Source organism: Rana temporaria, chromosome 12 (assembly GCF_905171775.1).
Source record: "Rana temporaria chromosome 12, aRanTem1.1, whole genome shotgun sequence".
NCBI lineage: Eukaryota > Metazoa > Chordata > Amphibia > Anura > Ranidae > Rana > Rana temporaria.
In genome coordinates this window covers 105,570,636-105,631,583 of record NC_053500.1, presented here as the reverse complement: position 1 = coordinate 105,631,583, position 60,948 = coordinate 105,570,636, and the positions used below count along the sequence as shown (strand labels likewise).

Here is a 60,948-nt window from a genome sequence, read left to right as displayed (position 1 = left end):
AAAATCAAAGCTATGCAGTGTTACTATTGGTTGATCTACAATAAACTGCTTAATTGTAATACTGTTTGTTACCTCCTCTGAGATTTTTGTGATCCAATAAATAAACAATTAAATCAATTCGTAATATTAAAGTGCTCCGTGACCATGTGTCAACTTATTAATATAAAAATTTCATATATGTAATAAAGCGCTTTGTGCCTAAAACGAATCTGCAAACAAGTCCATAAACATATATAAAGTCTCCACACTTACCAGACCAAGATGTTATGATTGCTGTTTATACAAACCAACAGCCTTCCCTTCGGCAACCCCCGCTGCTCTTGTTTTGGATGGACAAGTACTCTTCTATGTTGCTCTGTCATGCATATAGCGTAATATCGTTTTATTAAAGTATTACATTTTTTTTTTAAACTACTCACATTACAGTACAGTATTGCTCGCATCACATGAGCTGTAAGTACATGCAGTATTGAAGAACAGTTCCAGCCAGTCAAATATTTACAGTCCAGCCTTCTACAGCTGAGTGCAAGTATACTAGACAGATACAGTAGAATTCCTTTTTTAAGAGCTCATTTATCAAAATAAACAGACATGACAGCTTAGTAAATTTTTATCTTGGTTTAATATATTATGTACAGTATATTTCTAATTTGAATCCTTCAAAATAAATTAAATTTTAAATTATTTGCATACGCACAGCAATCAAATAACAGAGATGAAGATTAGTGCATGCCTAATATAGCAGGATGCAGTACAGTCTATCCAGTCTGCTATGATTTAGATGTGCAAGACATAGAATGGTCTTTCTGATGAGATCTACAGAAGACTAGAAACTATCCTGCCAAAAAGAGCCTGCCAAATGCTGATCAGAAATGTTAAGGCCAACTCTGGGCCAATTTTGTAATTTACAAAATTCCCCCAGCAGCTTAAAACAAAAAAACATCCCAGGCTGCATATTACCTTTGACCTGGAGCTATCCCCTGCAGTACTTCATTTTTCACTACAAGATGTCCTCAGCCCCCTAGGTTAAATGCCACCCAGCATCATTCAACCCCTATGACCAAGGACACGGACCTACCCCTGAGGGGGTATAACCACAGAACCCTTCATTCACAGTGTAATGATGTACAGAGTGGTGCTAATGTTATCACATAAGCATTGCTCTCTGCATCATCGAGGATCACTCCCCACTGGAGAACATTGGTAGAGGACCCATTGTGTCACGTCATATGGAATTGGTAAGTATTTTAAAAGAAAAAGTAAAAACATACAGTGTAAGGGCCACTGAGTCCAAGTGGCTAGGCCAGGAGTTAGACTTTAATGAGCTATGGGGTCTTACTAACAGGAAGACTATCTTCAGGAATGATACAAGATTAGCGTCTTTGGAAGATCCGGCTTCAAGTTAGGAAGCTATAAAGGAATGACAGGTTCTTAGTTGAAGGTGTTTTATTGGTTTTTCTTTTCATCTGGTGGAAAGTAAGGAGGTGGTGGAGGAAAATCCTGAAGAAAAAGAAAATATGGATTACACTTTGTGTTACTCTAATGCTTAAGGTGGCCATAGAAACAGTGAATTGTGATCAATCTAGGTATAATAAGCGATTCCATATCGATCAAAACCCTAGTGCCCAACCTGCGGCCCTTTGATATTTACTGTACGGACATTGGGGCTCATGAAGACCGTATTCTGTGTTTTACTTTTTTGGTTGCTTACTAAAGCCAGTGAAGGAAAAATATTCTTTAGACTGGCTTCTAGTGGTTAAGAGCCGGTTCACACTGGGGCGACCTGGGATCCGACTTCAAGTCGCCCCAAGTTGCCCCAAGCCACGCGGTCGAGAAAATGAATGGAAGTGAATGGGAGCCGTCCTAATGTACACTACTGAAGTTGCTCCGACTTCAGAAAAGGTTCCTGTACTACTTCAATCCAACTTGTAGGCAACTTGTACCCATTGATTTCAATGAAAGTCGCCTCAGAAGTCGGATCACTGTCTTAAAGCGGTTCTCCACCCTAAAGTGGAGTCCCGCTGATCGGAACCCTCCCCCCCTCCGGTGTCACATTTGACACCTTTCAGGGGGGAGGGGGGTGCAGATACCTGTCTAAAGACAGGTATTTGCACCCACTTCCGGCCCGGCATTCAAAAAGACGGGCAAAAGACGGGCATTGCGTCACATCCCGTCGCCCCCCCCCCCCCGTTGTGTGCTGGGAACACTCGGCTCCCAGCACACAGCGGGAGCCAATCGGCGGGCGCGACTCGTGTATGCGCCGTAGGGAACCGGGCAGTGAAGGCTCAGCGCTTCACTTCCTGGTTCCCTCAGCGTGGATAGAGGGGGGAGCAGCAGGGTGACGAGCGATCGCTCGTCATCTGCTGCGGACGGCGCTGGACTCCAGGACAGGTAAGTGTCCTTATATTAAAAGTCAGCAGCTGCAGTATTTGTAGCTGCTGGCTTTTAATATTTTTTTTTGGCGGAACATCCGGTTTAACTGAAGCAACACTACAGGAAGATAACATACATTTCTCAGGCAAACCCCTCCCTCCCACAGAGCTGATTGTTGTTTGATTGGCCACTGGAAAGCCTCCTGTCCTGGAGGCGACTTGAAGTTGCCATGTAAGTTGCCCGATTCATACTCAAGTCGTGTCCATGTTGCCTCCCAAAGTCGTGCTAGAAGTCATGTTGCCCCTGTGTGAATGGGCTCTTAATGGTTTGTTTCATTTTTTTCACTTAATCTTACTTTGTCTGTGCTGTCCATTTTTTTAATGTTTTTTTCTCGGATCTTACTGTATATTTTGGGGCAGATCCACGTACAGCGGCGCATTTATCCGCCGGGCGTAGCGTATCTAAGATACACTACGCTGCCGTAACTTACTTTTTTTTTCAAATCCACACAGAATCCGCGCCGTAAGTTACGGCGGCGTAGTGTATCTTTGGCGGCGTAATGGCGCGGCATTCAAATCTCTGTGATGGGGGCGTGTTTTATGTAAATACGTCGTGACCTGACGTAAACGATGTTTTTTTTTAACTGCGCATGCGCCGTCCGTGGGGGTATCCCAGTGCGCATGCTCGAAATTAACCCGGAACAAGCCAATGCTTCCGACGGTGACGTCATTCTACGCAAATCCCTATTCGCAAACGACTTACGCAAACAACGTAAAAATTTCAAATTTATACGCGGGAACGACGGCCATACTTAACATTGAGTACGCCTCATAACAGTAGCTTTAACTATACGCCGGAAAAAGCCGAACGGAAACGACGTAAAAAAATGCGCCGGCCGGACGTACGTTCGTAGATCGCCGTAACTAGCCAATTTGCATACTCGACGCGGAATTCGACGGAAACGCCACCTAGCGGCCGCCGAAAAATTGCATCTTAGATCCGACGGCGTACTAAGACGTACGGCTGTCGGATCGACCCGAGATGCCGTCATATCTTGTTTTGAAGATACAAAACAAAGATACGAGGCAGGAAATTTAAAATTACGCCGGCTTAATTCTTTTGTGGATCTGCCCATATATATATATATATATATATATATATATATATATATATATATATATATATATATATATATATATGATCTTGCTAAGTCAAATGTAGCACATCATTTCTTTTTATTTGAAAATGTGGGTAACAAAAATAGTGGCCACATTTGGCCAGTTAGGCAATATGAAAGTGACAATATACAATTTGTTAATGCACTTAGAAAATGACATACACAAGTAATTTTTAAGGAGGTCTGGGGGCGGGGGGCACATGTAAAAGCACTCATTTTTAAGTATGCAGTGATGCCTCATGTCTTTTATTTTCTTATCCATGATGGTATTTTGGAGATGTCTTCCAAAACATGTCCCCAGTCTTCATTAACTCCTACAGCAAGTTTGGAGTCTCTAACAATCCCTTGGAGCATGATTGTAGTCTCTGGCTATTGTATCTCCAGTTGTATGTTTGCAGTCTCTAACATCTTTTTGTAGCAATACATTCTTAGAATATTACATGTGACCCTTTGGTAACATCAGGGGCTGCACATGAGTCCCCTATACTGTTGACCACTGCTGGATTAAAACATTGAATGACTCACCTGGCTTAACCTCAACCCGAAGCACTACCCACTTGGCGCCATCACTGCCTCCCTAAGGGTGTGGGCAGCAATCTCTCAACTTGACGCAGGGATATCACTGGACACTCTATCTGAATTGGAGCTATAAATCTTCTAACCTCCGACTTACCCCTGTCGGAATGGACTAAGGCCGGTATTACCAACATAGGAATGCTTTTCTCAACATCAGGACTCCATCCCTTTTCTCAACTATTACAACAATTTAGGCCTATCCAATAAAACATTCTTTCTCTACCTACGGATAAGATCTATTTTATCTAAACTACGTTGATCAAATATGGACTCTTTCATTCGCCTTACTAAAATATTACAACCTTAATGACTCTAAAGCCAAAGGAATCTCCCTAGTTTACAAGCTGATCACTAAACCTTCTTCAGATATACTCTCCTCATCCACCCAGTATTGGTCCTCACTAGTAAGCCAGCCACCCACTCTTAAACAATGGCAGAAAGCCCTCACAATCCCTCTACGTCTATCTCGCTGCATCAAACATTGGGAATCCGTACAAAAGTTGTTCCACAAATGGTATTTCACCCCAGAAAGGTTGGCCAAGATATACCCTGCCACCTCATCTAAATGCTGGAGAGGCTGCGATAATACTGTCTGTCTCTCACACAACTGGTGCCCATCCATCAAAAAATACTGGGAAAAAGTGAGGAAACGAATCTTCTCTTTGTGTGAAATTACCATCCCGATGTCCCCACTGGATCTGCTCCTGGGGCTCTCAATTCCTACCTGGCCTAGACATCTATAAACACTGGTGACACACATTCTGATAGCAGCACGACTAGCAATTGCAAAAAAGATGGAAATCTTCTCACCCTTCTCTACTGAAAGACACCATCCGACTACTTAATCTGCATTTCCTAATAGAATTCTCATTTGCCAAAGCCAATATATCCACAAAGCGATTTACCAAAACCTGGGAATTGTGGATCAATGACTGTAGAAGCGCACCTTTGTGCTAGCTGATACATACTGGTCCTATCCTCGCCGTCCAACATCGTCGGACCATCTATGACTACTATACCTACTTCTCAATCTGCCCCAATTCCCCTCCTACCCTCAACCAAGTTCTGTACCCTCCCTTCCCCCTTACACCACTTATCTGCTTAGTTCCCTAAGCGGTACTCAAGACATTTCATATCATTTACTACTTCACTGTTACCCTCTTTAGTTCTCTTTACCTATTGTTCAACACGCTCGTCATAGTGATATATATTTTTTTGGTCATATGCATGTTTGATTCAAAATTGCCTGTCCTTTTCTAATACCTAGAGTTTTGACATAATTTTGTAACAGCTATTTGTTATTATTCCCCCTCTTTTGTTTCTTTTCGTTTTTATGCAAGTTAATTAAGCCAGGGTATGCCCAATTGGCGCCGTTTTTGTATTACTCATTTTATTTTGAAACATAATAAACACTTTAAAATTAAAAAAACAGACCAGTCATAAATGTAAAAGATAGATTAAAACCAAATCAGCCAGTTATTGCAATAAAAACTGACTAATCAGAGTGTCTAGTTTGTAATTTGTATTCCATTTAATCGGTTTACATCACCACACTTGATTAACTGATCATATTGAGACCACCATAATACTCATGTGTTACCTTAGTAGGCTTACCATTGGCATGAAAACATTGGGAGGGTTGGTACTGCTGTACCCACTGGCAGCTGCCTCTGCAGCCTTGGCCTCAGCTATAGGAATAAAAAAGCATAAAATGTGTAAGAAAAAATATTTAAGAATATTCAAGAATACCTGTCAGAATAAATTCAACTAGTGAACAGAAGAAAAAATCCAAGCAAAATGTAAAATGAGGACATCCGACTTTTTTCAGATAATGCATATTTGTTTGAAGTCAGTAACCAGAAAGTACAGAAACCAGATGGCAGCAGAACAGTCATCCCACTAGTATTTTCAGAAGGAGCTCAGCAATGGCAGTACCCATATTTCTCCCATGACAGCTGTACTTTAATAATGTTAAACAGGCAACTTATTTTTATAAAGTAGAGAACACATATTTACCCCATTTAGATTTTAAAGGATTTTATGGACAGAATACATGACTTGCTTTCTGCTTCTAGAAGGTGTAGAAAGACAGTGGGATGGAACCTGCGTCCCACAATGGATTAAATTTTTTTTTTTTTACGGCAAGCACCAAAAAAAAAAAATTATCCCATGAAGGAACACAGGGATTAAGGAATTCTTAAACATTCGGGATATCCTAAAGCTCTCCAGCTGAGGGGTGGCCAACAGCCACTGAGAAATCTAATGCCGCGTACAAATGATCAGAAATTGTGAGCTTTTGGTCAGAAATTCTATCCGTGTGTATGCTCCATCTGACTTTTTCTGTTGGAATTTCCGCCAACAAAAGATTGAGAGCGGGTTCTCAAATTCCATTCGTCTGTAGCAATTGACGTGCAAAATTACGATGCATGCTCGAAAACAATTCGAACCATGCTCGGAAGCTTTGAACTTCATTTTCTCAACTCGTCGTAGTGTTGTACGTCACCGTGTTCTTGACGGTCGAAAGTTCAGAGAACTTTTGTGTGACCGTGTGTATGCAAGCCAAGCTTGAGCGGAATTTCGTCGGAAAAACCATACAAGGTTTTACCAACGGAAAATCCGAGCGTGTGTACGGGGCATTACAGATGTGGAGATCTCAAAACTAGATTAAGAAAAGCAAAACCAAATACGGAAATTGTCATGACCATGTAGAAGGCACCCCGAGGATCAACCTTGGACCATGACAGATAATCCAGCTCAAAACAAGCCCTCCAGCTGTTGCAGAACTACAAGTCCCATGAAGCATAGTAAGACTCTGACAGCCAAAAGCATGACACCCAGAGGCAGAGGCATGATGGGACTTGTAGTTTCGCAACAGCTGAAGGTCCACTAATTGCATATCCCTGATCTAGGGGATAGGGAACTATTGTACACAAATATCATAGGCTTAAATTACTTTTATTAACAGGCAGTATATGAACTTTACAACAAGCCTGACCGCTGTAGCTGGGGGTACTGTGGACACATAAAATATATAGCACATTACACAATTTGTTCTGTAACCTAGAAGGGGGGATACAGAGCAGTAGTTTGATTAATAAAAGCAATTTTACATGTGGATTGGTCAATCAGTGGCATTTATCGGGATCCATATTCTGAGCATTACTTCTGACTGGAGTTATTTCTGTAGTGCTGCAAGATGGCAAAAAGAGCCAGGTAGTTGGAGGACCTAATACACCCCTGGCAATGTCCAAGAAGGATCGCGGGTCTTGTTGCTTGAAGTCATACAAGGATGGGAAGATTTCTACCTAAAAGTCACTGGCTAACTTAAAGTGAACCTGTAGCCAGACTATGAACATTAAAAAAATAGGATTTACTTCACCGATCCTTCACTCCTCCCTGCAGTTAGAGCGGTCTCCCGCAACTTCTGCACTCTCCTGCTGGCATCAAAACCAGAGCAGGGTCCATGAACCACCACCAGATTGTGGAGGGGAACCGCCTGGCAGGGAAGCAGAGGATCAGATAAGTGAAAAAAAAAACGGGCAGTTAAACCAGCCCCATTGCAAGGGACCATTTCCAATTTGCTCCAAGTTGGGCTTTAATTACTTTTCTCAACAGGTAGTACATGAACTTTACAACAAACCCTGACTGACCTCTGTAGCTGGGGGTACTGTGGACCAATTCATTCTCAAATTTCACAGAAAAAACACTGAGGTCATTCAGGTTGTTTTCTCAGCAGTTCAGTTTCCCCTGCTGCCTTCCCATAGCTCCTTTTTTTTTCTTACATGAATGACTACAGTCTGAGTCACTGGAAAGGAAAGGAAACAGGAAGAAGTACAGGACATGAAGGACTTTAGTGCTTCTTCTGCAAACTTTGAGGATGAATTGCTTTACAATTTTTGGAGCTACACAGCTCAATGAAAGCTCATAATATGTAAATGATTATACAGGGTGGGCCATGTATATGGATACACCTTAATAAAATGGGAATGGTTGGTGATATTAACTTCCTGTTTGTGGCACATTAGTATATGTAAGGGGGGAAGCTTTTCAAGATGGGTGGTGACCATGGCGGCCATTTTGAAGTCGGCCATTTTGAATCCAACTTTTGTTTTTGGTGTATCCATATAAATGGCACACACTGTATGTTCATTGCCTGGCCACAGGTTCACTTCAAACCTGTCTGTTCTTTGCACAGGCCTCCCTACCACACCCTTTCACTGATTTCTCTATATATAGAAGAAGAACCTAGTAAAAAAGGAGGACTGTTGCCTGCAGGAAGCAAAGGTATTTAGAACTTTAACTAGAACTAATGTCACTGATGGATGAAAGACTTGGTCAGAACCACAATGAGAAGCTTGTGTTTTCAATTGTCTACCACCATCAATGCTTGGGAACACACATGTGACCTAGGAGAAAAGGAACCTAAATGCCTTGTACACGCAATTGGAACGTCCGATGGAAAAAGTCAGACGGAATTCTTTCATTGGATATTCCAACCGTGTGTGTGCCCCATCGGACTTTTTTCCATCGAAATTTAGAAAGAGAACGGAAATTCTGTTCGTCTGTAGGGAACTCCGACAGAGAAAAAAAACATGCATGCTCAGAATCAAGTCGACGCATGTTCGGAAGCATTGAACTTGATTTTTCTCGGCTCGTCGTAGTTTTGTACGTCACTGCGTTCTTGAAGGTTGGAATTTGGTGTGACAGTGTGTATGCAAGACAGCTTGAACAGAATTCCGTCTGAAAAATCCGTTGGAGTTTATCCCAACGGAAAATCTGATCGCATGTACAAGGCATTATATAACACTGTCCTTTTCTGTATGTCTTCATTGGCTGTGACAACTTACCTGCTGTAGTAGAAGGCAAGTCAGGAGCAGAAGCAGAGGATGAGGGGGGTTGCATGGGGCCTGGGTAAGGAGGAGGAGGTGGGTGCATGTATGCCATTGAACCGTCTTGCATTGGAGGTCCTGGGTAGAATTCTAAAAGATAATATAGGCAAGTAGAGAAATCAAAACACAAAGCATTTAAGATGAATATTTTATTTGTGGACAATCATAGTATAAATGAATCACAGATATTGCTTCTTATTGGTTAGCGCAGTCCCAACCGTAAAAGATGATTGGATGATAAAAGCCCAACTTCAGCCAACACATATTTTGTTTTGGATAAGAGCAAAGAATGCCCTGCGTATACAGGGTTTGCACACCTTGGCCATTGGTGGAGCTTACAGCTAGATAGTTGACGGATGCCAGGATCAGCATAGAAGAGGATACTCGGAGGGTCAATGTTGCGCCAAAGGGGTAGTAAACTAGGGAAGGGATTTAAATGTCACCTGTGCCTGTTTGGTTGTCAAGTATAGCCCATTTTATTTCATTTTTGTCCCTTTGGAGAGGCTTTCTTCCAATACCCATCCGGAGACACAAGAGCAAGTGAGAGCAAATCTCTAAAAAGTGAAGGAAAATCTCTTTATAGGAAGCTCCATCTAAAACGTGTGTCCATATTGGAAGACTTCCCTTCTACTCCTGTTGTAGTGACATCTGTGATATTTTGGATTGGGCATCACATTCTGTACTGTTGACAACGGTCAACACGCAAAAGAAAGGGTGAATCTCCAAAGCAGGTACACAGACAGCAGAGAACCTAACCCTTCCCTAAAATATTGAGACACTGGGGCATAAAGATTTCCCTTTTCCTCTCACTTGTTCTTCTGTTTCTGGAATGTGGGTGAAGGCTCCCCAAAGGGGGCACAGAGATATACAGTTGAACCTCGGATTACGAGCATAATCCGTTCCAGGAATATGCTCATAATCCAAAGTACTCGCATATTAAAGCAAGTTTTCCCATTGAAGTCAATGGAAACGAAAATAATTCATTCCGCATTGACTTCAATGAGATGCAATACCGAATGCGGCCAGAGGTGGTGGGGTGCCAGAGAGCACCCGAAAACGGCCGAAAAGGCCCGAGGACACTTTGGCTCATTTGCTGTGCCCCCGTACCTCAGGCCAAATGAGGTACTGCAGGCCAAAGTTCGGCTTTTCTCAACTCCTGCACCCCCGTACCTCAGGCCAAATGAGGTACTGCAGGCATATTTAGCTTAAATTCTGCTGGTCTTGCGAGTCAACACTTGAAAACAGAGTCAGAATAAAAAAAAAATTAAAAAAAAATTGCTTGCAAACTAAAACACTCTCAAACCAAGTTAATCTTAAACCGAGGTTCCACTGTAGGTGTTTACCTTTCATGGCTCTGCTGAAAATTTGAATGAGTTCAAATATTTTTTTAAAGTTTAACCACTTGCTGACAACCCTATAGCAGTTTTACTGCTACAGATTGGCAGCTGTGTGCCGGATCACGTATATATATACACGTGATGCCGCACTTTTACCTGCAGGGGGCGCACATGCGTGCGCCACTTCTGCTGTGATTATTCACAACAGAAGGCGATCTGCTGGTGCCGGACACTCGATGTCCGCTGGCACCCGCAGATTGTCGGCCAGAGACTTAGAACAGAGCTCTGCCTATATAAAAACAAGGCAGAGTTAGGGAATGATTTCTAGAGTATACACTAGAATGCTGTGCTCCATGCATGATGCCTCCACACTTCCTTGTAGGAGGGGGTGGGTGAAAGAGTTGGGCACAATAGACGGAGAACAATGGGAACTATGGGCCAGATTCACTAATGAGATACAATGGCGTATCTCCTGATACGCCGTCGTATCTCGGTTTCTATCTATGCGACTGATTCATAGAATCAGTTACGCATAGATAGCCATAAGATCCGACAGGTGTAATTGTTTTACACTGTCGGATCTTAAGATGCAATACCGCGGCCGCCGCTGGGGGGAGTTTGCGTCGTAAACTAGCGTCAGGTATGCAAATTAGGAGTTACGGCGATCCCCGACGGTTTTTCGCGTTCGCTACGTCGCCGCTAGTCTAGTTTCCCGTCGCAAAGTTAGTCGTTTTTTTTGGTGCCTTAACTTTACACAGCAATCGTATTGCTGTGAAAGGAATGGCTGTCGTTCCCGCGTCGAAATTTGAAAAATAACGTCGTTTGCGTAAGCTGTCCGGGAATACGGAATTACGCTACGCGCGTCGCCGTTCAAAAAAATGATGTCACTTCGAGCAAAGCACGGCGAGAGTTCGGAAACGGAGCATGCGCGGTAGGTCCGGCGCGGGAGCGCGCCTAATTTAAATGGCACACGCCCATTTGAATTGGCCCGCCTTGCGCCGGAGGCCGCCGGCGTAGGTTTTCATCGCAAGTGCTTGGTGAATCAGGCACTTGCGATGAAAAATTGCGGCGGTGTAACGTATCAAGGATACATTATGCCGCCGCGATTCTACGTGAATCTGGCCCCTATGTCTCCCCAATGCTCCTCTGGTGTCTGTATCTGCTTCGCACAAATGATCACCTATTTTTACTACATAGAGTGTACAGGACACCTGCCAGACTACACAAATGGGGATTCAGAGATACTGCATTATCCCCGAAATGTTGTAGGCAGGAGGGAGACTTACTGCATATGATGTGGAAATGCCCGAAACTTTTCCGGTACTGGCACTATGTACTGTACTATCCACTATATCTTTGGTTTTTCACTTTCCCATTTCTCATGACCCTATCGTTTGTCTGCTTGGAGCCTTGGAGGTCCCGTCACTATCGCCACACGGCCATATTGCAGTCCTGCGTTTGCTATATATAGCTTGCAAAGCGATTGCAGGTCTTTGGATTGCTCCAAAAGTACCGACGGGCGAGCGAAGGGTGGAACTGGTCAATAACATGTTGATACATTAAAAACTTACTTACCAGCATAGAAATGTTGTTAAAAAAAATTCTACTCCATGTGGCAGCATTGGTTGGACACCCCAGGTTTGGGCCCTGCCCAACAAGTGAAGGACAGACTCCTACAAATGTGATCGGGTAGATTCTCGAGTGTTGATAACTGACCTGTTGCAGGTGAATCGAAACTTGCTATGATAGTCATTCAGAAACCTGGGGGTATATTCTGATATATGTGCTATGAGGAGGATCGGGATTTCCTTTGTTTTGTCACTTTTGTTTTCCCTTTATTTTCCCTTCTCTCCCCCTTTTTTTTCCCTTTTTTCTTTGCTCTTTTATTGTTTTATGTTCTGGTATTGACCTTCAAATTTCTGGTAATTTTAACTGGAATACTATACATTGATGTTGAGATATAGTGCAGCACTATTTGTGACAGTGGGCCAGATTCAGGTAGCGCTGCGCACTTCTTACGGAGGCGCAGCGTCCCGTTTTTGCCCTGCGCCCCCACAAATTATTTGCGCTACGCTTCATTCACGAAGCAGTAGCCACGTAATTTGCGTGGGCGCTCCTCAAAAATGCCCGGCGTAAGGACGCGTAATTTAAATGATCCCGTAGGGGGCGTGGATCATTTAAATTAGGCGCGTTCCCGCGCCGAACGTAGTGCGCATGCTCCGTCGGGAAACTTTCCCGACGTGCATTGCGGCAAATGACGTCGCAAGGACATCATTTGCTTCAAAGTGAACGTAAATGGCATCCAGCGCCATTCACGATTCACTTACGCAAACGACGTACAATTTAAACTTCGCGACGCGGGAACGACGGGTATACGCAGCATTGGCTGCCCCTGCTATTAGCAGGAGCAGCCTTACGCGAAACCCGACGAACGGAAACAATGTAAACTGCGTACGCAGGGCTCGCGTAGGGTAGTGAATCGGCGTTAGTATGCAATTTGCATACTATACGCTGACCACTACGGGAACGCCCCCTAGCGGCCTGCGTAAGAATGCAGCCTACGATATGACTGGCGTAAGAGCCTTATGCCAGTCATATCTTAGGCTGCAGTTGGCGTATCGAGGTTCCTGAATCAGGAGCATTCGAAACGCCGGCGCAAGTAAGCAATTGCGCTGCGTAACTATGGTTACGCAGACGCAATTGCTACCTGAATCTGGGCCACTGTCTATATTCTTGTATGGGTGTAAGATATCTTGTTCTGTGACTTTTTGTAGGAGAAACGCAATGTTTTATGATAAAGCCTGTACTATGTATTTTTTCTGCTGTACAAGAAAAGTGAATTTTTGTAACTCTGCATGTTTTTTTTCAATAAACGTCTTTTCTGATTTAACTACTTGCCAACCAGCCGCCGCCGTTATACGGCGGCAGGTCGGCTCCCCTGCGCGAGAGCACGTAGCTCTACGTCACCTCGCGAAGCGGCCACTAGGGGCGCGCGCCCCCCCGTTCGTCCCTGATCCCGACGCGCGCACCCGCACTCCTAACTTTTTTAGCTGCCTCCTAGATTCCAAGCAAATTTGTCAACCCCTGATTTAGCATATAAAGGGCCTGGGATGTGTGAAGATTTCATACAGGTACACCAAGTACTCACCTGTAGGTGGTGGTGGAAAAGGGTACCCAGAAGCAGCAGGAGGGGCAGGATACATGCCATTGGCTGCTGGAGGTGGGTAGGCATAGCCTCCATTAGGCATATAAGGATATCCACCTCCTGGAGGTCCTCCTCTTGAAGCTGCACAACATAGAATATTGTTTAGAAGTTGCAACATCAGTTATTTATGTTTTATTTGTAACGTAGATCATGACCCTGTTGGATTTGTGAGCAAATGATGTGCCTCGTCGTTTTTTTTTTGTTTGCTTCTGAACCACCACAACATGCGTCATGGATTATTTTGCACCATAAAGCTAAAGTATGTTTTCATTTTTTTTTTTTTTGCATAGTTGCCTAGTTTCAGCCATCCAGTGATAGCAGCAATCATTGGGGTCCAGTGCCGAGTATCTGCAGTTCTGGATAGTGACCACAGGGGGTCACTTGCTATGCATTGCTACCATTCTGAGAAAGCCTTGTATTTTTTTCAATCAATACATAGTTCTATACCAAAAATACAAAGGGGCTGATTTACCAAGCCTTTACTCCATGACTCATGGAGTAAAAGCAGGAGTAGCAGCCGTTTTGCCATTTACTAAAGAAATACGCTGCTAGTGCAGTGTATTTCCCTAGTTACTAATGTGCTCCGTGCGCCCAGGAGAGGGTGCATTGTGCACCAGTACAGACCTGGCGCACGGCACATTAAACTGTAAATTGCGGGGGTTTGGGCGGGAGTTTATTAGGGGGGGAGGTGGGGGGATGCAGGGGAAGTGAAGTGACATGTGTTTTGAAGTGTTTGGCGGGCCGAATTGAAAGGGAAAGTGTTTTTTGAAAACAGATCCCCGTACGCTTGCACAGTGCGCCTGAACCTCGGGAGGTTCATTTGCATACTGGGCATGCGCAGAGAGAAAAGTCAGGGATTCCCGTGCGCCTTGTCAGTACGCCGTGAAAATCTTGGTAAATACCAAGCGGCGTAGCCGTGAATGCGCTGCGTGACGCGGCGCACGGGAATCTCCGAGCTGTTTTCAGCCCTGAAGGGGAACTCCGCGCCAAATTTCAAACTTGAAATCGGCGCGGGTCCCCCTCCAGGGCTACATTAGGCTCTTAGGCTTGGTCCGGAACGTGAGGGGTTAAACCCGCGCCGATTCGGCGCGGGGGTCCCCCCCAGATCCAAACCAAGCCCTCATCCCAAGCATGCAGTCTGGCCCGGACAGGAATGGGGGCGGGGACGAGCGAGCGCCCCCCCCCCTCCTGAGCCGTACCAGACCGCATGCCCTCAACATGGGGGAGTGTGTGCTGTGGGGGAGGGGGGCACTGCCCCCCCACCCCACAGCACTCTTGCCCCCATGTCGATAGGGACAAGAGCCTCTTCCCGACAACCCTTGCCATTGGTTGTCGGGGTATGCGGGCGGGGCTAATCGGAATCTGCGAGCTCCCTTTAATAAGGGGGCCCCCAGATGCCGGACCCCCACCCTATGTGAATGAGTATGGGGTACATCGTACCTCTACCCATTCACATGGGGGAAATGTAAAGTAAAATAAAACACCACACACAATAAAATATTTTATTAATCTGCTCCGGAGCCCCCCCTTTCTTCTTTAGCTCTCTTAGAAGGGGGGGTTTCTTCTCTCCCGATCTTCTGCCGGGACCCTGGGCTTCGGTGATTTCTGCCGGGGGAGGGCGCCATCCCTCGGTCCTCTCCGGAGCCTTCCGCCGGATGCCCCCACCCCATTTAAGCTCTTTTTCATTAGGGAGGGGCATCCGGACTTCGGGGTCTTCTGCCGGGGGATGGCGCCTATCCCCCGGTCTTTCCGGTGCCTTCCGCCAGGGTTCCGGTCTTCCTGGTCTTCTGCCGGGGGTGCGCCAACTCCCAGGTCTTTTCTCTGCTCCCTCTTCTGCCTGGCTCCCCCGCGGAGCCAGGGCTTTCTTCCGTCTTCTTTCTTCTCTCTTCCTTCTTCTGCCTGTCTCCTCCGGGAGCACAGGGCTTGTCTGCGCTGTCCTCTCCCTTCTCTTCCATTGGATGTTGACACGACGAGGTTCCGCGCTGACATGCCGTGTCAGCGGCGGGCATGGACTTATATAGGGCAATGCCACCATGTGACCTCAACCCATGTGACATCACATTCCCTGGGCATGATGGGAATGTGATGTCACATGGGTTGAGGTCACATGGTGGCATTGCCCTATATAAGTCCATGCCCACTGCTCAGACGGCATTCCAGCGCCGGACCTCGTCGTGTCAACATCGAATGGAAGAGAAGGGAGAAGACAGCGGAGACAAGCCCTGTGCTCCGCGGAGGAGACAGGCAGAAGCGGAAGGCATCGCAGAAGCCCGGAGAGTGGCGCCCTCCGGCGGAAGACACCGTACAAGCCCGGGACCCTCCCCCAAAGGCAGGAGCCTCCCTGGTGAAGGGGGTCCCGGTGAATTACGTCGCTGAAGACGGGGGTGGGGTGCCAGTGCACCCCCCCCCGCAGAAGCCGTCGTGGAAGCCCGGGACCCTCCCCCAAAGGCAGGAGCCTCCCTGGTGAAGGGGGTCCCGGTGAATTACGTCGCTGAAGACGGGGGTGGGGTGCCAGTGCACCCCCCCCCGCAGAAACCGTCGTGGAAGCCCGGGACCCTCCCCCAAAGGCAGGAGCCTCCCTGGTGAAGGGGGTCCCGGTGAATTACGTCGCTGAAGACGGGGGTGGGGTGCCAGTGCACCCCCCCCCGCAGAAACCGTCGTGGAAGCCCGGGACCCTCCCCCAAAGGCAGGAGCCTCCCTGGTGAAGGGGGTCCCGGTGAATTACGTCGCTGAAGACGGGGGTGGGGTGCCAGTGCACCCCCCCCCGCAGAAACCGTAGTGGAAGCCCGGGACCCTCCCCCAAAGGCAGGAGCCTCCCTGGTGAAGGGGGTCCCGGTGAATTACGTCGCTGAAGACGGGGGTGGGGTGCCAGTGCACCCCCCCCCCCCCGCAGAAACCGTCGTAGTAGCCCGGGACCCTCCCCCAAAGGCAGGAGCCTCACTGGTGAAGGGGGTTCCGGCAGAAGATGGCGAAGCCCGGGGCCTAATGGGGTGGTGGTGGGGGGCCCCGGCAGAAGACCCCCGGCTGACTAATAAATTAATTTATTCATGTGTGGTGTATTATTTTTTTCCATTTTTTTCCCCAGGTGAATGGGTAGGGGTACAATGTACCCCCATACTCATTCACATAGGGTGGGGGGCCGGAATCTGGGGACCCCTTTATTAAAGGGGTCTCTCAGATTCTGATAAGCCCTCCGCCCGCATACCCCGACAACCAACGGCCAGGGTTGTCGGGAAGAGGCTCTTGTCCCTATCGACATGGGGACAAGAGTGCTTTGGGTTGGGGGGGCAGTGCCCCCCTCCCCCACAGCACACACTCCCCCATGTTGAGGGCATGTGGTCTGGTATGGCTCAGGAGGGAGGGGGGCGCTCGCTCGTCCCCACCCCCATTCCTGTCTGACCAGACTGCGTGCCTGGGATAATGGCTTGGTTTGGATCTTGGGGGGGACCCCACGCTATTTTTTTTGCGCGGGTTTAACCCCTTATGTTCCAGACCAAGCCTAAGAGCCTGGTATGCACCTGGAGGGAACCCACCTTATTTTTTTTCCGGGGGTCTGGAGTTCCCCTTCATGAACAGCGATCTGTCATTTACACATGTCAGTCCCCCCCCCCCTACAGTTAGAACACACCCAGGGAACATATTTAACCCCTCCCTCGCACCTAGTGTTAACCCCTTCCCTGCCAGTGGCATTTTTTGAGTAAGCAATGCATTTTTTACAGCACTGATCGCTAGAAAAATGCCAATGGTTCCAAAAAACTGTTCGATGTGTCCGCCATAATGTCGCAGTACCGATAAAAATCGCTGATCGCCCCAATAACTAGTTAAAACAACAACAAAAAAAAATTTGTAGACGCTATAACTTTTGCAAAAACCAAACACTAAACGCTATTTGCGATTTTTTGGAACCAAAAAGATGTAGAATACGTATCGGCCTAAACTGAGGGTTTTTTTAGTTTTTTGAATATATATTTTTGGGGATATTTATTATAGCAAAAAGTAAAAATAATTTTTACATATGTGGGCGGGACTTACGCAAGTCCCGCCCACATATATAAACATCGTTCAAACCACACATGTGAGGTATTGACGCGTGCGTTAGAGCGAGAGCAATACTTTTACCACTAGACCTTCTTTGTAACTATAAACTGGTAACCTGGAAAAAAAAGAAAAAGGTCACCTATGGGGATATTCACGGAATTCATTTTGGCCCCATTGCAGGAGTGTTTCCAATAGTAAAGCGTGACATGTAAGGTATCTATTTACTCAGTGTAACATCATCTTTCACATTATCCCCAAAAATTGGGCTCACTTTTGTGTTTTGTTAATTTTTAACCACTTGAGCCCGGACCATATTTCTGGTCAATGACCGGGCAAGTTTTTGTGATTCGGCGCGGCGTCGCTTTAACTGACAATTGCGCAGTCGTGCGACGTGGCTCCCAAACAAAATTGGCAACCTTTTTTTTCACACAAATAGATTATTAAATGTGCGTGTTTACTTCTGTCTTTAACACCTCCCCTTCAGGCTGGAAAGCATCAGATCAGGGGAAACCAAAAAAAAAAAGCTCTCATTCCATTGCAGCTTGGTTCCTACATGTGTGATGAATTGAGCATGCTCAAACACTTAGAAAAAAAATATCCTTTCTTTTTAAAAGGTGAAAAACACTCATTGGATGCTCATAGAGCGTGGTTTGGGTTAATTGCAGGTGTGCCCAATTACAAGCTCACCCAAACTAGAGACTGCAATTTGGTCATGTGATTTCAATTGCTTCATTACTAGCACTGTTATAAAAAGCTTGGATCGATCAGTCCTCAGCTGCCCTCAGAAGGGGCAGGCTGGCAGAAATGCTGTTGCTAAACACAAATGTGGTTTGTTGCATGGGTTTTGTTTTATTTTGCCAATGGTTTTGGTTTATTTTTAAATGATGTTCACTTTGATGTATTTGTCTATGTGGCCTTATTTTATGAAAAATGTGTAAAGCTATGGTTAATTAGAATTTTGAAATGTATTTTTGTTTGTGTTTGTTTGTTTGTCTTTTTTTGCTTTCCTTGTTTTGTTGACCAATAAAAATTACTTTAAAATTGTTAAGTTTGTCTTTTGTTACTTTTTCATGCTACATATGTTGACAGCTGCAGCTGAACTAGGTTTGGGCCTAACAAATTATGTGTGATTTTTGTCTAAGCTTCTTTCCTGGTGTGTAATCATGAAATGTTTGCCATGTTTATTCTCCCTGACTTTAAAGACAAAAACTGGTAAGTATTTTATTTATTCTGCAGTGGTCCTCAGCCCTCAAGTACCCCCGACAGGACATGTTTTGGGGATTTCTCTTATCAAGAATTGCTGTCCAGACTGTATTTTAAAGCACATGTGCAAGATGAAGGAAAACCTGCAAACATGGCCTGTGGGGGGGGGGGGGGGTTTGCTATTGGTGGACAGGCTTGACGTGCTGATTTACAGCACTGTGCTTAAATCTAGCGCAAGGCAATCCTATTCAAATTGTGGGTGTTTGAGGGAAGCCAAGTGAGTGTTAGAACCCCTGCTTTGTGTTTTTTTATTTTTGTGTTGAGCTTTGTGTCCCTTTTCTTAAAATTGGCTTCACTTCCTGTCACACAGCTGAACAGGAAGTGAGGTTAAAACCCTACCAGTGTCATTTCTTGGGGACACCGGTCAATCTAACTAGTGTCCCCATTAAGCAAATTGCACTCCAGCACTGCTGTGTACACCCCAAATCATGGGTCTTCAAACTACGGCCCTCCAGTTGTTCAGGAACTACAATTCCCATCATGCCTAGTCATGTCTGTGAATGTCAGTGCATTACAAGGCCTCATGGGATGTGTAGTTCTACAACAGCTGGAGGGCCGTAGTTTGAGGATCCCTGCCCCAAATGATTATTTAGTTTGGGGTTTAGTAAAGGCAAAGCCACTCTGCAGTACAAGCATAGTTGCTGAAAATCAGAGAGGAAGCACTGATGGTTTTAACATCCAATCCTGTAGAAGCAAAGTTGTTTTGTTTTCTTCCTTGCTTTGCACTTGTAGGAGTGGATTTGCCTTTAGTAAATGGACCCCAAAGTCCAAGATCCCTAATAATTTGGGGTGTACACAGCAAAATGCTAGAGTGCAATTTACATAATGGGAAACTATTTAGATTGATCTCTGTGTCCCCAAGAAAATATATTAGTAAGGTTTTACCCTCACTTCCTGTTTGGCTATGTGACAGGAAGTGAATGAATTAGAAAGGGTGAAGACACCTCACAAATGTTGTCACTATCAGGGGTGCAGACATCCCCAAAAAAATGAGCAGATAATACTTATTTGCAAATTAATAATTTTTTAGTTAACATTGGGTGGGGTGCTCTAACACACACATTCCTACATATTAGCAACGCTCTATCCTGGCCTATTGGCATGGTTATATTTTCTTAAGGCTCTCAATAAAACTCTATGAAATTTGTGCTTAAACTAGAACCAGGGGCGGACTGACAACTCATGGGGCCCCTGGGCAATAGAAGATTATGGGGCCCCTGGGCTTACAGATGACCACCACGCCAGGAGGTAGTGCAGAGGCGGGCAGCTAAAATCTTGGGATATTCACATTAAAAGCATGTCATTTTCGGACATATCAGGGACAGATCTAAAAAAAACACAGATTTTTACATACTGTCCCTGGTTTTACTGAGCCTGGCAACCCGGATGGGGCCCCCTAGTGGCATGGGGCCCTTGGGCAGTGCCCGAGTGACTCAATGGTCAGTCCGCCCCTGACAAGAACTATAATCAACAAGTTTTATTTTCTTTCATTTTGGATAGAGTGAGGGAGGGTTATAGGCCCTGTCAGTTTATTTTGTATTATCTGTGTCCAATTGGGGAGATTTGCCTTCACTTCCTGCCCCATAGCCAAACAGGAAGTGAGAGAAAAACTATGCAAATTAACCACTTCCCGCCCAGCCTATGGCCGATTTACGTCCGGGAAGTGGTTACACAATCCTGACAGGACGTCCTGCAGGATTTCATGCCGCACGCGCCTGTGGGGGCACGCAGCGCGGTGATGCGGGGTGTCAGTCTGACACCCTGCATCTCCGATCTCGGTAAAGAGTCTCTCACGGAGACGGAGACTCTTTACCACGTGATCAGCCGTGTCCAATCACGGCTGATCACGATGTAAACAGGAAGAGCCATCGATGGCTCTTCCTCACTCGCGTCTTACAGACGCGAGTATAGGAGAGCCGATCGGCGGCTCTCCTGACAGGGGGCGTTCGCGCTGATTGTTTATCAGCGCAGCCCCCCCTCGGATCACCACACTGGACTACCAGGGATGCCCACCCTGGACCACCAGGGTGTGCAAAAACAAAAAAAATATAGAACAAAAAAACAAAAAGCATTAAAAAATAAGAAAAAAGATGCCAATCAGTGCCCACAAATGGGCACTGACTGGGAAAATCAGTGCCACCCCACAGTGCCCATCCATGCACAGTGCCCACCTGTGCCACCCATAAGTATCCATCAGTGCCACCCATAAGTGCCGCCCATAAGTATCCATCAGTGCCACCCATAAGTGCCGCCCATCTGTGCCGCCCATGAGTGCCCATCAGTGCTGCCTATGAGTGCCCATCAGTGCCGCATAGCAGCGCCGCCAATCAATGCCACCTCATCTGTGCCGTCAGTACTACCTCATCGATGTCCATCAGTGCCATCTCATCGGGGCCCATCAGTGCCGCCATATCAGTGCCCGTAATTGAAAGAGAAAAACTTATTTACAAAAAAATTAACCTAAAAAAAGAAAAAGGTTTTTTTGTTTCAAAATTTGCAGTCTTTTTTTAGTTGTTGCGCAAAAAAAAAAAACGCAGAGGTGATCAAATAACAACAAAAGAAAGCTCTATTTGTGGGGAAAAAAGGACGCCAATTTTGTTTGGGTACAGTGTTGTATGACCGCGCAATTGCCATTCAAAGTGCGACAGTGTTGAAAGCTGAAAATTGGCTTGGGCGGGAAGGTGCGTAAGTGCCTGGTATGGAAGTGGTTAAGGGAATCCAGTGCCCCCCCAGAACTAGTGTGTGGGTCCCCTGAAAATTACTGGGCGGGGTTATACAAAAACAGGGTGTGACCTTGACAGGAAGGGGTGGGTCATTTTTCTATTAGGAGGTGCAGATATGTAGTCAGGCCTAGGGCAGAACCAAACCTTAATATACTACTGCATATTAGGGCTTATTTAGACCGGAACCGATTTACAGCGTGTTTTTATATTGTGGGAGGAAACCCACGCAGGCACAGGGAGAACATGCAAACTCCATGCAGATGCTGTCACGGGCGGGATTCGAACCAACGACTCTTTTGCTGCTAGGTCAAAGTGCTATACACTACACCACTGTGGTGAACGAACATGATTGCAGCTGAAAGCATGAGATCTTTTTTTTTTTTTTGCCATACCATGCTTTCCAGCCTTATTGACCCCGCCTCTCTCCATAAAGAGGACCTGTCACACACTAGTCCTATTACAAGGGATGTTTACATTCCTTGTAATAGGAAGAAAACTGATCATTTTTTTTTTATTTTTTTATTTCAGTGTAAAACATTATAAAACTAAATAAAAATAAATAAGAAAACCCCAAAAAAATTTTTTAAAGCGCCCCGTCGCGACGAGCTCGCGCACAGAAGCAAACGCATACGCGAGTAGCGCCCGCATATGAAAACAGTATTCAAACCACACAAGTGAGGTATCGCCGCGATCGTTAGAGTGAGAGCAATAATTCTAGCCCTAGACCTACTCTGCAACTCAAAAAATGCAACCTGTAGAATTTTTTAAACGTCGCCTATCGAGTTTTTTAAAGGGTAAAAGTTTGACGCCATGCCACGAGCGGGCGCAATTTTTAAGCGTGACATGTTGGGTATCATTTTACTCGGCGTAACATTATCTTTCACAATATAGAAAAAAATTGGGCAAAATGTATTGTTGTCTTATTTTTTAATTCAAAAAAGTGATTTTTATCCAAAAAAAGTGCGCTTGTAAGACCGCTGCGCAAATACGGTGTGACAAAAAGTATTGCAATGACTGCCATTTTATTCCCTAGGATGTCTGCTAAAAAAAAATATATAATGTTTGGGGGTTCTGATTAATTTTCTAGCCAAAAAATTGTGATTTTCACATGAAGGAGAGAAGTGCCAGAATTAACCCGGTGGGCAAGTGGTTAAAGTACTCATGGCTATAAAGAATAGAGTCATTGCTCATTAAAAAAAAAAAAAAAAAAAGGGGGTCCCTCCAAATTTAATTACCAGGCCCTTCAGGTCTGGAATGGATATTAAGGGGAACCCCGCCGTAAAAACCCCAAAAAAAAAAGACGTGCGGTTCCCGGCAAATATCCATTCCAGACCCTTCAGGTCTGGTGTGGATTTTAAGGGGAACTCCACCCCAAATTGAAAAAAAAAATGGCGTGGAGTCCCCCTAAAAATCCACACCAGACCCTTATCCGAGCACGTTGACCTGGCCGGCCGCAGAAAAGAGGGGGGGACAGAGTGCGGCCCCCCCCCCTCTCCTGAACCGCACCAGGCCACATGCCCTCAACATGGGGAGGATGTCCCCATGTTGATGGGGACAAGGGTCTCATCCCCACAACCCTTGCCCGGTGGTTGTGGGGGTATGCGGGCGGGAGGTTTATCAGAATCTGGAAGACCCCTTTAACAAAGGGGACCCCCAGATCCTGACCCCCCCCCTGTGTGAAATGGTAATGGGGTACATTGTACCTCTACCATTTCACCCCAAAAAAAATGTCAAAGTGATAAAAATGACAGTAGCCGGTTTTTGACAAATCTTTTAATAAAATCTTCTTTTCTTCTTTCCTTCGGGGTTCTTCCGCTGCTTCTTTCTTCTCGTCAACATCTTGCCCGACGTCTTCTTCTATCTTCTCCGTCCGTCCTTCCGCCTTCTGGTCCCGCATCTTGCCCGTTGTCTTCTCTGTCCGCCTCCTCGTCCGCATCTTGGGTCTTCTGCGGTCTTCTTCTCGGTCCGCCGCCTTCTCGTCCCCTGCGTTTGAATTGTAATTGGCCGCCGTTTTCCCGCTCCTGGGACCCGCCCCCCTCTGACGCCACAAGTAAACTCCTTAGAAGGTCATGTGCGTCAGAGGGGGGCGGGGTCGCAGAGCGTCACACAGCGGGGGAATTCAATTTCAATCGCGCCGCCCGGAGAAGAAGTTCCCGCCGTGTCACACTCATGTGACCCCGCCCCCCTCTGACGCACATGACCTTCTAAGGAGTTTACTTGTGGCGTCAGAGGGGGGCGGGGTCACATGAGTGTGACACGGCGTGAACTTCTTCTCCGGGCGGCGCGATTGAAATTGAATTCCCCCGCTGTGTGACGCTCTGCGACCCCGCCCCCCTCTGACGCACATGACCTTCTAAGGAGTTTACTTGTGGCGTCAGAGGGGGGCGGGTCCCAGGAGCGGGAAAACGGCGGCCAATTACAATTCAAACGCAGGGGACGAGAAGGCGGCGGACCGAGAAGAAGACCGCAGAAGACCCAAGATGCGGACGAGGAGGCGGACGGAGAAGACAACGGGCAAGATGCGGGACCAGAAGGCGGAAGGACGGACGGAGAAGATAGAAGAAGACGTCGGGCAAGATGTTGACGAGAAGAAAGAAGCAGCGGAAGAACCCCGAAGGAAAGAAGAAAAGAAGATTTTATTAAAAGATTTGTCAAAAACCGGCTACTGTCATTTTTATCACTTTGACATTTTTTTTGGGGTGAAATGGTAGAGGTACAATGTACCCCATTACCATTTCACACAGGGGGGGGGGTCAGGATCTGGGGGTCCCCTTTGTTAAAGGGGTCTTCCAGATTCTGATAAACCTCCCGCCCGCATACCCCCACAACCACCGGGCAAGGGTTGTGGGGATGAGACCCTTGTCCCCATCAACATGGGGACATCCTCCCCATGTTGAGGGCATGTGGCCTGGTGCGGTTCAGGAGAGGGGGGGCCGCACTCTGTCCCCCCCTCTTTTCTGCGGCCGGCCAGGTCAACGTGCTCGGATAAGGGTCTGGTGTGGATTTTTAGGGGGACTCCACGCCATTTTTTTTTTCAATTTGGGGTGGAGTTCCCCTTAAAATCCACACCAGACCTGAAGGGTCTGGAATGGATATTTGCCGGGAACCGCACGTCTTTTTTTTTTGGGGTTTTTACGGCGGGGTTCCCCTTAATATCCATTCCAGACCTGAAGGGCCTGGTAATTTAATTTGGGGGAACCCCTACACATTTTTTTGTTTGTTTTATGAATGAATCCCTTTAGAATTGTCAGAGCCGACAATTCATTATAGCCGCGTGTGAAATTTTAAATGACTTTTTTCCTTCAGAATGTCACTTTGTGCAGGGGGAGTTCTAAGTGCGGGAAAAATGCGCTATTTCACATGCTGACATTACACCCCCCCTAGGTACGAAATTTAAAGGAATATTTCACTTTTATTGTTTCACTTTAAGAATTATTAATTTCACTGCTCCCGAAAAAACGGCCGTTTTAAAAAATAAAAAAAGCATTGATACATGTTCCCTGGGGCAGGACTGAGGTCCCCAAACACTTTTTAGGACTAAACTTGCAGATTAGCCTTTAAAATGAACACTTTTGATTTCTCCCATAGACTTCTATAGGGAGTTCGGCGCGGCTTTACATATTAGTTTCAATGCGCCGGCTGCTACGCTGGTTCATGCGCCTGATTAAGCCTCCACCCGGAGTACTAATTAATGCATGAACCAGCGCAGCGCACATAGCTTAGTAAATCAGGCCCAAAGTGTCTCAGCGCAGATTCTCCCTTCCCAACATCAATATGCATTTCACTCGCATACAACAGGACGGTGACGTAACGCGTAAGATGTGTAGCTACTCCCTCCCGGTTTTGACGTCATCGTCCTTGTCAGGGAAAGCTAGTTCTACATTGTGATACAGTGGGCTAGATTCACATAGATCAGCGGATCTTTAGATCCGCGTGATCTACGTGATTTAAGATCCGCTGCCGCAAGTTTGAGAGGCAAGTGGCTAATTCACTAAACACTTACCTCCAAACTTGCGGCGGCGGATCGTAAATCCCCCGGCGGAATTCAAATTCCGCGGCTAGGGGGAGTGTACTATTTAAATCAGGTGCGTCTCCGTGCCGATTTAAATGAGCATGCGGCGTCCGCGAAATTTCCCGGCGTGCATTGCTCCCACTGACGTCGCTAGGACGTCAGTGGTTTCGGCGTGAGCGTAACTTGCGGCGCGCGGATTTCTGAATCGGCGTACACAAACGACGTAAAAAAAACAAAAATCGACGCGGGAACGACAGCTATACTTAACATTGGATGCGCCTCATAGAAGCAGGGGTAAGTATACGCCGGGAAACCGCTACGGAAACGTCGTAACAACACTGCGTCGGGTCCCCGTACGTTCGTGAATTGCCGTATCTCGCTGATTTACATATTTCTCAGTGTAAATCAGCGAGAACGCCCCCGCGGCCATTTTTAAATTGCAGATAAGATCCGACAGTGTAACACAGTTACACCTGTCGGATCTTAGGCATATCTATGCGTAACTGATTCTATGAATCAGTCGCATAGATACGACGGGCCTAAGTCAGAGATACGACGGCGTATCAAGAGATACGCTGTCGTATCTCTCTGTGAATCTAGCCCAGTGTGTCTGCATGTCAAACCTGTACACATTTATTGTCAGTAGTTTTGTTTTTTTGGTGTTAAAGCAAACTTTTTGTCATTTTTTTAACTTTCCATCTATTAAATCTTCTGCCCTTATTGTTTTAAAACAGTAAATCATTTTATTCTGCCAGTAAATACCTTATACAGCCCACTTCCTGTTTCTTGTCTGGTATTTAGCCTAGGCTTATGACATTATGCACAGCTATTTCTCTCTCTTGTGAGAGTTTTCCAGGAAGGGGGGGGGGGGTGAGTCATAAGAGGGACAATAAAAGCTGCAGAGCTGGAGGTGTCTCTGTAAATCCAGGAAGTGAACTAGCAGCAGCTTCAGCTGCCCACAGTTGAAATGGCTGCAGCCAGACTTAGTGGAGGGAGATTTTTGCAGCATATTTGGGAAATACAGAATCACAGAATATATAAAATAATACAAAGGGAAGTTTTCAGAATGGCAAAGAGGTTTTTATTACAAATTATGTGAGCAGACTGCAGTTCCTCTTTAAGTAAATAATATGGATACCACTATAACTTAGGACATGCATGTCCAAAGTCTGGCCCGTGGGCCAATCGCGGCCCATGTTCCGGTTTTGAACATGTATATCTTTTGTGGCCCCCGACGATTTCCCAGCGCCAGGGCCACAAAAGATGTATATGCTGGCTGCCTTGGAGGGGACAGGGTGGAGGCGGGACGAGCGCGGTACACACACACACACACAGGAGAATTTCCTGTTTACGGGGTGGCCTTTGTAATAGGAAGTCCCGTCTCCAGCGCTGCCATTGGACGACTGTTCTGTCCATCAAATGAGGCAGGACTTTCTATTAAAGAGGCCACCGTGCAAACAGGAGATTGCATTCCTGGCAATGGTGGGTGCATTCCTGGCAATGGTGGGTGGATTCATTCCTGGTGGTGGGTGCATTCCTGGCAATGGTGGGTGCATTCCTGGGAATGGAGGGTGGATTCATTCCTGGTGGTGGGTGCATTCATTCCTGGCAATGGTGGGTGCATTCATTCCTGGCAATGGTGGGTCTGCAGATGAGCACTTGTGAGGCTGCAGATGGGCACTGACCCTTATTTTGCTTCACAGTTCTCGAGATTGCTGTGTTCCAGATTTAAGCTCCAACCACCGTGCTCTCAGAAAGTGCAACGTGCATAATAAAGTGCTTCACCCGAAGTGACAATCAAAATGCGCTCGCCAGATTTAAGAGGCCATCATTGACCTTCAGGCATATAAAGATTCTCTCAATATCCTTCTTAATACAATCTCTCCCAAATAGGACCAATTCCCAATAAATCCAACACAGATGGCTCCTTAGTGAAAAAACTGTGTGTTCCATCATTCAATCTAGAAAAATTCAAAACGGCTCCACCGCAATGAGCCACAAAAACGGGGATAGTGCAATAGCGTTTTTATTTAAAAGCTTTGCAGGGTAAAACAGTGCATACAGGCAAGTACACACACAGCTATGAATGAAGGCAGCGGCCGGGTTTTTTACAGTGAGCAATATACACTCCGGCATGCATCTAAGCTGTTTAACCACTTAAGACCCGGACCTTTAGGCAGCTAAAGGACCCGGACAGTTTTTGCGATTCGGCACTGTGTCGCTTTAACTGACAATTGTGCGGTCGTGCGACGTGGCTCCCAAACAAAGATGGCGTCTTTTCCCCCCCCACAAATAGAGCTTTCTTTTGGTGGTATTTGATCACCTCTGCGGTTTTTATTTTTTGCGCTATAAACAAAAATAGAGCGACAATTTTGAAAAAAAAATGCAATATTTTTTACTTTTTGCTATAATAAATATCCCCCCCAAAAATATATATATATATATATATATATATATATATATATATATATATATATATATAAAAAAATGTTTTCCTCAGTTTAGGCCGATACGTATTCTTCTACCTATTTTTGGTAAAAAAAAAATAGGGGATAGTTTTATTGCATTTTTATAATATTTTTTTTTTTTTTACTACTAATGGTGGCGATCAGCGATTTTTTTCGTGACTGTGACATTATGGCTGACACTTTGGACAATTTTGACACATTTTTGGGACCATTGTCATTTTCACAGCAAAAAATGCATTTAAAATGCATTGTTCACTGTGAAAATGACAATTGCAGTTTGGGAGTTAACCACAAGGGGGCGCTGATGGGGTTATGTATGACCTCATCTGTGTTTCTAACTGTAGGGGGGTGTGGCTGTAGGTGTGACGTAATCGATTGTGATTCCCTTAATAAGGGAACACACGATCGATGACGGCGCCACAGTAAAGAAGGGGGAAGCTGTGTCTCCTCGTTCTTCAGCTCCGGGGACCCATCGCGGGACTCCAGCGGCGATCGGGTCCACGAGTCTCGCGGCCACGGAACTTTGGACCGGGTCGCGCGCGACCCCACAGCTAGGCTTAAAGGGCAACGTACAGGTACGTTGATGTGCCCAGCCGTGCCATTCTGCTGACGTATAATCAGCGTGAAGGGGTCCTTAAGTGGTTAAAACGTACAAACACATCGCTTCAGTGGGAAGGCGTGCCATGTCAAATCTCTATGCATTTTGCGTGTCTTGTGTCATCAGGAAAATCATTTTATTGCTCACTGTGAAAAACCCGGCCGCTGCCTTCATTAATAGGTGTGTGTGTGTACTTGCCTGTATACACTGTTTTACCCTGAAAAGCTTTTAAATAAAAACGGTATTACCCTGTTTTTGTGGCTCATTGCGGTGGAGCCATTTTGAATTTTTCCAGATTGAATGATTGGAACACACAGGGGCAGATCCACGTAGATCGGCGCATTAATCCGCTGGGCGTAGCGTATCTAAGATACACTACGCCGCAGTAACTTTTTTTTTTCGAATCCTCAAAGAATTTGCGGCGTAAGTTACGGCGGCATAGTGTATCTTTGGCGGCGTAAGAGCGCGGAATTCAAATGGATGTGATGGGGGCGTGTTTTATGTAAATACGTTGTGACCCGACGTAAACAACGTTTTTTTTTAACGGCGCATGCGCCGTCCGTGGGGGTATCCCAGTGCGCATGCTCAAAAATAAACCGGAACAAGCCAATGCTTCCGACGGTGACGTCATTCTACGCAAATCCCTATTCGCGAACGTATTACGCAAACAACGTAAAAAATTCAAAATTCGACGGCTATACTTAACATTGAGTATGCCTCATAATAGCAGGGGTAACTATACGCCGGAAAAAGCCGAACGCAAACAACGTAAGAAAATGCGCCGGCCGGACGTACGTTCGTGGATCACCGTAACTAGCTAATTTGCATACTCGACGCGGAATTCGACGGAAACGACACCTAGTGGCCGGCGGAAAAAATGCATCTACAATCCGACGGCGTACTAAGACATACGCCAGTCGGATCGATCCGAGATGCAGTCGTATCTTGTTTTGTAGATACAAAACAAAGATACGACGCGGGAAATTTAAAATTACGCGGCGTATCAATAGATACGCCGGTGTAATTCTTTTGTGGATCTGCCCCACAGTTTTTTCACTAAAGGAGACATCTGTGTTGGATTTATTGGGAATTGATCCTATTTAGGAGAGATTATATTAAGAAGGATCCTGAGAGAATCTTTATATGCCTGAAGGTCAACTATGGCCGCTTAAATCTGGTGAGCGCATTTTGATTGTCACTTCGGGTGAAGCACTTTATTATGCACATTGCACTTTCTGAGAGCACGGTGGTGGGAGCTTAAATCTGGAACACTGCAATCTCGCTACCAGTTCTACATTTGCAATTATTTGAACTATTTTTTGGATCTGCGTTTTTTTTTTTTTTTTTCATTAAATAATTTATTGGTGTTTATATGGACATTATTTACACTTGTTGCGCCCTTTTGTACCTTTCTTTCACAGTTGTATTAGTCACTCACTAATTTTTGGAGCTGCACTTGTTTTAATTTCTTATTGATAATCTATAAATTTTCATTATTATTGGTGCCATTTTCTGCATTTCTCTATAAACACGTACAACGGCACTATAAAGGGGAAGTTCCATTCAGATGGCGCCACCCTTTGGGCGGCTTTTGCTGATTACGTGTTAGTAAACATTTGGTGAGAGACGGTTCGTGCTTTTCAGTCTGTTACAGCGTGATGAATGTGCTATCTCCATTACAAATGCTAGTTTTACCAGAACGAGCGCTCCTGTCTCATAACTTGCTTCTGAGCATGCGCATTTTTTTCACGCCGTTAAAGCCTACACACGACCGTTTTTCACAACGTGAAAAACGAAGCGAAAATTTAGAGCATGTTCTAAATTTTTAATGCCCATTTTTCACGTCGGGGAAAAATGCTCTGGAGCCTACACACGATCGTTTTTAATGACCATTTTAAAAAATGGCACTTTTCACATCATGATAAACGCGGCTTTTGTCCGTTATGTTCAATACCGAGTTGGCCCACCCTTTTCAGCTATAACAGCTTCAACTCTTGTGGGAAGACTGTCCACAAGGTTTAGGAGTGTGTCTATGGGAAGGTTTGTCCGTTCTTCCAGAAGCGCACTTGTGAGGTCAGGCACTGACGTGGATGAGAATCCCTGGCTCGCAGTCTCGGCGTGCGACATTTTAACAGTGTATAGATTGAAGATTGAAAAAGGGGGTTTTCACAAAACGAATGGGATATAATACATATATAGGGAGTGATCAAAAAATGTTAGGACCTACAGGATCAAATAGGATCATTAAAAGGGGTGTAAATCGGAAGGAGTTACCTGGGTTATAACTAGGAATAATGCCTGGTTCACACTGGTACGATTTGAGATGCGATTTCACATGTCAAATCGCATCTCAAATCGGCGGCAAATGCCGGCAATTGTCGGCAATGGCACTGTCCTAATCGGTGCGACGCCGCATCTGCGGCGCTGCACCGATTTCAAAAAGTAGTTCCTGTACTACTTTTTGCGATTTCAGCCCGCGATTTACATTGACATCTGTGCAGAAACCTGCACAGATGTCTCTGAAATCGCGGCCGAAATCGGGACTGCCAGCAGGAGTGAAATTGTGCGAGTTCAGCTGAACTCGCACGGCTTCACTCCCGCAGCCCAGTGTGAACCTGGGCTAAAGGGAATGACTAAAACGGCACACTATAAAATGAAGGAATGAATCAAAGCCTAATTGAAAAGGCTGAAGTAAGAAGCCGATTGACTACCATGCAGCGCTGCACCAGATTTTGCACTCTCCAGTTTTAGTAAATCAACCCCTTTGTATTCATTAAAAAAATTATAAGACATTCTCTGAATGGTGGCAGTGCCATGCAAGCACCCCCCTGTGGTTACTATGAAGAATTGCAGCTACTCAGCACTGGACCTGGAATACTGCTACCATCACTAGTAATGGTGACTATTACTGTTTACTTTGTCAGGTAACAGATATGTATACCGTATTTTAAGCCTTAGATGTTCTTGCCTTAATTACTTTAAGAAGGGCGGGGATCTGGGTCCATATAACAGTTTGTGAGCTAAATTTTGCTTGGATGGCGTGGCGAACCTGAAGGTGTTTATAAAATGTATTATTTGGTATATCGTATTCCCTTCTGAAAATATTTTCATGGTGTTACCCTCGAACAGGTGTATTAAACGATTTATCCCCTGTATCACCCATTCCCCAGGTTTCTCTATACTCATTACTTCCTGTAAGTTTTTATTACTCCATAAGGGGGAAAATTCTGTTACCCCAATTAACCCCAGCAATACCTTTGTTGTCTGCCATATTTTACTAACTAATTTTGTAGTCGGGCATTTATAGTAAAAAAATCTGCCTCTAATGCCGGGTACACACGAGAGGATTTATCCGCGGAAACGGTCCGGGGGACCGTTTCCGCGGATAAATCCTCCGGTGGATTTTGATCTCATGGTTGTACTAACCATGAGATCAAAATCCCCGCGGAATTCCGTCCGCGGTGACGTGTCGCTCCGTCGCCGCGATGATGACGCGGCGACGTGCGCGACGCTTTGATATATGGACTTCCACGCATGTGTCGAATCATTACGACGCATGCGGGGGATGGATTAGGACGGATTGATCCGGTGAGTCTGTACAGACCAGCGGATCAATCCGTTGGACTGGATTCCAGCGGATCGATTTCTTAGCATGTCAAGAAATTTTGATCCGCTGGAAATCCATCCCCGGGGACAAAAATCCGCGGAAAAAGATCCGCTGGATTGTACACACCAGGGGTTCTATCCGCTGAAACCGGTCCGCGGATCAATTTCAGCGGATCGATCTCTCGTGTGTACGGGGCCTAAGGCTTCCACAAGCAGCATATGGAGATTCCCTGTTAGCAACAATCGACTATTGGCACTATCTAGCTCTGGGGTTCCACTGAGACGCCACAAAGTATAGTCTTGGGTGTGGAACCGCCCAACAGGGAGTTGTATCGTCTGTAAGCTAATCCTGGCTTGACCACCCCTCCATATTAATTCTCTGAATAGCGACTCTATTCTCTTGAACCACATTTGCCCTATCCAGTTTGGGAATTGTGAAGCAAGTATAGTATCTGCGGCTGCCATATCATTTTTATTAGGTTGCAGCGTCCTGCTACAGACAGAGGGAGTCGTTTCCATATATAGCTTTTTTGTTTTAGTTTAAGTAAAAGTGGGGCAATATTAGTATTAGCGTATTGGCTAACATCCTTCATAACCCAAATCCCCAAGTTTTTTAATTTTGTGTCCTCACTCAGTTGGGAAACACCTGGCAATATCTGGGGACCAAGTGGATCTAGTGGTAACAAGGCGGCTTTTTCCCAATTAATGGCCAGGCCTGAAAACTGCCCAAATTCCCCAACCATTTTCATCTAATGAGGTTCCAACATCTCCTAGGAAAAACAGAACATCATCCGCAAACAATGCAATCCTGTCTTCCCCCCAGCAGTCTTCTAAACCCCTATTATATCCGTCCTCGATCTAGCCAAAATTGCCAGAGGCTCCATAGCGAGGGCAAACAAAAGGGGGGATAGAGGACACCCCTGTCTCGTCCCTCTCTCCAACTGGAACACTTCTGACAGCTCGTTGTTTATTCTGATTTTAGCTCTTGGTTCGCTGTACAGTAATTTAACCCAGCTAATAAAACAAGGTCCAAAGTCAATGTCCTCTAGCACTTTCCATAAATACCGTATTTGCCGGCGTATAAGACGACTGGGCGTATAAGACGACCCCCTAATTTTCCATAAAAAATGTTGGTTTTGGGATATACTCGCCATATAAGACTACCCCCTTCCTACTAGTCTTTCTGGAAGCTGAGGGGTAGCCGGAACCGCTGACAGAAACAGGCTTTTTTCAAATCTCACTACATTACATTATATGCCTCACTGTGCCATTACATTACATGCCCCCACTGTGCCATCACTTGCCCACACTGTGCCAACACTTGCCCACACTGTGCCAACACTTGCCCACACTGTGCCAACACTTGCCCACACTGTGCCAACACTCACGTTTTGCTGGTTTCCAGGCCGGTGACAGTCTCCGTGCTGCGAGCGTCCATGATTTGAAATCCGCGCCTTCTCAGCGTGTCCTGTGATAGGCGGAACACAAATTTTACAAGCAGCGCCTCTGTTCTGTGTTCCGCCTATCACAGACGTCCTCTCGTCCGAGGATGAGAAGGCATCTGTGATAGGAGGAACACAGAACAGAGGCGCTGCTGGGAAGATTTGTGTTCCGCCTATCACAGGACATGCTGAGAAGAAGGAGCGGCTTTTAAATCATGGACGCTTGCAAGCACGGAGACTGTCACCAGCGTATAAGACGACCCCCGACTTTGGATGCATTTTTTTGCATCCAAAAAGTCGTCTTATACGCCGGAAAATACGGTATGTCCATTCTAGGCTATCAAAAGCCTTTGCGGCGTCGAGAGACAACACCGCTCTAGAGCCCTCGTTGTCTGTTGGTGTCTGTAAGTTTAGAAAGATCCTTCTAATATTGGTACTTGTTGCCCTGCCTGGTATAAAGCCTTACTGATCTGGATGGATAAGATAATTGATGCATCTATTGAAGCGAGTGGCGAGTACTTTGGCTAGGATCTTTACATCAGTGCATAATAGGGAGATTGGACGGTAAGATGAAGGGTCCAGTTGGTCTTTCCCCTCCTTGTGTATTACGATAATGGTCGCTTCCGACATCGAGCTAGGAAGTACCCCCCCCCGCTTGCTGCCCCCTCCAATGTCCTCAGCAATTCTGGAAGCAGTACTTCACCATAATGGCCCAGATTCAAGTAGAATTGCGCGATATTTGCGGGGGAGCAGGGCAACGATTTTGCCCTGCGCCCCCGCAAATATTTTGCGCTGCCCTCGATTCACGGAGCAGTAGCTCCGTGAATTGCGAGGGCGCGCCGGCAAATTTGCCCGGCGTAAGCGCGCGCAAGTTAAATGATCCCGCCGGGGGTGGGAATCATTTAAATTAGGCGCGCTCCCGTGCCGAGCGTACAGCGCATGCTCCATCGGGAAACTTTCCCGACGTGCATTGCGGCAAATGACGTCGCAAGGACGTCATTTGCTTCTAAGTGAACGTGAATGGCGTCCAGCGCCATTCACGTTACACTTACGCAAACGCCGTGAAAAAATTCAAAAAAATATTCAAATTTCACGGCGCGGGAAGGCCGGCTATACTTTAGCATTGGCTGCCCCTACTATTAGAAGGGGCAGCCTTGCGCTAAAAGTAGCCGTACGGAAACTCCGTACCTGGCTTGCGCGGGGCCCGCGCAAGCTTGTGAATCAGTGGTAGTATGCAATTTGCATACTACACGCTGATACACAATGGGAGCGCCCCCTAGCGGCCCCCGCAAGAATGCAGCCTAAAATCTGCGAGGCATAAGAGGCATAACCGCACAGATTTTAGCCTGCAATCGGTGTAACGAGGTTCCTGAATCAGGAGCACTCGTTACACCGGAGCAAGTAAGCACTTGCGCTGCGTAACCTATGGTTGCGCGGGCGCAAGTGCTTCTTGAATCTGGGCCAATGTTTATATCCCTCTATTGGAAGCCCACCAGGGCCTGGGGACTTCTGGTTGGGCATTTCAGCCACTGCTTGCTGTATTTCCTCTAGGGTGCCTCTAAATCCTGTTTGTCCTTGACTGACAGAGTGGGGACTGTTATTGCCTGAAAAAAAGCTTCCATAACTCCACGCCCAACCCCCTTTTTGGATTTATACAGCGCTTTATAATACTCGCAAAATGTGTGTATCACCACTTGACCATCAGTGGAGATTTCTCCTACTGTTGTGCTCATTGCTGGAACATTTGATGGAGGGGAGTTGGTTCTACACAGAAGAGACAGAATACGCCCTACTTTCTCCCCCTTTCCAAACTGGCACTGCCTCTGTAGTATTCGCTTGTTCTCTGACCTTCTCATGATAGCCGTTCTGTACTCTAACTGCTTTTCCAACCATTCTTTCTGCCTGGTTAGAGTGGGCTCCTCAATATACCTCATCTCTGCTTGGGTAGCCTTCCCACTTCACATTCCTCACCAGTAAGCTGACCTCAAGTCTCTGCCCCCCAGCCATGCCGTGAACTGAATGGGTGGCTGCAAAATAGCTGGGTAAGCGGTACGGGCTTCAGGAACAGCCCAGGATTCGGTGACCCCAGGCAAATCATCATTCGACCCCCGGGGGGGGGGGGTCGAATGATGATTTGCCTGGGGTCACCGAATCCTGGGCTGAGAACCACTGCAGTATAGGCTCACTGGATTTCTAGCAGATCAACTAGTAGGTTTCTTTATTTGCAAACTTTTTAAACAAAAACATGAGGAAATAATCACGAATTTAAGAGGTGTACTAAATGTGTTTGATTTTTTTTTTTTTTGCCCCTCTTTGCCCATATACACACTTTAATTAAATGCTACTTACCTTGAGAGGCCACTTGTAACATGCACTGTCCAAACTCTATGGCTCCCCCAGCTGGAAAACTGAGTTTAAACGTGGCAGTGCCTTCCCAGCCACCTGCAGATAAAAAAAACAGAGTACAGAATGTGACCATTTGAACATTTTACCTTTAGTCGGTGGTCTCCAAACTGCAGCCCAGGGGCCAAATGCAGCCCTTTGCTTGCCTTTATCTGGCCCTTGAAACACTAGTCCTCCAACTAACAACTATGATGGATTTCATTCCTCCCACTGAAACCACTGATGGGGCACTATTCCTCCCGTTAAAGCCAATTAAAATTCTCCCACTGACACAAATGATGGGGCATCATTTACTCCCACTGGCCACAATCTGGCTCCCCTAAAGCCTGAAGGACAGTAAACTGGCCCCCTCGTTTGGAAAGTTTGGAGACCCCTGGTTTAAGTATCAGGACTGCGAATGTGGTTCTTACCACCAGGTTCTGCTTTCACAGTGCCTTTGATGAAGTTAGCCCCAAAAACTGGTTGCTTGATTTCACAATCCTTCATCATGTAGAAAGGCATCATAAATGACTGCATTGGATCCCTTCCTTTGGATACAAATATCACCTGCGGATTTAAAGAGACCCTGTCATCAACTTGCGGGCAAAAGCACAGACAATCAAGTATTGTAAATGCTTACTTGCAGCGTCTTTCCTTTCAGAAATTCTATTTTATTCACTTGCAATGTGCCTTTGAACTAGAAATTGTGACTACTCCAGGCAGAGTCAATTCCCTAGCATAACTCCAAGTTAACTATCTAGATTTACATTATAAAAACCCATAGGTTGCATGGTTACTCCTTTTGGTCAGAGGTACGTCGCATTGTCTAAAAATTCACTGATCATGTCCTACCGTGGGACCTATCGTTCTTTTTTTCTTCACCATCACCAGATCTCGAGGAAGACTAAGGCCTTGTACACACGGTCGGACAAAACCGATGCGAATGGTCCGACGGACCGTTTTCATCGGTTCACCGCTGAAGTGGTCTGATGTGTGTACACACCATCAGTTCAAAATCCGATCGGGTCAGAACGCGGTGACATAAAACACAACGACGTGCTGAAAAAAACAAAGTTCAATGCTTCCAAGCATGTGTCGACTTGATTCTGAGCATGCGCGGGTTTTGAACCAATGCTTTTCTGTACTAACCATCGGTTTGGTCCGATCGGGCAGCGGTCCATAGGTTCGGTTTTAAAGCATGTTTTAAAATTTTGGACCGAAGGAAAACAGACCGATGGGCTATACACACGGTCGGTTTGGTCCGATGAAACTGAACTTCGGTTCATTCTCATCGGTTTTGTCCGACCGTGTGTACGGGGCCTCATGCCGCGTACACACAATTTGAATTTCCGATGAAAAAAGTCATATAGACAATATTCATCAGAAATTCCGATCGTGTGTGGGCCCCATCAGACTTTTTTTCTGTCGGTGTTTAGAAATAGAACATGTTTTATTTTTTTCCAATGGGAAAAAAAAAAAAACGATAGGAAATTCCCATCGTCTGTGTGCAACTCCGACGGAGAAAAAACCCTGGCATGCTCAGAATCAAGTTGACGCATGCTCTGAAGCATTGAACTTCATTTTTTTCAGCTTGTCGTAGTGTTATATGTCACCGTGTTTTCGGAATTTGGTCTGCAAGACAGCTTGAACGGAATTCGACAAAAAATTCCATCGGATTTCAGGCCATCGGAAATTCCGATCGTGTGTACACGGCATTACAGACGTTCCATTTTGCCATTACTGCTTACGGCAGCGAAAAGCTCTACTGTAGCTTGTTTTTTCGGAAACACACACAACCACCTTCTATCTCCGTTTGGTTGAAAAAGCTTACTGAAATTACTAAAATGGAAGATCTGGTGGTCACGGAGAGGGGCCTTTGAGAAAAATTATTCAAAAAGTGGATTTACTGGCACAACTTTACTCAGAGGGTCAGGGGTCCTGGATCCTGATAGGACAACTCAGTGAAATATAAAAACTCCTCCTACAAGCTATAACCAAGAACTGTTATGCCCCGTACACACGATCAGGCTTTTGCCCGGCCAAACTAACATCGGAATTCCATCGGAGTAAAAGAGAACATATTCTCTATCTAAACTCCAATGGAATTCCTCGGAAAAAAAGTCTGATGGGACATACACACGGTTGGAATTTCCGATGGAAAAAATCCGTCTGACTTTTTCCATCGGAAATTCCGATCGTGTTTATGGGGCTTTAGAGGTAACAAGACTGCTATATACTGCTGATAAGAAAAGGTATTTAGCAGTTTATTTACTAAAACGATTGCATTTCCTAGTGATGTGTACTGTGGGAGATCAGATATAGTTAATGCAGGGTCCTGGGTAGGCCCCACTTTACATATATTATCTGTTCAATGCAATTAGGGGACATTGCATTAAAGCACACTGTGCATATGCGGTAACATGGGGCCAGATTCTGATACATTTACGTTGCTCCACGGCAGCGTAACGTATCCCATTTACGTTACACCGCCGCAGGTTTACAGCGTAAGTGCCTGATTCTCAAAACTCTTACCTGTAAACTTGCGGCGGTGTAACGTAAATGCGCTCGGCGCAAGCCCCCGCCCCATTCAAATGGGGCGGGCACCATTTGAATTAGGCGCGTTCCCGCGTCGAACGTACTGCGCATGCTCCGTCGGGAAAATTACTCGACGTGTATTGCGCTAAATGACGTCGCACGGTTGTCATTTGTTTAGACGTTAACGTAAATGGCGTCCAGCACCATTCACGGACGACTTACGCAAACGACGTTGTTTTTTAAATTTCGACGCGGGAACGACGGCCATACTTAACATGGCTTAGAACAACTAGGGCTCAGCCCTAATTTTACGCGGCGTAACTCTACGGAAACTACGTAAAGTTAGATCGACGGGCAGCGCGGACGTTAGTGGATCGCCGTAATTATTACTTTGCATATTCTACGCCGACCGCAATGGCCTCGCCACCTAGCGGCCGGCCTAGAATTGCATCCTTAAGATCCGACAGTGTAATTCAATTACACCTGTCGGATCTTAGGGCTAGCTATGCGTAACTGATTCTATGAAACAGTCGCATAGTTAGGACGGCCGTAACACAGAGATACGACGGCGTATCAGGAGATACGCCATCGTATCTCTTTTGTGAATCTGGCCCATGGTTCCCTATTGCTGAAACCTTATTCGGACATGAGGCCATCTCGCCATGGGCCGAAAATAAAGTATTGAATTTATTTATTTTAAAAAGCCCATAGGTTGTCTTTGAAACTATTTTTGAAAGGATTTATTTTTTTTGTTTCGTTAGATAAGTTGACTAGAACAAAAAAGCCCTGTACACACGATCGGATATCTGATGGAATCTAATCCGATGGATTTTTTCGTCGGATATCCGATGAAGCTGACTTTCATCAGTCTTGCCTACACACCATCAGTCAAAAATCCAACCGTGTCCAACGCGGTGACGTAAAACACTACCACGTGCTGAGAAAAATGAAGTTCAATGCTTCCGAGCATGCGTCGACTTGATTCTGAGCATGCGTGGATTTTTGACCGATGGACTTTCACACAGACGATCGTTTTTTTCTATCGGTTTTTTATCCATAGGAAGATTTTAAAACATGTTCTATTTTTTTTTACCGATGGAAAACAAACCGATGGGGCGCACACACGTTCGGTTTGTCCGATGAAAACGGTCCATCGGTCCCTTTTCATCAGGCAAACCGATCGTGTGTACAGGGCTTAAGACTGCTCTAACATGCAATGGTCAGATTTATACTTTGTACAAAGCAATTGGCGGCGCTGCCACTGTTCACATATAACCACTCAATCATCGGAGTGGTAACATGCAATTAGGAGCTCAGAAATCTGGCAACAGGGTCTGAGCAGCCAAGGCTCATTGATGGAAGTGCGGAGCGAACACTGGTCCGAGTAGTCTGATCCAATGGAGTGACATTAGCTCAAATTGCTGAAAAAGATCATCCTGGTTCAGATGGAAAGGTGTCAGAACACACACTGGGCGTGATTTACTAAAACTAGAGAGTGCAAAATCTGGTGCAGCTGTGCATGGTAGCCAATCAGTTTCTAACTTCAGCTTGTTGAATTAAGCTTTAATAGAAAAAAAAAACTGAAAGCTTATTGGTTTCTATGCACACCTGCACCAGATTTTGCAATCTCCCAGTTTTAGTAAATCAACCTAGTGGACTGCATATCCATAGACCAGTCAAAGTGCCCATGCTGAACCGTGTCTACAGCCAAAAGCATCTACAATGGGCATATGAACATCAGAACTGGACCAAGGAACAATGGAAGAAGTTGGCCTGGTCTGATGAATTCAAGAATGGTTTAAAAAACACGAGTTCAATGTGTTGATTAGGTCTCCAAATTCTTCAGATATGGATCCAATTGAGCACTTGTAGAATGTGCTGGAAAAACAAGCCCGATCCATGGGGGCCCCACCTTGCAACTTACAGGACTTAAATGATCTGCTGCTGACAGCTTGGAGCCAGATACCACAAAGTACCTTCTACAGGTCTAGTAGATGCCTTTACAGGTTATAGTGGGTTGTCACAATTGTATGGTTGATTGGTGTATATAAAATCACAGCATGGATTGTGGAAAGCCATTTTTACCACCTACCAGATTTTCTTTCAAAGGACTTCATTATTTCCCAAAGATAAATAAAATAAAAATATTATAGGTAAAGAGCATAAAACATGTTGATTTAGTGTAGCAATGGGATCTGATACCTTCTAAGAGTATTAAAACGGAGTTCCGGACCAACTTAAAGCAGAGTTCCACCCAAAAATTGAACTTACGCTTTTCGGAACCCCACCCCCCCCCCCCCTGGTGTTACATTTGGCACCTTTCAGGGGGGAGGGGGGTGCAGATATCTAAGACAGGTATTTTCACCCACTTCCGGGCATAGACTCCTGTGGCATAGACTCCCACCAAATCTCCAAATCCCCCCCCCCCCCCCCCGCTGTCTTCTGGGAAACACAACACACTGTTCCCAGGAGGGAACGGGGACCAGTTACGATGCGCGAGCGCAGTAGGGAACCGGGCAAATTAAGCCGCAACGCTTCAGTTCCCGATTCCCTCACCAAGGATGGCGGCGGGGGAAGCCGAGAGACGAGCGATTGCTCGGCCTCGGCTGCCAACATCGCGGGCGCGTTGGACAGGTAAGTGTGCATTTTTTAAAATTCAGCAGCTGCACTATTAGTAGCTGTTGGCTTTTTTTTTTTTTAAATTTGGGTGCACCTCCGTTTTAAGTACTGTATTTATCGGCGTATACCGCACACTTTTTTGCCCTGAAAATCAGGGCAAAATCGTGGGTGCGCGGTATACGCCGATACCCGCTTTCCTGCGCCGAGTTTGAATACTTGGCCGACATATACCGAGCTCAGTACATTCGTGTATTGTCGGGCAGTCTCGGGTCCTCTCGCGCTGATGTCCTGGACGTACAGGACGTCAGCGCGAGGGGTGGCCGAGCCTGCCTGACGATACACGAGTGTACTGCGCTCTGTATATGTTGGCGCAGTATTCAAACTCGGCGCGGGAAACGAGCGGGGAGGACGCCGCAGAAGGATGCCGAACCCGACGAAGAGGACACCCGAAGCCGCAGACGGACGCCGGACCTGACGAGGCCGCCGATGGACGCCGCGCAAAACACCAAAACTAAGTACAAAAAAAACTTTTTCTACAGGAATTCGGGGCAACTTTAGGGGTGCGCGCTATACGCGGGAGCGCGCTATACCCCGATAAATACGGTATGTATGTGCCATACCTTTGGGATCCCCATGGAAGTAAAATCACTGTAAAAGACACTACTACTACTACAGTGATTGCCTCTGGCTTTCTGGTCCCATGCTGAGCTGCTTAGTGAACACAGGAGGTCACTCGCTTAGCATGTGCGCCATTCAAGGAACACTTTGCATTTTCTCAATGGTACCCATGCTAAGTAAGTGACCTCCGAGAGCAAAGCAGGGCAATCATTGTAGTAGCACTGCTATCCTATTCCTGGCCATAGCTGGAATTCAGATTTAACATTCTCTGTAAAGCATGTATTCATGTATCAGAAATAAATTAATGCATTTCATCCTTCAGAGAAAGTTAGCTCAATGTTGTATACTGTGACTAATAATTTGGAGTCTGAGGGCACATTTAGAGGGGTATCAAAAGAACTGTTTAGGAGGTGAAGGGTCTAAATCTTTAAAATTGTAAGATAATAAGGTATGAAGATAATTAGAATGAAAGGAAGTAAAGCTGGCTATACATTAGCAGACTTTAATTTGAAATTTTTGTTTTAAAGGACATTTGTTCGATTCTCTAATCATTAGTTGGTCCAATCAACATTTGTTTTTAACCACAATGATGAGGAAATGTAAAGGGTAACTCCATCCAAGGCCAGGGCTCGTGGGTGGCTACTGTGCCGGAGTTCTCCGAGGAGCTATGGCAGGAAGCTCTGGATACTTATCTTATATCTGTCTTCGATACCTTCCCCAGATGTACTACACGCCAACTAGACTATACCGAATGACCAGGAAGGTCTGCAGTCTGTCATAAGTGTATGGGGGCGGAAGGGACTTTCATCCATATGGTATGGGAATACCCTAGAGCAGTGGTTCTCAACCTGTCTAGTGCCGTGACCCCTTAATAAAATTTCCCAAGTTGTGGGGACCCCTAACGGTAAAATGATTTTCCTATAGTGGGTTGTCAGCACCCAAGGTAAGAAAGTAATTTGCGCCCCTAACCCACGGACATTTAACGCTACCTGAGTCCCTTCCACTCGTACAGTATTAAAAGCCCTTATAGTACATTTTAGGATGTACCATTCTTTCTCTTTGTTCTTCTTTATTTCCCTTTTATATCTCTCTATCCTAATTTCTTGTTTGTTATCCCCACCCCTCTCTAGACGTCTTTCTTGTTCTTTCTATTATTCTTTCTCTCCCTTTTTCTTTGTTCCTCCCCCTCTTTTCCTCTCCCTTCCATGTATTCTCTATTTTTATTCCTTCTCTTATTCCCTGGTGGGGAGTATGGAATCAGTGGCAATGCTGGCGGGGAGTTGGGATCAGTGGCAGTGCCGAGTTGGGATCAGTGGCAGTGCTGGCGGGGAGTTGGGATCAGTGGCAGTGCTGGCGGGGAGTTGGGATCAGTGGCAGTGCTGGCGTGGAGTTGGGATCAGTGGCAGCGCTGGCGGGGATCAGCCAACTTAGGTGCTCTTGATCAAGGTCATCTGCTGATCTGAGAACTGTAGTGCGGACTTTTAAAGGCAACTCTTATCACAGGCAGTGTTACTCACTGTGTCTCCGACTTTGATTTCTCGTAGCAGTGACACCTATGCTGAAATCAGCAGATAGGGTCCCCTCCAGCTCCTCCTACTTCACATTCCTCACCAGTCAGCTGACCTCTAGTCCCTGCCCCCCAGCTATGCCGTGAACTGAATGGGAGGCTGTGAAGAGGCTGAGTGGGCGGCCGCAGGCTTCAGGAACAGCCCAGGTTTTGGGGGCCCCTGGCAAATCCTCATTTGACCCCCAAGGGGGTCCCCACCCCCAGGTTGAGAGCAAGGGTGTCAAACTCAATTTCATTGTGGGCCAGCATTACGATTGCCCTCAAAAGTGCCGGTTGTATCTGTAAGATTAGATGTCCAGCGCATTCCCCTCCCCTTTATATTAGATGTAAAGAGCCACCCCACCATCAGAAGTTGAGTCCCCCACTCTTACTTACATCACAGTGCACCCCCTTTCCTTATGCTGCTGCTGGGAAGAAGCAGGATGCATTGCTTGAAAGCAGAAAGTAAGGCCCAGATTCTCGTAGATGGGCATAAAACTGCGGTGGCGTAACGTATGTCATTTATGTTATGCCGCCGCAAGTTTTACAGGCAAGTGCTTTATTCACAAAGAACTTGCCTGTAAAGTTGCGGCGGCGTAGCGTAAATCCCCCGGCGCAAGCCCGCCTAATTCAAATGAGCTGGGTAGGGGGCGTAGAGCATTTAAATTAGGCGCGTTCCTGCGCCGAACGTACTGCGCATGAGCCGTCCGGAAAATATCCCAAGGACGTCATTGGTTTCGACGTGAACGTAAATGGCGTCCAGCCCCATTCACGGACGACTTACGCAAACAACGTAAATTTTTACATTTCGACGCGGGAACGACGGCTATACTTAACCACTTAACCCCAGGACCATATTGCTGCCCAAAGACCAGAGTACTTTTTGTGATTCTGGACTGCGTCGCTTTAACTGACAATTGCGCGGTCGTGCGACGTGGCTCCCAAACAAAATTGGCGTCCTTTTTTCCCCACAAATAGAGCTTTTTTTTGGTGGTATTTGATCACCTCTGCGGTTTTTATTTTTTGCGCTATAAACAAAAATAGAGCGTCAATTTTGAAAAAAAAAAATATTTTTTACTTTTTGCTGTAATAAATATCCCCCAAAAATATATAAAAAAACATTTTTTTTCCTCAGTTTAGGCCGATACGTATTCTTCTACCTATTTTTCGTAAAAAAAAATCGCAATAAGCGTTTATTGATTGGTTTGCGCAAAGGTTATAGCGTTTACAAAATAGGGGGTATTTTTATGTCATTTTTCTTAATATATTTTTTTTACTAGTAATGGCGGCGATCAGCGATTTTTTTTCGGTACTGCGACATTATGGCGGACACTTCGGACACTTTTGACACATTTTTGGGGCCATTGGCATTTTTATAGCGATCAGTGCTATAAAAATGCATTGGATTACTATAAAAATGCCACTGGCAGGGAAGGGGTTAACACTAGGGGGCGGGGAAGGGGTTAAGTATGTTCCCTCTGTGTGTTATTACTGTGGGGGGGGGGGGGGGGTGGCCTCACTAGGGGAAACACTGATCCTCCGTTCATACATTGTATGAACGAAAGATCAGCATTTCCCCCGCTGACAGGACCGGGAGCTGTGTGTTTACACACACAGCTCCCGTTCCCCGCTCTGTACCGAGCCATCGCATGTGCCCGGCGGCGATCGCGCCCCCTAGTGGCGGCTAAAAGAGAGGACGTATAGCTACGGGCTCTCGCCTAGGAGAGCTGACCTGCCGCCGTATAATGACGGTGGCTGGTCGGCTAGTAGTTAACATTGGTTGCCCCTCATATAGCAGGGGCAACTTTACGCGTGGCAAATCTAACGTAAACGTCGTAACTTCACTGCGTTGACCGCGCGTACGTTCGGGAATTCGCGTATTTTGCGACACCTAGCGGCGAAAAAAAAAATGCATTAAGATCCGACAGCGTTAGAGCCTTACGCCTGTCGGATCTAATGGTTATCTATGCGCAACTGATTATAAGAATCAGTCGCATAGATACGACGGCCTAGATTAGGACTTATGACGGGTACATTGCGTTGCGCCATCGTAAGCCCTTTAAGAATCTGGGCCTATGGGTCTGGAGTAGGACCAGAGGAGGGCTGGAGCTCTCCTGCAGCTGCAGGAGAGGTGCGAGGGCCACATGAAATTGCCTGGATGTTGAACTGATTTTTTAAGGAAACAAAGGGAGCAATTACGCCGAATTGCGGGGATCGGGCCGGAGATTCAGGATATTTTGGTTATGGACTGCTGATGATTATACTATTGTCTGGATCACTGTGGAATTCATTGCTGACTATACTTGATGTAATACCTACCCGATGTCATGCATGTTTAATTTTTTGATATGCTAAATAAAAAAAAAAATTAAAAAAAAAAAGGGGTAACTCCACTTTCCTGGGAGAAATAAAGAAAAAATAATATAGCGTGTACAATTGCGATACAAGTCATATAGTAGTTGAATGTTATTAAAAATTACCTTTCCTTTTCAATATGCAGCCGCTGTCATTTTCTATAAATGCAATGCAATATGGCTACCTGGAGTTGTTCTGTACACAGAGTGTGTACTGACCATCCTCCAGATACATAATTTCCTGCTTGAGTGATTGGCTCACCAATTTTCCCAGAAGTCTGCCTAAGATACAAGTCAGATTTCAGGCATCCCCTGCAACAAAAATGTCATTTTTGGTGAGATACGTCTAAAGGGATCTCCTCATTAGTGCCCTGCAGCTGCACAGCGAACAGTTAATTATGAAACCACGCCCATTAGACCCACTCAGTACAGAGGCACAGACAAACACATATGGATTTCTTCTGAATAACAAAAAAAAAGTAGGAATCTGCAACAAAGGTTGTTATAATCCTTGCAATGTACATAGATTAACCAGGGGGGAATGTTGCGCTTTAACCACTTCCCGACCGCCTCAGGTAGATCAGCGTATCGATCAAGTGATCCCTTATATAAGGGAGACTCGATCGATGACGTCAGTCCTACAGCCACACCCCCCTACAGTTGTAAACACACACAAAGTGAACACTAAATCCTACAGCGCCTCCATGTGGTTAACTCCCAAACTGCAACTGTCATTTTCACAATAAACAATGCAATTTAAATGCATTTTTTGCTGTGAAAATGACAATGGTCCCAAAAATGTGTCAAAATTGTCCGAAGTGTCCGCCATAATGTCGCAGTCACGAAAAAAATCGCTGATCGCCGCCATTAGTAGTAAAAAAAAATAATTAATAAAAATGCAATAAAACTATCCCCTATTTTGTAAACACTATAAATTTTGTGCAAACCAATCGATAAACGCTTATTGCGATTTTTTTTTTTACCAAAAATAGGTAAACGAATACGTATCGGCCTAAACTGAGGAAAAAAAATGTTTTAGATATGTTTTTGGGGGATATTTATTATAGCAAAAAGTAAAAAATATTGCATTTTTTCAAAATTGTCGCTCTATTTTTGTTTATAGCGCAAAAAATAAAAACCGCAGAGGTGATCAAATACCACCAAAAGAAAGCTCCATTTGTGGGGAAAAAAGGACGCCAATTTTGTTTGGGAGCCACCTCGCACGACCGCGCAATTGTCTGTTAAAGTGACGCAGTGCCGAATTGTAAAAACCCCTTGGGTCATTTAGCTGCATATTGGTCCGGTCCTTAAAGGGGTGGTTCCCCCTAAAACACATTTCTAACAATAGATTCGTAAGACCCCTTACACTGCGGGTAGGCTGGCTTTTTTTTTTTTTTAGTACATACCTCGATCTCGGCGTTTCGTCCCTTGTCGGTGGGCGTTCCTAGTTGATTGACTCTAGAGCCGACTCTATACGGCGCCTGCGCAATGACGTTCGGCTTCTGTCGGAAAGTCGTGACGTCACGTATGCGCCCGTCCGAGGAACGTCAATCAACTAGGAACGCCCACCGCCAAGGGACGAGACGGCGAGATCTCGGTATGTACGAAAAAAAAAAAAAAAAAAGCCAGCCTACCCGCAGTGTAACGGGTCTTACGAATCTATTGTTAGAAATTTGTTTTAGGGGGAACCACCGCTTTAAGTGGTTAAAGAAGTTGGTGGAAATTTGTTCTTGAATGAACCACCTTGCCAACAGTGTATCTGATTTTCGTTTGAGAAAATGTAATTTGTTCCAAAATTAAAACGTTATAAGCAAATTAAAGTACTTTTGAATGATATTTGTCCAGCCATTGAAGGTACAAAGAATTTTTGAACAAATGTTTGTAAACATTTTCATTTGCAAATCTACTAGTGTATAGCCAGCCTTAGCTAAAGCATGAAAAGTGGGTGTAGGATGATGGAGGGAGAAAAGGGGGCAATCATCAACCAGATTTTATACACACAATATAGAATATGTAAAAGTAGTTATGAAGTCGAAATGTTTTTAACGTTAATGCATTCTCTGCATTAAGGTAAAAAAAAAAGTCTCACTACTTTTTTGAGCCTCCCCCAAACACTTACCCCCGACAACTCTCACCACTCCAGCGATGTCCCTAGCTGCAGCAGCGCTGCTCTTTTCCTGGGTTACACTGAGAGCAGCGGGAGCCATAGGTTCCTCCTGCTGTCAGTCAAATCCTGCGAGGAAGGGGTGGGGGGCATGGCTGAGGTGTGCTGTATGCGTCTATGGACACACACAAACCAGCTCGGGGAGCATGCCCGCATGGGCGCCCCCATAACAAGGCTCGCTATAGGGACACTCAGAAGAAGGAGGGGGACCACCAAAGAAGAGGTAAAGGACTGCTCTGTGCAATATCTTTGCACAGAGCAGGCAAGTATAACATCTTTTTATTTTAATAAAGAAAACATTTTGCCTTTAATATAATTTTAAGAAAAAGTGAACGCTAATTACAATACCTGGATCTGATTATTAAATAAAAAAAATAAAAACAAGCAAATCTATCGTCACTTTTGATACGTGTTTCCCCGAAAATAAGACCTACCCCGAAAATAAGCCCTATTGTGATTTTCGGGGAGTGCTGCAATATAAGCCCTACCCCGAAAATAAGACCTAGCGTGGTATGTGATGTGGGCTGTGTGTGCTGGATGCATTCGGTATAGCGCCACTCAGCTGGCCTCCCACTGCTCTCCTCCTCTTTAGCCAGCTGTCAGTGGGGGATTTTGGCCCCCCCTCAGTGCTCAGAGCGGGAACAAGAGTTTTGGCGGGCCATGGAAGCACATATCGGCGCTTAGCTGATGTCCCGCTGCTCTTCTCCTCTCTTCTGCGGGGGATATCGGATCCCCTTCATTTGCAGTGCTCTGGCAGGACACGGTAGCGGCGCTATGTGAAGGTGTTTGTCACACATGGATTGCAGAAAGGTACAGTTCTTATTATCTGATACTGTAATCCAGAGCATTCTTGAGTCTTGCAGGCACTTTTACTCACTTCCACTGGCCACTGGTGATTCCTGACAGGCAGGGAGGGAGATTGGGGGAGAAATCAGCACATGACAAGCCCTACCCCAAAAATAAGCCCTACTGGGTCTTTTGTTGCCAAAATTAATATAAGACCCGGGCTTATTTTCGGGGAAACACGGTAAGTCTATTTTGTAATTTCTCTCTTTTGTATCACAGGTGACAAAGAGGAAGCTAAGGATCTTACCCTGAATGGCGTCAGCATTATCGTGCCTTTCTTAGTCCCCCGAAAAGCATCTGAAGTGCCTGCCATGTCACTAAATGTAAGCTCCACATGGTCATAGGACATCAAGACACTGAAAATAGAAAAGAGTGAAGTGTGATTTTATAAAATAGAAGATTTGTATTCAGAATAACTCTTTCCATAAAATAGAACTTGATTCTTATAGTCATATGTCATTAATTTTTTATAAAGTCCCGCCTCCAATCATTTCCTTATTCAACCGGCTGCCCTTGCCGCAGATCTTTGCTTACTTTTGGGGGAGGCCCGGTTCACACTGATGGGACAATTGCTCCGCACTTGTCGCATCAGAAGTCGCACCCCATTCTGTGCAATGGAATCGTTCTAATCGGTGCGACTTGAGTCGCTCCGACTTGGAATCGTTCTAATCGGTGCGACTTGAGTCGCTCCGACTTGGAAAAAGTTCCTGCACTACTTTTGCGTCACAGTAGTGACCCCCATGTCTGTTTATCTTACTGCATATGGGGCAGTTTGCATCACTTTGTGACATGCAAGTTTTAACTTGGCATGTCATGTTTGTCGGGCTACTAGAAAGTAGGGTTGTCCCGATACCGAGCATTTGCCTGAGTACTTGTACTGGAGAAAATGCTCTGATGCTTCACCCGATACTTGTACAGTCAGGGTGATCAGTGCGGTGGGGGAGTTACAAGCACCGATCACCGCTGTATAGATTTAAAAGTCTGACAGACGTTTCTCCGCTTCTCTCTCTAATAATCATCCCTACCCCTCCCCGTCGCTTTCAGCTGCTTTAGTAAAATCAGCGGTGATCGGTGCTTGTAACTCTCCCACGCGCGATCACCGCTAAGGCCCCGTACACACGAGGTGACATGTCCGATGAAAACGGTCCGCGGACCGTTTTCATCGGACATGTCTCCTGGGAGCTTTTGGTCTGATGCGTGTACACACCATCAGACCAAAATCCCCGCGGACAGAGAACGCGGTGACGTAGAAGACACCGACGTTCTCAAACACAGAAGTGCAATGCTTCCATGCATGCGTCAAATCAATTTGACGCATGCGCGGGATTTCGGGACGCTGGTTACACGTCATAACCAGTGGACATGTCCGATTAGGTGTACTAACCATCGGACATGTCTGACGGACATGTTTCCAGCGGACAAGTTTCTTAGCTTGCTAAGAAACTTTTCTCCGCTGTAAACCTGTCCGCTAGGCCGTACACACGGTCGGACATGTCCACGGAAACTGGTCTGCGGACCAGTTTCAGCGGACATGTTCGACCGTGTGTACGGGGGCCTGACTGTCCCCACATCCTCCTCCAGCCCCCCTCCGTTCTGCTGCTGTCTCCCCCCCTCCGTGTCCCCCTCCATGCTGCGGTCTCCCTCCGTGTCCCCCCCTCCGTGCTGTTGTCCCCCTCCATGCTGCTCTCTCTCTCCGTGCTGCCATCCCACTCTGTGCTGCTGTCCCCCTCCGTTCTCCTCCACCCCCTCGATCTATCAGGGTGGAGAGCAGGGGTAGGAGCCGGTAAATCCGGCTCCTTACTGTTCGGAATGTACAGAGTCAGTGATCACTGTCCATCCACTCTGTCCATTCACATAACTGAAACATTGTAACCTATGTTTACAATGTTTCAGTTTATGAATGGAGAGGAGCCACCGTCTTCTCTCCATTCATTTTCAGCACAGCTGAGGCTGTTGAGAAAGGGACTGGAGAATCCGTGTCCTTAGTCCCTTTCTTTGTCTCAAAGGGGAACTGTCAGAGGTATGTTAAGACCCCTGATGTCTCACCAAAGCCCCCCAACAGCGCTGATAAAAAAAAAAGAAGAATTGCAATAGATGATAATAAAATTAATTGTGAAAAATAATAATAATAATAAAATAAAATAAAAAACACACTGACACTGTACCCCCCCCCCCCACCCCCTTCTTAAAAAAAGAAAGCAATGTAAAAAAATAAAAAATGTAAAAAAATAAAAACTGACACATGTGCCACTGTCACGCGAGATAAAAAAAAAAAAAAAAAGGGATCGGTAATCGGTATCGGCGAGTACTTGAAAAAAAGCGTTGGTACTTGTACTCGGTCTTAAAAAAGTGGTATCGGGACAACCCTACTAGAAAGTCGATGTGACCACAGCACAACTGTGTGACAAAAGTGTTGTGGCACGGCATTTAAATGGTTTTAAAAAAAACTAGGCATTCAGTATCATCTCCTGAATGCCTGTATACTGCTATCTAAAAAGTGATCCACCACAGATCAATTTTCATAGCCTGCTGTCTATGTGAAAGAAGCCAAAGCATGTCGTATTCTAAAGATTCTTCCTCCAGCATAGCTCACCAATGTTTGGGGAGAGTTTAATTACAGGATTTTATTAAAGCAGGGATTTGCAGGTCTTGCGCTCATGCATGAAGGTGGCGAGTCTACCGACCTTTAATCCAATCAATGGATATATCTTTCAACAGAGTAGGTCTGGACCTTTCACACAGAAGCATGGGTTTATCTACCTGTCATTTCCTGGGATCTGTACAAGGCCTCCTGGCATCTCATCTGATAAGTCCTAGTGCGCCCCATCACATCACCTATGTGCCGACTGTGTCATGCCCCCCCCCCCCTGCCCGCCATCTCACCTGGCTGCACAAAGCAGTCCCTGCTGGCACCTCCCCAGGTTCTATATATGCTCTATCCATAAGAGCTACAGGTCCCAGCAAGCTTAGGCTTCATTTCCACTGGCGTTTTTACAGCCACTTTTCTGAGCGTTTTTTACAGCTTAAAAACGCCTGTCCATGTTATTCTATGGCATCATGCCCACATAGGCGTTTTTGAGCTGCAAAAAAAACGCGGGGCCAGGGCGTTCTGTGGCTCCAGCAATAGAGCTGTAAAAACGCCAGACATTAAAAAACGCTCAAAAACACGCAAAAACGTTCAAAAACGCTACAGCAGCGTTTTTGAGCTCCAGCTCACGAAAAAAAAATAAACATGGACAGGCGTTTTTTAAGCTGTAAAAAAGGCTAAAAAAAGTGGCTGTAAAAACGCCAGTGGAAATGAAGCCTTATAGATAGATTCAGGTACATTGGTGTATACTTGTGGCGGCGTAGCTTAGCGTGTTTAGGCTACGCCGCCGTAAGTTAGCTAGGCAAGTACTTGGGGCCAGATCCACAGCCCCGCAGCGCAACGTAACTTAACAGATTTAAGTTACACTGCCGCAAATTTCCTAAGTTAGGTATCGATCCACAACACACTTACCTGGAAATTTGCGGCGGTGTAACTCAAATCCGTCCGGCGCAAGGCGTTCCTAATCTAATGGGGCGAGTCCCATTTAAATTAGGCGCGCTCCCGCGCCGGACGTACTGCGCATGCTCGTGACGCAAATTTCCCGACGTGCTTTGTGCGACGTGACGTAATTTTTTGATCGGCGCGTAGCGTATTTCCGTACAAGCCGTACGCAATCGACGTAAAATTTAAAAATTCGACGCGGGAAGGACGGCCATACTTTACACAGCAGTACGCCTGCTGTGTAAAAGTAGGGCTGCTTTACAAAAGTGTAACTAAGAGACGGGAAACTAACGTAGCAGCGACGTAGCGAACGCGAAAAAGCTTTGAGGATCGACGCAACTCCTCATTAGCATACCCGACGCGTAATTTCGACGATGAATGCCCCCAGCGGCGGTCGCGGTACTGCATCTTAAGATCCGGCAGTGTAAAACTATTACACCTGCCGGATCTTCTGTCTATCTCTTGGAAACTGATTCTGTGGATCAGTTCTAAAGATAGAAACAGGGATACGCAGGCGGAACAGCAGATCCGCCTGCGTATCTCTTTTGAGGATCTGGCCCTTGATTCTCAAAGTACTTGCCTGCTAAGTTACGGCGTCTAAGGGGGCGTGTTTTATGTTAATGGGGCTTGACCTTACGTTTTTGACGTTTTTTTTTTTGACGTTTTTTTTAAACTGCGCATGCGCCGGGCGCCTACATTTCCCAGTGTGCATTGCGGCTAAGTACGCCGCACGGGCCTATTGATCTCGACGTGGACGTAAACGATGTAAATCCCTATTCACGGACGACTTACGCAAACGACGTAAAAATTTCGAAGCGGGAACGGCGGCCATACTTTAACATTACTATTCCATCTACAAGATGGAATAACTTTAGGCCTGATATTGCCTTACGGAAACTGCGTAAATGTACTGTGGCGGCCGGGCGTACGTTCGTGAATCGGCGTATCTACTAATTTACATATTCTACGCCGACCGCAATGGAAGCGCCACCTTGCGGCCAGCCTCAATATTGCAACCTAAGATAGGACGGATGTACACCATACTCATTCACATAGGGTAGATATGTTTAAGCGTATCTCTGTTTAAGCATACACTTAAACATAAGTCGGCGTAGATTCTGAGTTAGGTCGGCTTATCTACTGATAACCTGGCCTAACTCTTTGTGAATCTACCTATTAGAGTGTATAAGAACTTCAAATAACATAGCCCTGTAGTTGTTTACATTCCTTGTAGGGCTCTGTGATTTGCATTGGTATGTACCATTTAGTACATAAATGTCTGCGACTGAGAAGGTACTAAAGCTGGAGGCAGGCACACAGCATGTTCAGGAGAAGGTCAGGGATGAAAGCCTCGATATTTAATACATGTAGAAATAATCTTGTGCCCAACATGCAGACTAGGGAAAGAAAAGTCTGACCAATCTTCAGAACCTGGGACTGAGCTGCCTAATACATTACTTTAAAAACCTGTCTAGTGTTTTTTTTTCTTGACACTTTTTCCCCCAGATAAATGGGTAGGGGTATGATGTACCCCATACTCATTCACATAAGGTGGGGGGCGGGGATTTGGGGGCTCCCGGATTCCGATAAGCCCCCCGCCCGCAGACCCCGACAACCAACGGCCAGGGTTGACGGGAAGAGGCCCTTGTCCTCATCAACATGGGGACAAGGTGCTTTGGGGTGGGGGGGGCCCCGGGCACCCCCCTGCCCCAAAGCGCCCCCCCCCGCCATGTTGAGGGCATGCAGCCTGGTATGGTTCAGGAAGGGGGGGGCGCTCGCCCATCCCCACCCTCTTTTCTGACCGGCCGGGCTGCGTACTCGGATAAGGGACTGCTATGGCTTTTGGGGGGACCCCACGCAGTTTTTCGGCATAGGGGTTCCCCTTTAAATCCATACTAGACCCAAGGGCCTGGTATGCTCCTGGAGGGGGAACCCATGATGTTTTTTTATTTAAAATTTGGAGTTCCCCCTCATGATTCATACCAAAGCAGCATTCCTAGACACAGTCAATTTTATTTTTTCTATCTGCACCAAACCGCATGTAACGAAACCGCAGCTAAACGCAGTGTGTGAATGGGGCCATAAGAAAGCATTGTGTGCTTTTAGCTGTGGTAGATAACTTGAGAATCCGCAGATAAAAGCACCATTCTATCTGTCCGTGTGAAAGGGGCCTCATACATAGTGCAACGCATGAATGCTGAGCTACATACATAGCGCACCGCATGAATGCCAAGCTACATACATAGTGCGCCGCATGAATGCTGAGCTACATACATAGTGCACCGCATGAATGCCAAGCTACATACATAGTGCACCGCATGAATGCCAAGCTACATACATAGTGCACCGCATGAATGCCAAGCTACATACATAGTGCACCGCATGAATGCCAAGCTACATACATAGTGCACCGCATGAATGCCGCGCTACACACATAGTGCACCGCATGAATGCCGCGCTACATACATAGTGCACCGCATGAATGCCGCGCTACACACATAGTGCACCGCATGAATGCCGTGCTACATACATAGTGCACCGCATGAATGCCGCGCTACACACATAGTGCACCGCATGAATGCCAAGCTACATACATAGTGCACCGCATGAATGCCGCGCTACATACATAGTGCACCGCATGAATGCCAAGCTACATACATAGTGCACCGCATGAATGCCAAGCTACATACATAGTGCACCGCATGAATGCCAAGCTACATACATAGTGCACCGCATGAATGCCGCGCTACATACATAGTGCACCGCATGAATGCCAAGCTACATACATAGTGCACCGCATGAATGCCAAGCTACATACATAGTGCACCGCATGAATGCCGCGCTACATACATAGTGCACCGCATGAATGCCAAGCTACATACATAGTGCACCGCATGAATGCCAAGCTACATACATAGTGCACCGCATGAATGCTGAGCTACATACATTCACAAAGAGTTAGGCCCGGCTTATCAGTAGATAAGCCGACCTAACTCAGAATCTACTCCGACTTATGTTTAGTGTATTCTCAAACAGAGATACGCTTAAACATATCTAAGATAGGACGACTTGCGCCGTCCTATCTTAGGTTGAAATATTGAGGCTGGCCGCTAGGTGGCGCTTCCATTGCGGTCGGCGTAGAATATGTAAATTAGTAGATACACCGATTCACGAACGTACGCCCGGCCGCCGCAGTACATTTACGCCGTTTCCGTAAGGCAATATCAGGCCTAAAGTTATTCCATCTTGTAGATGGAATAGTAATGTTAAAGTATGGCCGCCGTTCCCGCTTCGAAATTCGACATTTTTACGTCGTTTGCGTAAGTCGTCTGTGAATAGGAATTTACGTCGTTTACGTCCACGTCGAAATCAATAGGCCTGTGCGGCGTACTTAGCCGCAATGCACACTGGGAAATGTAGGCGCCCGGCGCATGCGCAGTTTTATAAAAAGGGCAAAAACATAAGGTCAAGCCCCATTAACATAAAACACGCCCCCTTAGACACATTTGAATTAGGCGCCCTTACGCCCGCCCGCTTTAGGCTACGCCCCCAAAATATAGCAGGCAAGTACTTTGAGAATCAAGTACTTGCCTAGCTAACTTACGGCGTAGCCTAAACACGCTAAGCTACGCCGCCGCAAGTTTAATCCAATCTACCTGAATCTACCTAATAGTGCGCCGCGTGAATGCCGAGCTACATACATAGTGCACCGCATGAATGCTGGGCTATTTTTAGTTCTGATCGCTGTATAAATTTCACTGGTCCCAAAAAAAGTGTCCGATCTGTCTGCCGCAATGTTGCAGTCCTGCTAAAAAATTCAATAAATAAATAAATAATAATAATAATAACAAAAAAAAATACTGCCATTGCTAGCAATATATATATTATATTATATTATATATTAAAAAGCCCATAAATCTATTCACTATTTTGTAGATGTTATAACTTTTGCGCAAACCAATCAATATACGCTTATTGCAATTTTTTTTTTTTACCAAAAATATGTAGAAGAATACATATCGGCCTAAACTGATGAAGACATTTTTTATTTTGATTTTTTTGGGTTATTCATTATAGCAGAAAGTAAAAAATACTGTGGGTTTTTTTTTTTTTTTTTTTCAAAATTTTTCGCTCTTTTTTTGTTTATAGGGCAAAAAATAAAAATCGCAGAGGTGATCAAATACCACCAAAAGAAAACTCTATTGGTGGGGTGGAGAGATCAATCTTGTTTGGATACAGCATCGCACGACCGCGCAACTGTCAGTTAAAACGAGTGCCGCATCGCAAAAAATGGTTTGGTCATTAAGGGGGGAAAATCCTTCCTGGGGTGAAGTGTTGTGTGTATATATATATATATCTAAACTGATGACCTGTGTGGGGCTTTTAAAGTGTCACCTATGGAAAATATAGGGTGCTTGTACAGCGCCCCATCATTTGTTATTGGCGCAGATACAGAGAGAACATGCAAACTCCATGCTGGGAGTGCTGTAGTTATACTGCACTATATGAATGCTGAGCTACACACGCTGTACTACATAACTGCACTAGTGAGCCCACGGGTATAAAAGACATTCCTGCCTTCCCGATTGGTCCGCCCGCCTGTCGATCTAGCCAAGCCCCGCCCCGATGACATAACTTGCTGTCAGAGGTCGGGGCAATGATTCGTAGCGGTGCGGGGGTCGGGATAAATGAAGTGTAGCTCGGGGCCCGCACAGGACGTCTTCTCACCTCTCACAATTATTAACGACGACACCCCCGCCGTCCGTGTGATTCTTGTTCAGCGCCATGTTGCGGATTCTGAGGGACACGCCTCCTTCCCTGCGAGCCCAGCCACTGATACCGTCTCACGGCAACCGGTCAGCCACGCCCCCCTGTCATCAATGCTGTGTGCTGATTGGTCGCTGACTGCAGCAGCAAGTGCACAGCCAGAGGTGTAATGTTCCCTGTGCCCGGTCACCCGATCAATGATTGATAGAGGCGGAGCCTTCCGTGTGAGCGGATACCGGGGATCACCCGCTGAGAAGTGCAATGTCATCGTCAGGATCTGTGCAGGATCCAATCTGATCTATTAACCGCTTGTCTACGGAAGCAATGTTTTCATTACAAATCAGCACTTTATTTCTTGCTGGAAATTACCCTAAACCTCCAAACATTATACATTTTCAGAAAGCAGAGACCACAGGGAAGAAAATGGTGGCTGTCACTTTTTTTTTTATAATAAATATTTTATAATATTGGCACAACTCTTAAGCAAATGCCTATTTTCAGAAAAAAATATGCTAAAATTAATTATAATGAAAACAAACACAATATAATACAAATTTATATATATATATATATATATATATATATATATATATATATATATATATATATATATATATATATATATATATATATATATAAAACATGGGTATATATATATATATATAACATGGGTCTGTGTTAACTAAATCGATACCAAACATGTGAAATTATAAAAAAAAACACAGCACTCAAAGTTCTTGTTTTGCCCCGTACACATGATCGGAAATTCCGGAAAATCCGATCGTCTGTAGTAATTCCGAAGCTGAAATTTCCGATGCATGCTCGGAAACAATTTGACGCATGTTCAGAAGCATTGAACTTAATTTTCTCGGCTCGTTGTAGTGTTGTACATGACCGCGTTCTTGACGGACGAAAGTTCAGAGAACTTTTGTGTGACCATGTGTATGCAAGCCAAGCTTGAGCGAAATTCCGTCGGAAAAACCATTCAAGGTTTTTCCCGAAGGAAAATCCGATCGCGTGTACGCGGCATTAGGGTCCTTTCACACAGGCTTTCTGATCAGGTCCATGGGCCAGATTCTCAAAGAGATATGACGGTGTATCTCCTGATACACCGTCGTATCTCTGAGTTCTGCCGGTCGTATCTATGCGACTGATTCATAGAATCAGTTACGCATAGATATGCCTAAGATCCGACAGGTGTAACTGTGTTACACCGTCGGATCTTAGGCTGCAATTCCCGGCCGGCCGCTAGGTGGCGTTTCGCTTTATGCAAATGAGGAGATACGCCGATTCCGAAACGAACGACCGCCCGGCGCTTTTTTTCTACGTCGTTTGCGTTCGGCTTTTTCCGGCGTATAGTTACCCCTGCTTTTATGAGGCGTAGCCAATGTTAAGTATGGCCGTCGTTCCCGCGTCAAATTTAGAAATTTTTCGTCGTTTGCATACGTCGATTCTCAAAAGCGCTGGACGCAAGTTACGCTCACGCCAAAACCAATGACGTCCTAGCGACATCATTGGGAGCAATGCACGCCGGGAAAATTTGCGGACGGCGCATGCGCATTTAAATCGGCGCGGGGACGCGCCTGATTTAAATACTACACTCCCCCTAGCCGCGGAATTTGAATATTACGCCGGGGGATTTACGATCCGCCACCGCAAGTTTGGAGGTAAGTGTTTTGTGAATTACCCACTTGCCTCTAAAACTTGCGGCGGCGGATCTTAAATCAGATAGATTACGCGGATCTTTGATCTATCTGAATCTGGCCCCATGTGTCAGTTTTTCAGGGGGTCCTAAACAGACATTGCAGTCTACCCTATGGAGCGGCGCATATCAGCGGACACATGTCTGCTGACACCCATCGCTATCCGATCCGATCCTGCCTGCATAATTTAGACAGATGGTCGTCCTATTTTCCATCCGTCTATCGGATCAGATGAAAACAGACAGGCGGTCCGTTTCTACCCGATTTCACCATAGAGGACAGCGGGATTGTGTTTGTTTCTGCCATGCACAGTCAGTGTTGCCAACACCCCGAAGTGAAGTTTAGTGGCAGGACGCCAACATTTACAAACCGCACCAATTTTTTTACTGGCAAACAATCTTGAAATTTACTGGCAAAGCCACATTTTTTACGGCCACTGCAAAAAAAATACCTAAAATGACAGGTTTTCAGTGCTAAACAGTGAAAATATCAAGATTTGAACTATAACTACATAGCTAGTGCTATTAGTAATAAGTTAAATAAAAGTAAAAAAAACATGTTTCTCTATTGACATGAAGGTCAGGTTACTATAACCCAGCCAGCACAGAGTTCCCCCTTACATCAGAGTCTGCAGGATTCCCCCTTACAGGGAAAGGGAACTCTTATGTAAAGGGAAACGCTGCAGATCATGATGTAAGGGGTGACTAGAGACCACCTTCTGCAGAGTGAATACACTAAGGTGGGGGGTTACTAATATAGGGGGGAACCTTTATATCAGTGCACCTTACATTATTGTATTTACTCCCCCCTTACATCAGTGAATCAGACTGGCCTGGCGGCGCTGTCACTGACCTCTTCTCAGGAGCACCGTGCAGGGTTCAGTCAGACGGCTCCAACAGCTTGGCGGCTTTTTTTGTTAGTCTCCTCTCCACAGTCCATACATGTCTGTCTTCTCCCGTGACCCCCATCCCCTTGGCGCTCCTACTCTTGACTTCTTTCTAGGATCACCCTCAGAGACTGCAGACATGATACAAGAGATGGTCAGAGGCTCTCTCTGGTGGTGCAGGTACAGCGTGGCTCTCTCTGGTGGTGCGGGTACAGAGTGGCTCTCTCTGGTGGTGAGGGTACAGCGTGGCTCTCTCTGGTGGTGCGGGTACAGAGTGGCTCTCTCTGGTGGTGTGGGTACAGAGTTGCTCTCTATGGTGGTGCGGGTACAGAGTGGCTCTCTCTGGTGGTGCGGCTACAGAGTGGCTCTCTCTGGTGGTGAGGGTACAGCATGCCTCTCTCTGGTGGTGCGGGTACAGAGTGGCTCTTTTTGGTGGTGAGGGTACAGCGTGCCTCTCTCTGGTGGTGTGGGTACAGAGTGGCTCTCCCTGGTGGTGAGGGTACAGCGTGGCTCTCTCTGGTGGTGTGGGTACAGCGTAGCTCTCTCTCTGGTGGTGTGGGTACAGAGTGTCTCTCTCTGGTGATGCTGGGGCTATTAGTTTCCCCAGCACAGTCCTCTTTCTTTTTCCATGTCTCCTGTAGCTGCTACAGTGTAGCACTCCTCACCCTGTTTCCAGGTTTTCTCTTTTCCCCCTGCAGAGTGCATGCTGGGGACTGTAGTCTGCTCCCTGCTAAGAACAACTGGGCCACCTATCTCTGGGACTACATTTCCCATGATGCCCCTCTATTTTTTTCTGATTGGCCCTCCGCTGTGGCCAATGGGGAGGGAAGAAGAACAGGCAGGAAAGCCTTCTCTTCCCCTGCTGCCGACATGAGCAGGAGAGTGGGGGCGAGCGGGGGAAACATCCAGACAGCAGCCTGCAGCTCTCCCCACCTTACCCCACCTGTGCGGACGCTCATGGCTGGAGGAGCAGGAGTGGGGAGCGGAACTATCAGCATGGCTCTGAGGCTGAGCTGTGTATGAGAGGGACACACAGCTCAGCCCATGCAGCCGCTAGTTCTGCCAGAGATGACACAGGTGTGGCCGCATAGCGGTAGGCGAGCGGCAGCCGCAGCCTATGTTAACCTTGCCCAGGCCACGGTCATCGCTTACCTCCCGCTGTGTGGCCTGATCATCCACATGTCACGGAGCAGGTGGCCCCAGCCCACCGGACAAATGCCCGGTCTGCCCTATGGCCAGTCCGGGCCTGATCCTATGTGTAGGGTGACCACGTGTCCCAGATTGCCCGGGAC

General features: G+C 46.1%; 1 protein-coding gene across 1 annotated transcript; it reads right to left on the bottom strand.

Moving 5' to 3' along the window:
* Positions 1-603: 603 nt before the first annotated feature.
* On the bottom strand, positions 604-57,176 carry WBP2 (WW domain binding protein 2). Its single transcript, XM_040330083.1, has 8 exons — positions 57,029-57,176; positions 49,019-49,127; positions 36,521-36,656; positions 36,057-36,149; positions 13,501-13,638; positions 8,974-9,105; positions 5,741-5,814; positions 604-1,500 (listed from the first exon to the last, which is right to left on the bottom strand). Exons 1-8 carry the CDS (start codon positions 57,085-57,087, stop codon positions 1,447-1,449), a joined length of 795 nt encoding a protein of 264 aa, XP_040186017.1. The 5' UTR covers positions 57,088-57,176; the 3' UTR covers positions 604-1,446.
* Positions 57,177-60,948: the final 3,772 nt, after the last annotated feature.

Coding starts and splice junctions, on each gene's coding strand:
- WBP2 (XM_040330083.1), bottom strand. CDS start 57,087: ATGGCGCTGAACAAGAATCACACGGACGGCGGGGGTGTCGTCGTTAAT. Junction 36,150..36,520: donor TGTGAAAGCAGAACCTGGTG/GTAAGAACCACA, acceptor TTTTATCTGCAG/GTGGCTGGGAAGGCACTGCC. Junction 1,501..5,740: donor CCAATGTTTTCATGCCAATG/GTAAGCCTACTA, acceptor CTTTTTCTTCAG/GATTTTCCTCCACCACCTCC.